This window comes from Botryllus schlosseri, chromosome 12 (genome assembly GCF_051294905.1).
Source record: "Botryllus schlosseri isolate E-star chromosome 12, Bs_hap1, whole genome shotgun sequence".
Lineage (NCBI taxonomy): Eukaryota > Metazoa > Chordata > Ascidiacea > Stolidobranchia > Styelidae > Botryllus > Botryllus schlosseri.
The window spans coordinates 3839682-3911770 of record NC_137247.1 but is presented as its reverse complement, the minus strand read 5'-3'; the positions used below and the strand labels follow the sequence as shown (position 1 = coordinate 3911770).

The following is a 72089-nucleotide window of genomic DNA, read 5'->3' as shown; positions in this document are numbered from 1 at the left end:
TTTGTTTCTTCAACTTGATAGTCATCAGATATCAAAATCCTTGCTTGCACCCCCACGTAGAAGGGACAATTAGCAGCTGGGGAATCGCGTGAGAAGTTAGAGTCGAGTATGAGGAGGCCATGCTAAGCCTGAAGTTTATTGGTGAACAATCTTTGTGTTCAATCCCACCTTAACTAATAACTCCCTTCGGTCGAAAAAAATAACAGAATCTACTCGCGTACCACCTGGAAGACCTTCGCGTACCACAGGTTGGTTTAAGAGATTCCATTTCTTTCCACTATGCCGACAATCCTGATGGGAGGTCAAGAAAAAGGAACACGCAACTAAGTGACTCTGATAACAATTTTCCCACCCGAAGATGCATCATCATGTATAACTTGCCCTTAATTTCCGAAAACACTCTCTCCATCAACTCTACCGATGAATTTGATCGCATTGGCTGTGAATCGATATATTTTTGATAGTAATATGAGAAAATACGAATATTAATGATGAAAGTCATTCGTGAATCGGAAATTTTTTTCGCACTTGGCGCGACCATTATCATTCCGAGCAATAAGTCATAACATTACCACTATGTAGCGATTTCGGTGCGTACAGTAAGACGATATAAATAGGTAGATTAGTCCAGAATTCTCCAGAAATGGACATTAACGTGGGGATTTCGCGTCCAGATGGTTCGTTACGCCTATTTTCTGGAATGCGGCCGTATATAGGCCCTATAAGTCATCGACATGAGGCCGCGAATAGCACAACGGTTTGCAACCCCTGCTCTATAGTACCATATTTGCGGAAAAACAGCTGTATACATTACATTTTGGGTTATTTCAATTTTTCAAGGTTCACCGGTCCGCGTAATATCTTTTGACATTTCGCCGGTCCGCGAGGAGAAAAAGGTTGAAAACCACTGCTCTAAGTTGCACGCATGCGCGGCCGCGCATTGCTGACAAAGTTGCCGCGCACAAGAAAGATGTGATGACTTTTTTATTTGTCGCTACGCAATGTTGTCCAAGGGACCATGCAGTGAGTTGGTGCGTGCGCGAAGACTCGTGAAAAATTAGAGGCGACGTCATAGAGGATTGACATTGGTATATGGCTCCCTAATAATAACAATTGAGATTATAGTGTCATTATGGTTCCTAAACGTAATATGGGTCTTAAACGTACGACAAAATATTTTTGACCAGCACTACAGCGCCATGCATCATTTTTACGGTCGTTGACCATCATCATCAGAGGACCAATTCCGTGCGGGGCGCGGATCGATAAACTTTCTAGTCCCACTCCGGGCCGACATCTAAATCGGAATATTGAAATGAGCGAGATGCGACCCGAAAATCTCCGATTATAATAAATCATACGAGTAGGGGAGATGTGGTACCGGCGGATCAAAAATTGGAAAATGACCTCTGGCCCCAAAATGTTCAGCCGATAACAGCAGATCTTTTGCTGGCTCACCACTTTGATACAAGCTCTACCTATCGAGCATATATACACGAATATCCGTCTTTTAAAAAAATATTTATGAACGTTTAAAATTTGTTGCTCGAACGTATCATCGGTCCCCACCCGGTGGGTCCAAAGGCACACGACCCGAGGACCTATGAGACATATTATCAAAAACTCAGATGTTACGTATTTTCTTGCTGTGTAGTATAATCTGGGCTACAGCATGCCAAAAAAGAATGTATGGTTGCAACCGTTGGATAATTGAATTATTATTAACTCAAATATTGCCATAAAATCACGTTTCGATTTGTGCTCGAACTTATAAATTTGAGGGTAATTTCATATTACTCGTGGATCGACATTTTGACTTCCAAATACCTCGTTATAGCGATAAAACACCACGAGCAATTATTATATAAAGCGTTTCTGTATGTAGGCATGTTTCAGTTGTTGCATGATTAGTTGGTGCAACTATTTTGCTTGATTTTAGCTATTGTATCATCGGTCCCCACCCTGTGAATTTTATAAATGAATCAAAAATAATTCCACTCAAGTAAGGTATTGAATTAAAGAGTATGTGCCATTATATAGACTGATTAAAGCCCTACACATCACAATAAAAATGATCGCTGGTTTGTTCTGGTTGAAGGTTACAATGAAAAATGTGTACGTCGATCCAAATTTCCTTTACTCCCCCAAGAACAGAAAACATCTGTCAGAGACCCAATATCTCGCGCAAGTGGAAATTTTTTGTATGTGAGGAAAGATTCTGCCAGCATGCAATTGTAGAAAAATTCACGGAGTGTAATCATGGCATTCTCATGGAGAAGTTTTCAAGTATTTTCGGTCCCAGTGATCCATCGGTACCACATCTCCCCTACCTATTTCTAGTAAAATAGTTACATGTTTGGTCGCTAAACCATGTTATTAAGGCCACTTGAAGGTACCGAGTACCGCAGTGGTACGCTCCAACGATGTAACAGCAATGGGCCGTTTGGCGTTCCGACATTCAAATCTCTAGGACACATTCATCAATATATTTATTAGGGTTGTCCAAAATTTGGAAAATCTTAAAAAGTCTCCGTGATTGTTTCTCATTCTATAGATTATCGATAAAAAAACAACAATTAGCCTGAAAGAAGCTCACAGAAATGCCGTTAAGATTCCGGTCAAAGCGTTTGAAAGTAGCTGCTCAAGAATGGGCGTGCCACCGATCATAGAACGGCGAGAAGACTTGTAATCAAATAACCACGGCTCTTGATTGGCTAATCAGCTACGCTCTAATGATCACGGCTGCAGCAGCTTGCTGATTAGGTGTTCAAGAAGTCTGCTACCGGCGGGGATTCTAAGTGCGCATTGTTAGTATTTTGGCAGGTGATGATTTAAGATTAATTCAGGATACGTTGAGTTACGAAATACATGATGAACAAACAACACCTGCTTCAAAAAACCTTTTACAGCATGACTGCTTTATTGTGAAGGAAACGGCTGAAGCCTACTTGCCGTGTTTTCATCGAGATAAAGCAAAGGCGCTTATGCAAGTGTTGAGCGAATTCACCTTTTCAGTACGGATCCATCATCAATGAATACAAACATATAAAACCTAACAATAACACTATACTTTGTGTGATCTTATTAGGCTGCAGCTGTAGTATATGGGTGACGTTTTGAATGCTCTAGGGATCAGCAGAATCAGCCGGTTATGCTGGGCACTTATCAGATGCTTACAGCAAATTGAATGCACTTGTAGGCATTGGTAAAGTCATTAATGATAATGCATAAAGGAGAGGTGGTAATGTACGCACACTCGCACAGGCTATGCTGGATATGGTATGCCAAAGTCCTTATTGACCCCACTGAAAAGAGGTGTGAAGAAAAGCATAAAGTATACAGCATACTTTGGATATCATATCCAGCATAGCCTGTGCTTACCTTACACCTCTTTTCTGCAGCATCATTAAGGACTTTGACAACTCTTATAAGTGAAATCAATTTGGTGTAAGTATAACTGCCAAGCATAACCAGCCGATTCTGTCGATCCCTAGAACCTTCAAAACGTCAGCTATATACTACAACTTGGGCCAATAAGATCACACAAAGTATAGTGTCATAGTCAAGCTTTATATTTGTATTCACTGATGATGGATCCATTCTTCGTTCACCGCTTGCATAAGTGCCTTTGCTTTTCCTCGATGAAAGCACGGCATGTAGGCTACAGCCGCTTCCTTCACAATAAAGCAGTCATGCTGTAAAACAGCGGTTCTTAACCTTTTTTCCTCCAGCGCCCGCTTTCAAAAATTATCGTGCTCCAGCGCCCCCCCCCCCAACTTCATATTGTAAGGAATGTAATAAAGACAGTGATTAAGAGAGAGGGCCGTAACAGCACTTCGTCAACCCCCCTAAAAACGATTGCCTTGCGCACCCATAGCGTTATAAACCGAACTTCTGAGGGCTTCGCCCCCACGAACCCCATATCGTGATTTCGATGGTCAGCAAAGTTTGTGTGACCTGGTTGCCCTAGGTACCAAAATTTTCTATAATGCATGAATGAATAGGTCGTAATTTCATATATAAGTCGCTATAAACTTTTTATCCTCTCAGCCCAATAAGTAATCAGATTTACCAGTAGCACTGAGTGAGCTGTTGTATAGGAAAATAAAGGGCACGTAATTAATAATTAAACATATTCGGGCGTGCCCGCAGGTACAATTATTCGTTATCATGGCCGTAACAGCACTTCGTCAGCCCCCCCCCCTAAAACAAAAAACGTTGGTCCTGGGCCCCCATCGGGTGATAAACCAAACTTCCGGGGGACTTCACTCCCAGACCCCCATTAGGCTGTCCGCTATTTGCTGATAGCCTATTAGGTATCTACATCGGGTGTCCATTTACTGAGGCAGCTATTCTTGCCTAGTCGCGCGAAGCGCGAAAAATTTCACTAATTAATGATTGAATTGGTCAATATCATCGAGAATTGCATGTAAATTGAGATTAATTTTTATCCTCTGCTCACGTAAACACATTTACCGGTAGAGCTGAGTGAGGTGCAATGTTCCCTCTAAGCTGCGCACGTGCGGAGTGCTGACACGGTCTCTGCGCACAGAAAATCTACGTTGCGCACAACAAATCCGAAGTTATTACCTTTTTTTAGTCGTTACGCACTGTTGTCCAAGGGTCAGCGCAGTGAGTTGTTGAGTGTGCGCAGACTCATCAAAACTTGAAGCGAACATTGTGAGGTTTCTTGAAAACTGTAGGGCACGTTACTAATAATTAAACATATTTGGGCGGGCGAACCCGTTGGTATGACTTCGTTGCATGATGTTATTTCGTGACCCCCTGTCTGCAATATCAAAAAATATAGAATCGCTCAACGGGGATATCGCCCAACAGGAATATCCCTGTCGCCCAATCGTACTAAACTAAAAGACGCACACGATTTCAGATTGGTATTTCTTCACTGACATATAATTTTTCCCTGCCAGATGGAATTCGTCTTCTGGGGTTCAGATTGCCAAGATAGGAACATTCGGTGTCATTCATTTAGGCGCCCATGGACAATTAAATCTATATGTATTTTGAAGGCTATATGTAACAAAGTTTTCGGTGTTAATTTGCTCTGAATACTCATTAAGGATATGTCTTATCACCACATCTACTGCGAAGCCATTTTTCTCCAGCGCCCCCCATACCGCCCCCCTGAGCCCAGCGCCCCCCATATCGCCCCCTGAGCGTTTCCGCCCCCCTTTAAAATCGCCAGCGCCCCCTGGGGGGCGCTGGGGGCAAGGTTAAGAACCACTGCTGTAAAAGGTTTTGTGAAGCAGGTGTTGTTTGTTCATCATGTATTTCGTAACTCAACATGTCCTGAATTAATCCTAAATCATCACCTGCCAAAATACTAACAATGCGCACTCAGAATCCCCGTCGGTAGCAGACTTGAACACCTAATCAGCAAGCTGCTACAGCCGTGATCATTGAAGCGTAGCCGATTAGCCAATCAAGAGCCGTGGTTATTTGATTACTAGTCTTCTCGCCGTTCTATGGTCGGTGGCACGCCCATTCTTGAGCAGATACTTTCAAACGCTTTGACCGAAATCTTAACGGCATTTCTGTAAGCTTCTTTCAGGCTAATTGTTGTTTTTTATCAATAATCTATAGAATGAGACACAATCACGGAGACTTTTCAGGATTTTCCAAATTTTGGACAACCCTAATATTTATATTATATTTAAAAAAAATTGTGCTCCTATATTTGAAGATATTCGGCCTTGAGATTAATAGCCTACTTATCAGAAGTATCCCCGAATCCTATATTGGAATTACAATGCTCAACATAAAAATGTTTCGATATCAGATCAGTCTCTTTTATCAATATGTTTAATTCAAAATATTCATAGTAGCTGAAAAATTATAACCTGATAGGTTTCATGATGGCATCATACATTTGTCCGCCCATATGATGTCTATATCTTATAATTAATATATATCCAGTACAACAACAATTTTATTCAAATAGTTATAAATGTGATGATTCTTTTCGTGCCAGGCCTAAATTGGTACAATAGTAAATCACATTTTGACGATGTGTGTTTACTGTCAGTCTGCTGGATCGGCTCACTTTCTATAGGACAATTCATTCCCGCCATATAAGGCCTACTTGGAAAGACATAGAATACCCCTATACATGCTGCGGCCAGCGGCGTCGTCCAAACTGGAAAACTGGCCCGCGAGCACATATGAGTTTGAGACCTCTGTAGTAGAGAATGGGAAATATCATTGCACATCGACAATCTTATCACAAAATATGACGACACCGGTATGCAATTTCGAATAGTCGTGGGGAAGAGATCGCTCAAGCTCGATGTACTATTTTAGATGGTGTACACTGTACAGGAACTCTTTCTGTAGGTAAAGACTTGGTTGGTGTATTTCGATAAAATTCGACTCCAAGGCACACAAATGAAAGTGTGAACGGTCTCTCCCGACGACGCGAAATCTGTCGTCTCCATCATTTTTCGCACCAGCATAACTGATATTGATTTTTGAAAATGGCGGCGTCACATCTGCCGCACAGTGACATTCTCACTGCGGCGTACGCTCGATCATATCGATGCACTAGAAAAGACAACAAAATGGCGTCTGGATTTTTATTCGGTTTGTTAATTGTCGTTTAATACAATAAATATCGGTCAGTCATAAAATGACATTATGTGTCGAAGCAGCATCACCGTTCAAACAGAAAACTGATAACTTCGATTTATTCACATAGCGTCGAGTTTATACAGTGCATATATATGTACTTATAAATTCGATTCCACGACTGCGAAATAATAAATGACTATTAAGAGGGATGCAGGAACTATTCTCGACAAGGCAAATTATTCTAGGCCTAATCATTTTGGTGGAGTGGCTGTCGCCATGCGCGAAGCTAAGATTACCTGACAATCTCTGATTTCAATTTCGCATCCATTTTGATTGTATGTTACACAATATTTATTATGGGATTTACTTATGACGTTGCAACACGGTCAATATGGCTTGCTAGATCAATGGTTCTCCACCTTTCTGGCCTCGTGGAGCTGCAAAACTTCACAACAAATGGCGCGCTCCGGTGAACCATCAAAAATCAAAATTAACCCTACATTTAATGACACCAAACATTTACAAGTCAATTGTAATGACGGAAACTTCATTTAATGCTGCTGTTCATATATTGGATATAGTTATGCGCCCATTTCGTGAGTCAATTGAAGTTTCTGCAAGCAAAGTTCGAGAGCACCAACCTGATTGCGATTACTCGATAACCATTGAAATAACTGCCACTTTGCTGTATGCTATAGCTTCTGAAAAATACTTAATGATCGCTACGCGAACAAGAACGCAAATCGTTTGCGCAATGCCCATTACATTTCACTCCTATTCTAAACTATTAAAGCTGCTACACAAGTAAATCAATGTGAAGAAGGTTGATCATGAGTTTGTTGCCACATTAAGTCAGCTCTCACAGACATTTCTCCGTGTAGGCCAGGGGCGGGCAACATACGATATTCCATACGACAACATACGATATTTCATACTACTTGCTTACTACGTCAAATTTTAGTGAACGTATGTTACCTGTGTGCGCAGCATGCGAGAGTGGAGCTTACTCGCAACTTCGTCGAAGCGAGAAGACTTGCATTATCGGCATTAACGATGTACTCATCCCTAATATTGTTTGTGGTAATCATGGTGTTTGTCGACTACAATTTTCATTACCACCAGGCCAAAATGTCTTATTTCTGATTCCGTAACCACCGACTTGCAGCATGGCACACTTCTAGGCTTTTGTAAGACACAACTTATCCAGATGAGATGGCGAGGAGGAGCCTAGATAAACCTCCAACACTTAGGTAGGAATTCTTGAGTCGACCTCGGCCGGACTCAAACCCTCAACCCATTGGTATTGTAGATGTGGATTATACCAGTACGCTATCTCGGCACCTACTCAACCCTAATGAGTTGATATCTTGGTAAATTTGGGGTAACGCGTAGCGGGCTTATCGAACGCCTTGAAATCTGGCACCGTGTGTTGATTGATCAAAGAGAAGCAGACATGGCGGCGCCTGTACGACATTGCCCTCTCAAATCCGCATTGTCTTCGTCATTATCGACGAGAATTGGCTTTGAAGTGACATTGCTGTTGTCAATATACATTCATCAAATACGATTTATTCCTTGCATATGTGGCTAAATGGGCGATTAATGTATCGATTCAGCAATCCGGCCGGCCAAGTACCTAATTTTCCTATATCCGGCCCGCATACTAAACCAGTTGCCCTATATACTCCGACCCATCTGCGACAGCATAGTTTTGTTAGGGAATCCCCTGGACCAGTGGTTCTTAACCTTGCCTCCAGCGCCCCCCGAGGGGCGCTGGCGATATTGAAGGGGGCGGGAAGGCTTAGGGGGCGCTGGGCTCAGGGGGCGGTATGGGGGGCGCTGGAGACAAATGGTTTCGCAGTAGATGATGCGGTGGTAGGACATATCCCTAATGAGTATTCAGAGCAAATTAATACCGAAAACTTCGACATATAGGTTTCATTGTCCATGGGCACCTAAATGATTGGCACCGAATGTTCCTGTCTTTGCAATCTGAACCCCAGAAGACGAATTCCATCTGGCAGGAAAAAATTACATACCAGTGAAGAAATCCCAATTTGATATCGCGTGCGTTTTAGTTTAGTACGATTGGGCGACATGCATATCTAAAGCTAGATATTCCTGTTGGGCGATATCCCTGTTGGGTGATTCTAAATTTTTTTGATATAGCAGACAGGAGGTCACGAAATAACATCATGCAACGAAGTCATACAAACGGGTTCGTCCGCCCGAATATGTCTAAATATTAGTTACGAGCCCTACAGTTTCCAAGACACCTCACAATGTTCGCTCTACGTTTTGACGAGTCTGCGAACACTCAACAACTAACTGCGCCGACCCGTGGACAACAGTGCGTAACGACTAAAAAGAGGTCATAACTTCGGATTTGTTGTGCGCAACGTAGATTTTTTGTGCGCAGAGACCGTGACAGCACTGCGCACGTGCGCAGCTTAGAGGGAACATTGCACCTCACTCAGCTCTAACGGCAAATCTATGGTAACGTGAGCAGAGAGGACAAGAAATTGATTACAATATATATGCAATTCCCGATCTTACTGACCGATTTTAATCATGAACTAACGGAAGTTCTCGCGCTTCGCACTGGCTCGCTAAACAGTACAGCTGATTTCGTGGCTGGAGCGAACAACGTGATGGGGGACGGTCGGTTTATCACCCTATGGGAGCCCAAGATCCAAGTTTTTTCGGGGGGCCTGACAAAATGCCGTTTCGTTCCTGTCAATGGGTATATGTCCGAAGATTTATAATCATTATTGAGGGGTCCTACCTTTTCAATCACACATCAATCAGCTCTACCGGTAAATCTGTTTACGTGAGCAGAGAGAGGATAAAAATTGATATCAATATACATGCAATTCACGATCATATTGACCAATTCAATCATTAATTATTGAATTTTTTCGCGCTTAGCGCGTCTAGGCGAGAATAGTTGGATCAATAAACGGACATCTAATGTAGATGACTAGTATCAGTAAATAGCGGATAGCCGAAGGAGGGTCTGGGGGCTAAGCCCCCGGAAGTCTGGCTTATCACCCGATGGGGGGCCAAAGACCAACGTGTTTGGGGGGGCTGAGGAAGTGCTGTTACGGCCCTGGTAACGAATAAATTGTACCTACGGGCACGCCCGAATATGTTTAATTAAAAATTACGTACCCATACAACAGCTGGTCCGTGGACATATTAGCATGCGACACAATAGCAAGCGACACTTGAGCATGTGACACTTGATCATAGCGACTTTTGGTCATGGCGACTCGTGGGCATGTAGACACATGAGCACAGAGACATATTAACATGAGTACATATTAGGGGACACATGAGTATAGGGTCACACGAGCATGGACACACGTGAGCATGGGGACACATCAACATGGTGACAATTTAGTAAGTGCCACTTGAGCATGGTGACACATGAGCATGCGATACATGAGCCTTGACGACACATGAGCATGGGTACGCAAGAGCATGGGCACACATGCTCATTTGTCATCATGCTAATATGTAACCATGCTCATATATCACCATGTACAAGTGTCAACATGCTGAAGTCTCCCAATGGTTATATGCCCCCATGCTCACGTGTTACGATGCCCATATGTAACCATGATGATTAGTCCCAATGCTAATGTGTAACCGTGCTCAAGTGTCGCATGCTAATCTGTTTCCATGCCCATGTGTCCGCTTGCTCATGTTTCACCCTGCTGATATGTCCCCATGCGCATGTGTCCCCATGCTCATGTGTCCCTATGCTCATGTGTTACCATGCTAATGTGTCCTCATGCTATAGCGTCGCATGCTTAACTGTCGTTTTTCATTGTGTCGCATGCTCATATGTCGGGCCACCACAACAGCTCACTCAGCGCTACTGGTAAATCTAATTACGTGTGCTAAGAGGATACAAAGTTTATAGCGACTGATATATGTAATTACCAACTATTCATTAATGCATTATAGAAAATTTTGGTACCTTAGGGCGAGAAGGCCACACAAACTTTGCCTACCATCGAAATCACGCTACGGCGTTCTTGGGGGCGAAGCCCTCAGAAATTTGGTTTATCACGCTATGAGTGCGCAAGGCAATCGTTTTAAGGGGGTTGACGAAGTGCTGTTACGGCACTCCCTCTTAGTCATTGTCTTTATTACATTCCTCACAATATGAGGTTGGGGGCGCTGGAGCACGATAATTTTTTGAAAGGGGGCGCTGGAGGAAAAAAGGTTAAGAACCACTGCCCTGGACCCATACACTTCAGTCTGAGATGACGAACAAGTAGTCGGTACATATGCCAACGTCGCTAGCAAAACAATTGTGACTCGGACGTATACATTTACGTTGTAGTAGATGTAATTTTCTGACGCACCATAGGAATACGCATATATCACCGGAAAGTGACGCAACGTGTAAATAGTTGCACAACATTCAATAGGGCAATGAAAGATTTTATTTTCTCATTTTAAAATCACCAATGTATACACGGTTTTTTTTTTCCACCTAAAGAATAGCTCCCGTGGATATCTAATGTGTAATTTCATTTCGTTGTTTGCGTCGTCTGTAATGGACGCGGATAGCCATTCTGCAGATCCGAATTCATGGCGGTATTTTGAATCATTTTCAACATTGCAAGTACGAGTCCTCGACGCTGCAATTGAATTCTGAAATCGATGGAGTCTGAACTACTCTGGCCCCGAGTTTTTGATGTCCGTCAGACGCTACACCGCGTTATTGAGATGGCTAAATGAGAGACAATGTGAAAATGACTATACCCAATGTTACCAAAATTATAATTTGTTTCGAATTAGCATACTACAATCTTCACTGTGCTGTCTACGTGAATATTGTGAAGCCATTGAACATGTTTCATCCCGTTGTGCAAAATATGAATTTCATCGTAGATTCCCTGTTGCGAAATATGCCGAATTGAACTAAACACACCTATGTATATACAACCCTCCATTGGTTTTATGCAAGCTTGTAACCCTTATTGTTATAATGAGCCTTGAATATGTTTTCTCATTATGCTGACATGTCATTTCTTGTTATTTCAATGTAGCGACATTATGACCTTGGTACTTTTCGTAGTACGCCATCGCTGACCATAGTGATAAGGACCTATTATTTTGTCTAATACAGAATAAGAACAAGAATCAGGAATAATCGAATTATGGCGACTTTGTATTTAGTTATCTGGCAAAAACGGATTTATCGAGAGATTTTAGTAACCTTTGTTAACTGACTTAAGTATGCAGATCATACCCTCAAAGATACCGTGAAATTGAAGTGATGAAATCTCTCACCATAAAGACTATTTTTATCTAATCTGTCGTTTTTTTCGACAGAGTAATAATTTTTGTGTTGTCCAGTAACATAATTTCCCTACATAAATCTATCTTTTTAAATCTAATATATACGCTTCTACAGGTTGGAGGGAGGCAAATTTCATGTCCATCGTTTGTTAGGCATCCTAACGATTTTATCAACTAACCAGCGAAATTCGAAAAAAATTTTGAACATCCTAATTATGCTTGCACTGCACACGATCACTGAAGAACTAGCATTTAATATCAGATATTGAATGACACATTAAAATAGTGATTCTCACTGCCATCAAATCTTACATTCTCAGCTAATAACTCAAATTGAGCTGTACAGCATCGGTCATGTAATATCGGTGAAAAGGCCAGGGTACGCGAGTATTGTCGTTAAGTTTTCTTTTTGCGAACTTGGGTATTACATAGGCCTATATCAGTATACATTTGTGTAATTTCTTCTTTTCACTCGCTGAAATGGTAAAATTTATAATTTCGTATATTGCCTATATAGACCTAGAAATTCATGTAGGCAACTAATTTGACGCAAAGCATTTGTAGAAACGTTTTTTGTCGGCCACTTGACCCCGCGCTAGCAATTCCGTGCAAACAATACCGCAAAATTCATTGCATACTCATAGCAATCGTCTCACTTTTATGCGCTTTACAAGCGTGAGATATAGTAGGCCTGCAGACAGCGTTATTTTACTAATATTTGTGTCTCTGGTGATGGTTTGCTAGCCATCTTATCATTGGTCGCATTTGGAAGGAATTGGATTTTATGGTCTCGCCGACTGATTTTCGGTATCGGGTGTGATTATTATTATAAGTTTCGAAGCTATTAGGGTTGTAGGGAAAGTGATTAAAAGCATTAAAGCATTAAACCTTATACCGGTTTGATGCAATCTTCATAGAGAATGGGCTTGTAATAATATAAACTCCAAGCCCCGACTGTTTTAAAACAGCTCTTATTTTAAATGCAAGCCTAGCTATATACGCCCAAACATCTTTTCTCTCTTATCGGTGCTGGAATTTGAATACCCCACGAAGCTATGCAATAACTCCCCCTTCGTCTGCCAGTATTTAATAGAAATACGAAAATTATGCCAAATATTTTTTTAGTCATATATGAAAATATACCACTTATACTTGAGGTTCATTATTGCATGCAATTTAAAGTATACAATATCGTGATATATTATAACTATAGCGAAAATGACACTTGATCATAACGAGCGCTGAGTGAGTCTATAGCTATTGCGTATGTATAAATAGGTGGAAAGTGGAAAGGTGATATTGGCAATACAGAATGCTAAGTAAAGTAATAAAATGTTATCTAAAATATCGTTGTGCATATATGGAAGAACAACTGCGATTTGGGCGTCCTCGCGGGACCATTCAACTTTTTCGAGAAACGAGGACAAATCTTCTTAAAAGAGGACATATGGTATCTCTATTTTACGTTCTGTTTTCTGAGTCGCCACAATCAACGTCAGCACCGAAGTGCGTGCTGCTTCCCCACTTGTCTGCTGTTTCTGCAATGTACATGTATAAAGTAAGACGGATCAAAGAAAATTATTTTACATTAATTATACATACCCCGGCGTAAAGTGAGAAACTCTATCACGGCTACAAGATCATACGCAGGACTTCTGCCCGGTGCCTTCATCGTTTCAGTTTCCTCGCTGGCAGTAGGCATATCTGTGTACCCAGCACCATTACATCTCTGAAATTAATTATTTGAAGCTGTGACGTCTCTGCAGCAGAGTCATGCGAATCGGTTTATTATACCTTGCGGATTTCGGCATCTATTTTTTTTAGTAACCTGTCGATGTTCCTATATACTCTGTTCCATATTTGGGGTCCCCCCGAAAAATGTCACCTTTTGCCTCGGCTTCTTCTACGTCGCTCTTCAGTTCGTTTAGGATGTAGTAACCTTGATTGTGTAATGATAAAAGAAATATTTCATACAAATTTCATTAACTTTTGATAACGTATAGAATCTATTTTTTCTAAGAATATATTTTCCTCTACTCACTCTGAATAAACGCATATACGATGTTGCTCGTGGCGCAATCTTTGTATCCCACCGGTATCGCGTTTACACGCGCTATATTCTGTAAAACACAGTTAAATATTTAGTAACTGATTCATTTCAAATGTATAAGTAACACATACTCACCACATTTACCTTTGATAACATTCCGACAAAACAATGTACTTGATGCAATTTCCATACATCTATGTCAGTTATATTGGTCATTGTACAGTTGTCCCCGCAACATTGATCTGACGAGATGAGAATCGCGAATGCGACTGCTGTTACGAATATTATAACTCTCATGGTCTTCGAGATGTCTGAATGGAAATATATGGCTGTCAATTTACGCGTTTAAGCTCAAATTAGAATTTTACTCATGGTCGTCATACCGTTTGTTTTGTGCGATAATACGATATTATCAGTCGGGCAATGCTCAATGAATTACGTGCACTATTGTGGATGGATTATTAATTCTGCTGATTCAAAACGTGTAGCGAGAAATGATTCCTTCGAGCACTGAAATTACACGCTCCTTGCCACCAAGGTTTAATTATAAACTAAAATTGTATGTATTATATAGATTGTATATAAGGTGCTGATATAGCCTTGTATGGCTTTCTCATTCTTGCACCGCCACTACATGCTATCCCGGTAATGCTGAGCGCCAAGCGGGGAATTCATGGATATCCGTGTTATTATTCAGGTCTTCGGTCTGGCACGGCCGGGAATTGAACCCATGACCTACCGATCTAGAAGCCGGACGCTGCACCATTATGTTCGCCCTGGCGTTAAAAGAAGTTAGAAAAACGTATGGTTGGGTCTTTGGAAACCGATCCCAAAATCCAATATACATATTTTGAATATAGGCCTATGCCTATTTGGTGCTAGTATTATCACATGATGAAGAAAATCTTACCTGGCGATCCTGGTCGGTTCAATAGGTATGTCAGTATCAATTGTACAGACCACTACCGAGAAGTCCATCTATATAAGATCCGTCAAGCCAAATTTATATTCATAAAATTTCACTGTCATTTCGTGGTTCGCTTTCCAAACAAATGAGTGTAGATTTGGATTTTCTGTCATTTTGCCAACATACTCAAATTCAACGTACTATGAAAATCAGGCAGGTATCAAATATACCGGGTTTTCCGGGTAAACTGTTTTCAAATATTAATGTAAAATTATTCCTCTCAGGGTAAACATTTTAGGCTTATTTAGATACGTCGTTAGGAATGCGACCAATATTTATTTTTGACGTGCGTATGTTTTTCGGCGAGATGCAGTATAACCGGCACGTATTTCAACTCACGCTCCCTATGTCATGTTTGCCTGTTTGGATTAATTTTGTTTCCCTGATATTCACAGCTCACAGCGTTGTTCCCGACGCTACGAATAGATCTGCTGATTTTTTGACGCGTAATGTATGACTGTATCGCTATAATGTGTTGTGATTCGGAAGGATTTGTGGATGTCTCGTGTCTTTTCCAACGTCACCATGCTTAAAGTATGGTTAAAAAATACCGACCTCGGCCTGACCTATCGGTTTTGATAAATGCGATCCCGTAGCTTTAAAGTGCGTTGCTATGGTTTGTCAGACTAATTGATGGGAAATCCGTCTTCACGTTATCTCCGGCGGTAACGGAGTTTCCGAATAAAATTCTTCGATATCGTATACGAATATGAACTTCTTGTCGCCATCCTTGTTGCTTCTGCCCTAATTTTGCAACTACGGTTGCATTTGAAACAAACATATTTAGAATATGCCCTTGTTTGAAACCTGTTTTTATTGTGTTTTTGTTAGCCATGGCGTCAAGATTCTGCAATTGCGACGTCATAGGGAATTTACATTGCAATGTGGCGCCTTACGAATTGCAATTGAAAACACAGGATAAATATGGATCCTAAACTTAATATGTCTCTTAAATGGACGAAAAATATATTTGATCATGACCACATCGACAAGCATCATTTTTACGGTCGTTGGTCATTATTAGGGCATTTTTATATGACCTTAAAAATCAATAATATGACTTTATTTTTTTGAACATTTGACTGTATATGACTTTATATGGAAATCGTGTATTTTTACATGCGAACAATGTCACCCACGGAACTAAAGAGTAAAAAATACGCAACATAAAAGTACTACACATCAATTTATATATTTTAAACCACTGTTGTAGTACAGTTTCATGTAGTGTAGAATGTTACAGTCTTTGTAGCTACGATTTGGACGTAAAAATCACTTTAGTAAGGAAAATAAGCGCTCCACAGACACTGATGTGGGTTGACGAAATATGACTTTAATGACTTTAAATGACCCTAGTCATTATCATCAGAACGCCAACGCGGATTGATAAATTAGCTGGTCTCTCTCCGATCGGACTCCTAAGTCGGATTATTGGTCAGGCTTCGATCCGAAAATCACTGATAATGATAAATCAAATGAGTAGGCTACCTGTTTCTAGTAAAATACAAAAACAGTATATCTAGGTTTGCATGTTTTAACCAGTGTTTCAAACAAAGGCCTTTTTAAAAAATCAAAATTGCGTTTTTTTTAGTTGTAAAATTATGCCATAATTGTGTAAATACTTTCCAAGAAACATGTTGTATTAGCCTAAGGATAATTACCACCTGATATAGCCGACGTATATCGATATGGGATGGTTGGAACCATCAAAATAGTCGGTTCAACAGCAATTGTATGGATATTTCGCCAAAGGAGCTATATTTACCCGATATTTTCGATCATCGTTTGTTTTAAATGCAACCCTATACAGAGTCAATATAGTTCACGAGTAACGTTTAACTAACGCCTCCATATAAGCTATATCAGTCCCATTTCAATTTCACAAGAGGTTCGTTTCAGTGCTTCTCAACCTTTGTCAGTTCACGACCCACTCTTCATCCCAATTTCGTTTCGCGACCCACCACCCTTTCGCGACTACTCGTGGGCGTCAGTTTTTATTTTTTCAGTGCGTTAACAACGAAAACACTATTAAAATCAAGACTTCGAACGATGTCAAATCGCTCACGGCACGAAGAAAATTTGATAGAAGTTCAATAATTCTCCAAAGAAATACTATACATAATTTGTGTTGATTCAGGAGATAATTTTCGAGCTCGATGTACCGATTGCGAGGTTTGGGTACGGCAGTTGTGGTCCTGCATGTAACAGGTGATTACAGAAGTCAAAGGCTTATCTAGGCTCCTCACCATCCGATCTGCTTATGAGGTGTTTTAAAAAAGTTGGAATGTGGACCGTGCTCCAAGTCGGCAGGTGCGCAACCAAAATTAAGAATATCGACTTGGTGTAAATGACTTTGGAGGAAAGAATGAATTTCAACCTCACGCATACACAATAACACACTGTTGGCTTTCACGTTCTAATCAATATGAATGTGACGAAAATCTGGCTAACGAATTATTGTTAGCACGGCAACGTGGCTTGTATGACGCTTATGGGCGCAAAACAATTTAATTGGGAGGAGAATGTGCCTTTACTCTTGTAAGCCTGAGAATATAAAGTGTTTGGAATATTTGGAAAATTGAATACGAAAGTGTAAAACGTCTTCGCGAGCCACGTGAAATAGCTTTGCGACCCACCGGTTGAAAAGCACTGGTTTAGGTGAGCATTATGCAGCCCATAGAACAAAAATACATCATTAATTCCAGGCTGCGCAATCGTTGAATCACTGGTTGCTCGCACAGGCCAAATCAAGGTGTCGAGAACATGTACGCACGTACGGCTAACGCGATTCAGTCGACACCAGAAAATGTTGACCCTGCTCGCCAAAACACTGCCGTAAGCCACCTGACCTAGCCCCTTACCCTAAATCTGTCTTTATCCCTGTTCCCAATTCTAAACCAAACCTTGACTTCATTCGATACATACAGAAACAGTTTATAACATGCGCGGGAGACTCCAAAATTCCAACCGAAGTGTTGGGGGAATTGCCTGTGTCGCTTCTCGACATCTGCTTTCAGGAGTTGAAATGCCCAAGGTATGATCTAATTTCTAATATGTAGTGATAGAATTTGCGATGTTCTATTTATCGTTGAATTGCGTGAGTTGAATTTTCTTTAATTGACCTAATTTTCATGATTGATCGTCACTGCTATAATTCTGAACCTTCACTTGACTTATAAAAGTACACAAACTTTTCGTGGACGGACCGTAGGTTGCTGACCACTGTTCTTTATTATTGCTGCATATGTGAGGCTATGGTTGCATTATAAACAAATGGTGTTTTAGAACACTTTGTTTTCACCAGTGGTTCCCAACGTGGCGATATCGCCCCCCAGGGGGCGATTTGTCGGTCCAGGGGGACGAAAATAGCGAAGGGGGCGATAGGGGGGCGAAAACGGATGAAGGGGGCGATAGGGGGCGATGGCGCGTTGAAATGGCTATATTGGCGTCCATGACTGTAACTACCACACCCAAACCCCAATTGGGATGGCGGACCAGAGCTCGAAGGTGGCCCACAATTCTTTTCGTGAATTTACAATAATTATAGAGTATTATTTTAAAAACTTAGGCAACTTTTTCAAAAAGTTTCGCGCTGCGCGCCATTCCGTATCACATATTTCTTGCTTATTGGATTCCCTTCCTCCAAGAAATAATACGCATGATTAATAGAAATGGGCATCTCGGCGTCAGCCATTGTCACACCATGACGCACCAAGACATATGAAGTTTCAGGCCATGTAACATGCGACTCCGAGAAGTGTGCCAGAACGAGAAAACCTTGGCGGAAAAGGACTGCCTTTATGCTGACTGAATTCGATATATATACGATATACATATATATTTAATTGTCCAAACGCACCTAAATGGCTGGCGCCAAATGTTCCTGTCCTGGCTATCAGCACAGCACAAAAAATGCCATCCCGCAGAGAAAAATTAATTGCCAGTGCAGAAATACCAATATGAAATCGTGTGCGTCTTTTAGTCTAGTACATATGGGCGATTTGATTATCTTTTGACATAGCAGACAGGCCATGAAATGTTATTACGTAACGAAGTCATTATACCCACGAGTCCGCCCGAATATGTTCAATTATTATTTACGGGCCCTACATTTTCAAAGACACCTCACTCAGCTTTACCGGTAAATATGAATACATGAGCAGAGAGAGGATAAAAAAAATGACAGCAATATATATGCAATTCCCGACCGATTCTATCATGAACGATAGAAATTTTTCGCGCATTGCGCGAATTAAGCGGACTAACTAAAGAGTCCAAGAATTTGTGCTGAGAAGTAGCGGTAAAGAGGTATCGGGGGAGTTTGGTCTGAGGGGTGCAGAAGTTTGCTTTATCGCCCTATGGAGGGGGTCAAGACCAACGTATTGGGACGGCGGGCTGACGAAGTGCTGTTGCGGTCCTTTGGGAATCAAGTCGGAGAAATCACCTTTTTTGTTAGTCAACTCAACCAATATTTAGCTGGAAAAGTGTAATTTCGAGATCGAGCCGAAAAGTTGACCTTTTTTCTTAGTCAACTCGTCGGTGATATCAGTCTGTATGAGCATTTTTCGGTTCCCGATAATTGGGGGGCGATGATCGGTGTGGAGTTTGAAAAGGGGGCGATGAGTCGAAAAAGGTTGGGAACCCCTGGTTTACAACATGCTGTAAAAGTGTATAAAAAATACCTTTCTTAATTCTTCATTTTTTCAAATGTTGCATATTTATTCCATAAATGTGTAAATACTTTCGAAAAAACATGAAGTACGAGTCTACGGACGATTTGCACCCGAGATTGTCCACGCATACGATATATGGAATGGTTGGCGCCCTCGAACTCGTCGTTTGTTCAACAGTTATAGCATGTAGTTATAGATTATTGGAACGGAATGGGTGTTCTGATTATGATAACCGCTGACGGTAAAATGCTGCATGCATATCGATATAGTCCTGGTTAATGTTATTTTTGGTATGTTTATGACAGGGTCGGAAGCCTTTTTCGTGAAAGGAGTCACGTTCATCCTGTTTTGAATTGTCAATGTCAATCCATGTGACGTCACAATGAAGACTCTAGACAACAAGGCTAAAAAATGTAAAGATAACAATAAAAACATGTTTTAAACAAGGCCCATGTTGGAACAATGTTTGTTTAAATTGATACTTGTTTTAAATGCAACACTATCTGAGGCTAAGGAGTTGCGGAAGACGTTCCTCGACTATTTCGATAAATATTCAGTCAATTCAAAGCAATTTGGTAACGTTTTTCCGCACGCCATCTTTTGCTTCACCAGTACCATATGGTATACATCGAATTAATAGCTGGAGCATATAATGACGAAACGGTGGCAGTCTCAGCATAATATATTTTATAACGAAGTAGCAGAATATTCGCAAATACTTTTTTTAATATAAATATATAAAACTGTAATTGCATTTGTGTCGACGCTACAAGATCAGGCCGTTCCTTCAGTTCAATGGCTCAATGTCACCGACGGTGTCAACCTTGATGTTTCGTGCAATTAAGATCCACGCTAAATGGACGTTCCCCCTCCACTGTTTCGCCTGCTGTTGTGGAGAAAATAGGCGCTGTTAGGGAAAACGATTGAAGGAGGGTCGCGCACTTGACTTATACCTGCGGCGCGTATTAAGAACTCCATCATATCCAACAAATCATCGCCAAGTGATTCCGATACTGCGTAATCGATGCAGGTTTCAGGAATGGTAGAATGGCATCGCTGTCAACAAATAGATACAGTTCGTAAAACCGTATGCCTAAGCAGGTACAGCTAGAAGCGATGCCGCTAATTCCTCAACGTTTAATTCCTACGCATTCTATTGTGCACAAATGGAGACATTTCGTAAAGTCTTATAGTCTGAGATGGCAAAAGTAGTCATTGGTCATACTCAAGATGAGGATAGAAGTAACGCCGCAATGAACCATCCAATCTATTTACCCTACCGCAATTATCTTTACCAGCCTCCCAGCTCACTATTTTAAATGGCAAAGATTTGTAAGTTTTAAATTGAACCTATATATTTTCACCATTCATATCACATAGTACAGAAAATGAACATCAGCCTATTCGTCATTTTCATAACCTAGCAGTCTTTTGTCATACCAGACTTGCACAATTAGATAGTTCTAGCTGTCCAGCTCCAGGGGCGGGCAACTTCTCCAGTCGGCGGGCCGGATATAGGAAAATTAAGTACTTGGCGGGCCAGATTGCTGAATCGATCCATTATTAGCACATTTATCCACATATACAAGGAATAAATCGTATTTAATGAATGTATTGTAACTACAGCAATGTCACTTCAAAGCCATTCCTCGCCGATAATGGCGAAGACAATATGGATTTGAGAATAACATTGTCATACAGGCGCCGCCATGTCTGCTTCTCTCTGATCAATCAACACACGGTGCAATCCCTAATTAAGATTTCAAGGCGTTTGATAAGCCCGGTAACACTAATTTACCAAGATATCAATTCAGCCCTGCGACCATGGATATTTCAATAATATTTTTGTATAGCTATTTTATTCCCCGCGTAACCCGCATATACCGGTTTCGCGGTGTTTTCGCTTCTGTTCATAACTACATTTTGGTGAATTTGTCCATAAAACTATGAATTGAGTGGGCAATTTTAAACTTCACGGAGTTAGGTGTTAATTTCACTCACTTGTTCTTAATGGTGACCACAGATTGAAACTACAACACCACTGTCAAATAGTTATAGTGTGGCTCATGCGCAATTGAACATGCTCTACATTTTCCATCTTATAGGATCAATAATTAGAATATCTCATGCTTAAAATGTGAAGGATAATACAATCATTCCACCACAGCCACTCAGAATGTCAACGCGGGCCGTAAGCTTGATACCCCTTCTTTGGACTAAACTGCTGACGCAAATAATAATAATACCATGCCTATAATATACAGGTGTATCACGAGATACACTCGACGCCGGACACTATATTTAATTTCATGCAAGCACTCATGCATCATTACCTGATTATCTAATTCGAGCGATATTCGACCTGTCAACTCTCCTACTATAAAGCGAATCCTGTGTAAGCTATCGGATGGAATTGACTCGAGATCACTGTTCATCGACTCCAGAATTGTTTTGCCTGTAATATATGTGTGTAGGTAATTAGGCTTTAAAATGAGTATTAATAAATAATTGCAATTCACCAATATAATGCCCGATAAAGTACATACGTATTTTAATTTTTATCTATCGCATATACTCTGACATATAAGGCTTTTCAAACTATAGTTTGCTTTTCGACCATATATTTCACTTCATTGATTTTTCTCTACTCGACAACGTAATTGCTCACTAGGGCCGTTAAAAATGCAATTTTTCATCTATATGGAGCTTCTTAAAATATGCAGCACGCCAAATGTGGCTTCAATCAGTAAACTAGGATATTTTTTTAAATAATGGTATTTAAGTTGCACATCCTAGAAAATGATTAGCAACGCACGCGTATTCAGCGGATTGACCACGGTCAATGGTCAATGCTCATCCACTATAACCCTGGTTTAGCAACGGATAATGTTTTGCAACCCACTATTCGAGAAGCCCTGTTCTAACAAATACTTCCATATACTCACTTTGAAACAATGAATACGCGATGCCATTCCCCGAACAGTTTAGAGAATCAACTTGAATATTGCACCGACGGCTGTGCCACGTCTGTGATAAACATCATATATACGCAGTTGAATCAAAATGTCATATCAAACAGAAAAATTATATACGATATCGTAATTCGTAATTAGGAGTAACATATCGTATAAATTTTGAATTTTCTCCAAATTTTCATGTTTGCAATATCGTTGTTGCGTATGCTGGCTTATATATCTGTTTTGTCTATTGGAGAGTATTTCACATCCAGAGTTTCACAACAATAAAGTTTTTTGCTTCTCTAAATTTAATTAGAATTAGAATTATAGCGGCAAAGTCTTCTCCAAATCAGACTAGAATTAGAAATATACCTACACAGTTTGTTTTTTTCAAATTATTCTAGAACAAGAATTTTAGATACACAGTGTTTTCCAAATTAGATTAGAATTGGAATTATAGCTTGACAGTTAATTAGACTAAATTATAGTTATAGCTACACAGATTTTTGCAAATTAGACTAGAATTAGAATTACTGAATTCGCGAAAACGGGGAGATTGACCCAAGTTCAGTTCGTATCAAACCAGAGTTCTTTCTCGTAATCATATGAGAATGCGAAATGCTTGCAGTGTTGGGATGACTCGAGTCATGACTTGACTCGAGTCAGACTCGAGTCACCTTTTTCGTATGACTTGACTTGACTCGAGTCACTTTGCTAAAATGACTTGACTTGACTTGACTCGGCGTATCCAAAGTGTGGATTGACTCGTGACTCGGACAAAAATTCACGAGTCAATTTCAAGTCATCAAGTAATCGGTGTCGACAAAATCACTATAACTTGCATATGTTCGGATTGTTCGCGAAACGCTAGTGTAACCCGTGAGAGCGACCAATCATTGAATGATCGTGAGTTTTACTGAGCCTCCATTGTTCTCACTCAAATAAATTGACCGCAAACGAAGGGATCGAAGCTTATAGCTTACGTTGTAGTAAACTAGTATAGTAAAGTCATTTAATAGCAAAATATATATTTCTGTTCTCTGTTCTTACCTTGACGAAGCCTCTTATTTTATTGAAATTGAATTCGAATATAGTTTATAAAGTCCTCAGCCATTGTCACAGTCTCGATTTGTATTATATCAATTTGTAAATGGGTAATGTACTGCATCTTATCAAATTCGTTTCTCTGTTGACTATTTTGGCTGGTAACTATATAAACTGAGAATATGCAATTACTTACATCGTTTAGCTATACAGCGCCTTCTTGAGTGTATTGAACTCTATATTCGTTCATCGATTCAAAATTAATGAACACTCAATCTGTATTTCCGACAGCTAGCATAATTCAATGACGTAATCATGCCTCATACTTCGAAAAGGCAATCTGACTTGAATTGTGACTTGACTCGTGACTTGACTTGACTTGACTCGACTTGACTCGAGTTACCTCCAAAAATCGAGTGACTTGACTTGACTCGAGTCACCTTCGAAAATTGGTTGACTTGACTTGACTCGAGTCAAAATGTGCAATGACTCGAAATGACTCGTGACTCGAAAGTAGTGACTTGATCCCAACACTGAATGCTTGTACAGGAAAATCATGATCTAGATCAGAATTGAAGTTGGAGCATAGAAATATTTCACTAATTAGACTAGAATTACAAATAGAGCAGTGTTTTTTTGCCAATAAGATTGGAATTGGAGTTACTGAAACCGCGAATACCTAGACATTGAATCAAGCTCTGTCCGTGTTAAAAAGAGATTGCAAATGTTTTTGGACCAATGTGGGCTAGTTGAGCACTATACAGTTCTCCTGTAGCATTTTGAGGAAAACCAGGAATTCGATTAGAAATAAAGTTACAATGTAGAAAGGAAAGGAAAGAACGTAGTTTATTTTTGTCCTTGATGTTTTTGCGACATATACACCGAACACATACACACGATCCGTGCATATGCATATCATGAGTGCATGATGTGCATATGCCGCTGGACAAGGAAGGTGCAGATATAGCCTTTGACGGCTTTTTAAGTCTTGCACCACCCCTCCTTGCCCTATCCCATTAATACATGGGCGCCAAGCAGGGAAGTCATGGATACCAGTGTTACTAATCAGGTCTTTGGTCTGACCGGGCCGGGGAACGAACCCATGACCTACCGATCAAGAAGCCGGACGCTTCACCATAAACAGTTCACAAATTAGTTTATAGTTAGCTTAGCGGTAATTCGCTCTAATTAGTCTAATTAGGCAACTAGGATGAATTAGTTGTTCAAGTCTGTTCATATCTATAACGATCACGCGTAGGCAGTAGATGAGACTCAATGCATCGTTTGTTCGTTCGGTAGCGAACCAGTCGGTTGAAAATGAATTACTTTTAAACGAGTGGTGCACTCATCATCGCCAGCATCATCTTAGGAAGCTGACAGTGCAATAAAATATCATTCACTTACAAATTACGTACGCATGCTTAACGCACACTCGTGGAAGTGCGCAATGTAGACCTACATGGGCTCAATGTCTTAAAATCAGGTTTAGGGCTACTGCGGACCACGGAGTACAGGTAGAGTGGTACACATTCAATGTGTATCCAAGGTAACTAATCGGTGAATGCAACACGAGATGTAAAAGCTTAGGTTAGTATCGCCATCGCGCTAAATCAGGAGTGGTCAAGCCGTGGCCCGCTTAGAAATTCGAAATGAGTCGTATTATGAAGTTATTCTCAGAGCTAATTTATGGTGAATAATCGACAAACTAGTTGTTTACCTTGTTTTAATCATCAGTTAGATTTAATGGCATTAACAAAGGCGACCGTGGACTGAGCGAATGGTGATGATATTTCTTTTTTTAAAACTATTATAGTCATTTCTTTCCTATATCACATCGCCATCTGGTCTAGTTGGTTCCTAAAACTCTGCCTGGTGACTAAAAAGATCGTCAACACTCAAACGCGATCATTCGTAACCGCATGTGGTCCGTTCGGCTGAAAAGGTAGGCCGTTCCAGCGCTAAATGGTTTTGCTTCAAAACAACCATTTATCCAATAACTAACACATTGAACGCGCTGCACTTTTATAGTGTAATCTTATCTCACATAAGTTGTATTCTTAACCACCCAGTCGGTTAATTCATCCAGCAATTTCTGTTGCTCTTGACCAATAAAACTCATGTTGCAGTTATCACCAGAGCACAGATCAAGACATATGATGATGCCTATTACAGATGCGATTCTTTGCAGCTCCATTCTTCGCAAGATCTGAAATTCGAGATGCGTGTTAGTCAGTAGGCTATGCCCTTCTCAATCTACTGTGTCGTAATGGGTTTATCAGAAAAATGCGATTCAGAGATCTTAATCCAAACGGTTGAAAATATCACTCGATTTCAGTCAGAACGAAAATAGCTCTGTGTGTCTTCGTATTTTGATGGTAAAATATTGCGACTGCGCAGGCACATAATATGATAACGTGCATTTAATACCGTCCACTGTAAGGGATCGTATTGTATATGAAATATCATTGCCTTATAATCCATATCATGAGCTGCACGAACTAGATTTCGTTATTTCAAAACTCCACCAGACTGGAATACAATGAAACGATATAAAGGTATCGAAACGGCGAGGAGTGGTCTTTGGAGTCAGACACCCACCTGGACCTAGGCGATGTAAATAGCCTATGAGGCATGCACAATGCACATGCACATGCACACTGGACGGAAAGGAAAAAGGGATAACATGAAATGACTATTGGTGAAAATAAATGACGCATGCGTCGATAGGCGAGGTTGACATGTTAGACCAGCGGTTCTCAGTAGGGGGTCCGCGAGACCTCAAATTTTTTTAAATGGTTGATAACCTAATTTTTATTGTATTTTTTCATTTGATAAAGCTTGAGGGAGTTTCGCACCTCAACTGCTAAAACCTCATGACTCATATCATATAATAATAATCGTCTGACATGGACGATGGTAGTGTGGAAACTCATTTTCATTGCTAATTTTCGAATAACCGGCTGATACAAACATATTGCTCTTTAGAGGCGTTTTGTTGAGGTTTGTAGAAGAAAAAAAAATTTGGAGATAGTAACGTCAATCAGGGTGACTTCGTAATGTCTACGAAACCTTCTCGATTTGAAGTTTTCAGTCTCATCAAGTTAGTGAACAGTCGTTTGAAATTAAAAAAAATCCGAAGTATTTCCATAATTTGTCCCAATGCAGGGAAAAGCTTCTTGGAGGTACAGAACTTTGATATAAAATTGAATAGTATATTCATATTGAAATGAACCAGAATATTCTCGGCTGACACTCGTCATAAATCGGACAATGATATACCTGCTCTTAAAGCTCGGCTATCACATTTGAAGCATTCTTATTGCGGATGCCCTATCGACAAGACTGATTTTTTGATGAACAAGGAGTGTTGCGTTGCTATCAAAGCATTACGCCCTCACCCTGAAATTCATATCCCGAGTTTTATTGGTATGCAGCCACGTCTTGTTAATGTTCAATTGTTCATGGTCAAAACTGTTTGCTCATAACTATATATTTAACCCGAACAGAACAAGTCGTTTCATGACAGTCTCCGATTGGAAAACTTGGATCCATTCTCTGGAGCATAAAATTTGACTATACATTTAGATTAGGATTTCACTTTGACGGCAGAAACTCTCTGCGGGCCGATCAAAATGCCGTCACGGGCCGAATCCGGCCCGCGGTCCGTATGTTGCCCGTCCCTGGTGCCATAAATGTTGTGATCACACCAAACGTATCGTCAGAAGCGTTATACGTAAATATTGCATTAGCCTCCATCTATCTTTACGGAAATGGTTTTCGGCACTCCTCGTTCATATCAAAACGAATGCGCGGATTTTCAAGACACGACCACGTACTTCAAGAAGTACAGCAGAAAAATTAGCTTCGAAATAATAAAAGTCCACCAATTTCTACAAAAATAGTATGATGTTATCTTCAAGAAAAATCACTATTTTGCTGTTTATCACAAGCCTACAGATAATATTGGCACAAGACAAACTAAGGTTACACCATAATAGGGCTAAAATTGAACTAAAACGTGAGGCGGTCCGCGAGGGTCCGTAACGGTCAAAAGGGGTCCGCGAAGCCAAAAAGGTTGAGAACCACTGTGTTTGACCGAGGTCCGGTAGTCTTGCGGGCTGACTAGTATTCAATTATGAACGAAATGGAAAGGTTTAATTTCTTTCTCTGCGATTTACAGTACAGGTTTTCATAAATGTGAACCTCCAGATTACATATATCCTCGTACCACCCGGAGTTATTTGGTTGGGAGATGGACTACAAATGTAAGGTTCACATCGCAGGAAGCACCCGGTAAGAAAGATACAATGCTCGGCTATATAGATGCAATTCCTGGCTATAGATGCAGCACGCGGATAAATGCAATTTTGTAACTGTATGGCACATAACTAATATATATAATATTCGCACACAATGAATAATACGATTTCATATTGATACGACCTATCATTAATTTTATTCGTAAATAACGTTATGTTTTCGGTGCCGATTTTCAGACAAAAGCCAAACAGATACAAACAGTTCATAACGCCCGTGACTATATATCTTGAGATTTTCAACAAACTATTTTCACAAAACAATGAGTAAATATGGTATTATAAACCTTCAGACGGTAGTATGATGTACATTATATTATAGTACAACACGCCGTGCACATCATAGTATTGACGGACATTCCGATAACAAAATTGCGTCAAGGATAATCTATGCATGTCCTATTACAGCACCATCAGGAATCTACTACAGTATCATGTCAAAATATTTAACTCACTTGCTTGCACGAATATATTCCTGTATAGATGAGCTGACTCCGACCAATTCTATAAGAGGGATAATGCAGACCCTCGGTGTCAGCTCATATATATATATATATACATACAGACCCGCGGACGTACATTTGTGGGTTCTTTTCAGGCTGGTCATTCGTTGCCGTCCAGATTCCCATTTCTATCTGTGACACCTAAATTTCAAAGAAAATGACCTGAATGGAGAGTGTCAGTTTCTAAGACTACCTGACGGAAGATGGGAATAGTAATATTATTTTTACCTTGTATAAAATGGACATATGATTGCATCCTACGCAATACATGCAAAATTACACAAACGACAGGTCAGGTTATTGTTTCTTTTCCCGGCCGGCACCGCGTATATGATTTGTTGTTGTCTTTGTATAAACAAGTCATTTCTCACGATATGTGTCTCTGGAATTTACAATTCTCATACTGGATTGAGTATTTTGCGGGTTGTTGGTTCACATTTGTAACCTATCTTAGTCCAGAGTGCTCATACATTGCGAAATTTCAGAATTCATTATAATGATCTGATGACACCCTAACCAATATTTCATCCACCTAAAAAAGTGTTTTTTTTACTTTCTAGGACGTTCCCCATTAGAAAATGATAATAAAATCCATTTGAGCCCTAGCCCTCTTAGAAATCATCATATGTGAATGACGTTGTTCCCAATAAAAGCGTAATATATCGTTATAATAAGGATAAGGAATACAAACGCATCCGCGGTTGGATTTACATTATGAGCGTTAGTCGATTCAGGAGTCGTCATAGCTTTGAATGTTGACTAGCGATCGCACAAATCCACTTCCGCCTGGTTTTCACTTGAAAGAACTAAATGGTCATGGTTTTACAGTTTTTGAAACCGAAAGGCTTTGTTTCAGGCTGTCAAGTATCGACTATACTGAAATTAAAGCTGATGAATGGATGGATTTCAGATTGATCTTATTAGAGATATGATCACACCACTGTCACGAAGTATCGTGATCGGCAACGCCACTCAGAATTATCGGACGAGCATCGTAAAAATCTATCAAATTTAACCGGGCTGTGAACAATAAAAGTGTATCGTAATGCGCTTTCTTCTCACTGATTCCTTGAGTATTTTTAGCGTGTCTCAGGTTGCGTTGCTTTTATATGGCAACGACGTTCTTTAAAATGTGTGCTAATTCAGTATATCCGGAGTTTGGCGTTCCAAACAACTTGCTGTCAAAGCTTTGTTGACTGGACGCTTGGTGGCTTGGACTCACAAGGCATAGTAGGAGTATTTATCCTTATATAGAAACACGTAAATTTGCGCCTTTTTGAGTATTGATTGGCCCAGTTACCGTTTTAGTCGAAGCGAATCGTCGGCGCTATTGGTTGGTTCAAATTCGAACGATAGTAATGATTTTTGTCGTTGCTGAACACTTTGGTGACTCAACATAAGTCAAACTTCCTCCGGGCTAACATCAAACCCATCATCACCCTGAGAAGGTTCCAAAGGTGGCGGCTGGGGGGACGATAGGGGGCGAAAATGTTAGAAGTCCAGTGTGATATATTGAATGAACACAGCCGAAAAATGCTCGCTACATATTAGCCACGCGAAAAAAAAGGTCGACTCGACGGGCAATAGGCGTGGAAACCGTTTTTTCGAGCACCCGCTCGGAAAGTGGCCTTTTTTAAGTCAAAACACCAGATGAACAAATTTCCAGTTTATATATTCTCTTTTTCTGATACGTAAATATTGGAGTGAAAATTTGGGTCGAGCTTGATAAGGTGGAGATGAGTCGAAAAAGCTTGGGAGCCACTGGTTTATATTATACTTCTACTTGATAATTTTCAGTTTCTTGGGCAATACTAGGCCTAAAAGACTTACATTTTTTACTCATTATAAATCTCTACCTATATACTTATACTTCATCAGAAATAAACGACCTTAATTATAGTACTGCTTGAGATCCAACGATAATGACTTTGATCATCCGTGTTAAAGTCACAGTACAGAACTATACACCTCTTAGCGTATACGTCATCGATTCGCAGTGTCCATCGAAGCAGTCAAATCCGCCCTAAATAAACACTGAATATGGTGAACGAAACCGTTGGGTTAAAATTACCAAACAAATTATTTCCAACAATCGACTGCCGTCATCTTAGTACCCAGTCTTGTCACTACTGATGGGTATCTCCGCGACAGTGACGTACGTCAAATTATGGTAAATAGGCAGGTAAAGGTTTTCCGATTCATTCAGAAAATTCGGAAATCTGATGGAGCTGCTCGACCCTTATCGAAAGAGCACTTCCTGGTATTATTTTCTGTAAAGCTTTTCCTTCAAAGCCCAGGCACTAGAGTCGCTATATCTCGTCACGTCAATACCAGAAGCGGTCTACTTAGCCAGCGTTGCTATAATCGAGTAGAAGAAGAAATAACGTCGTAATTTTCTACTCGATTGAAAGTGGATTTGGCGATTCCGCAGACATGTCAACACTACTTCAAGTGGAATTGGATAATAAAAGATCTGGAAAGTAGTAAAAAGAATCTTTTGTTGAGGAGTCGAATACTTTTGTCGGTTAATAGGAGGTGGCTACTTTTGAAATGGCAGTAGGTATCTCCATGACTGAAGACACTGCGAGCGGAGATAATAAAGTCGGATATTTTAAAGAGTCGATTATCGTGTTAATCAGGATTTAACAACTCAGAATTAGGGAAATAAGTTGATCGCTGATCATAAAGTTGATCTAGTTACATTTGTAATCTCGTGATTTAGCAAACCTGGAAAAACTGTACTCTGCGTAAAATTCCCACGCAGAAATATTTCTGGCAATGACCGTGTAGGTAGATTGTCTCCTACGTAATGACTTCATCCAACAATCGCACCACGCATTACGCACCACGCACCATTACAAAGCAATAGGTTGTATCTATATTCTATAATCCGTTGCGTCGCTGTACCGAACTAATTGTACACGTCATTCATTTCACGATGATGACAATCCTACCTTGTACAATCGCAGGACCTTTTATCAGCAGCATGCCGTTTCATTCAGCAACCCGGCGACTGACAGTCAATTTTGTTGATTGAAAATTAGGGACATCTGGGGCTATCATCGCGACCAATCTAACCGATATTATGCACCACGAAACAACAGTTTTTAATCAGACGATTAGCATTCTTTCGGATCAGCTAACTTTATGATCTCCGCCCACAATGCGCCAGAATTAGGAGTTTTTAATAACATGATTACCATTCTCCAGGATCATCGAATTTATGAGCTCCCCAGTATGTGCAATTTTTTCAGAAATATATTCGATGGTTATTGTGACGGCTAATTCACGCGGTTCGTATGACAATTTTAAACATGCTTATCCGAAAACTGATTCTACTTTTCAAAATGCAAACTGTAAACTGTCAACCATCAGTCTTACCAAACAACTGTTGTATTGTTTACCATTTCCTTTTTATTTTACAATTGGCTATATTCTTTCTGGATCCTGCATGCAAGTAAAGTATATGTTAGATTTTATGTTCTATATGATAAAACTCGACCGTGTACGTATTAAATAAATCATTAGTTTCAGTTGTATATAGCCACATATGCATGCATGACTACATCAATTCACTCCGTGACGATTATGATTGCCTAAGAATCACAAAATTGTAATTTAATAAAAAGAATCTAGCACTACTCGATTACTATTAATCTACTACTAATCTATTTATGATTTGCGATTTAATTTCGTTCCTTGAACTTGAGCCTTTATCGTTTGAGAATAGCGGTTCCCAATCTTATTATGGTCTGACGACGCGAAATCTGTCGCCTCAATAATGTTTCGCCCAAACAGAATTGATAAATGATTTTGGAAAATGGTGACGTTACATCTGCCGCGCAGCGAGATTTTATAGATTAGTGGTTCTCAACCGCCGGTCCGCGACGAATTTCCACCCGGTATGTGGGGTATATTAAAATTTTATACCTTTGTATCGAGATTCAATAGTATATTCATATTGAAATGAAACCCGAATATTCTCGGCTGACACTCGTCAGGGGTAATCGTCGGAAACTAGTACCCCTGATTACCCCTGACGAGTGTCAGCAGAAAATATTGGGGTAAATTTAAATATGAATATACTATTCAATTGTATATTTAAGTTTTGTACCTCCACGAAGCTTTTCATATCAAGATGCAATATGTTGAAGGCTTGTTCATTGATAAAAATAAATTAAACATCAAACTTTGAACTCATTTTGAACTTCGTGAAGTAACATTAGGTGTAAAGGCATGTTCGATTTGACTTAAACTTCAAGCAGTGTCATTTGACGACATGTGAGTGACAAGTACGAGCTGACTCGCTAAACCGCGCAGTTTACGCGATCATTCGTTTTGGATACATTCATTTTGTGAAGGACCGTAACTGCCGAACCTCAAACCCTCCAATTCCGTGAATGAACATAAATTATAGAGCATTTTCAAAAACTTTATCCAACTTTTTTCAATTTTTTTCGCGTTTGCTGCGGTTTAATGGCACTAAATGTCTCGATTATTGGGTTTCCTCATGATTTTTAAAAATAGGCATTTCGGCGTCAGCCATTACCGCGCCACGACACGCCAACACATAATGAAGTTTAGGCTAATACAGGACTTAGAAAAGGTGGCCAAAAACTTGCCAGCGAATTAACCTTGGCCGAAAAGAACTGCACATTGTTGACCGAAAACTTCGATATATATATATGTCTAAATGTCCATAGGCTCCAAAATGGCTGGTGATAAATCTCGCCGTCCTGGCAATCTGTACCCCACAGAACAAATGCCAGACAACAGAGAAAAATTATTTGCTAGTGAAGAAATACAAATTTGGGGTCGTGTGCGTCCTTTAGTTCAGTACGCTTGGGTGATTTCAAGATCTAGCCACGATATAACAGACAGTCACGAAATATCACGTCACGAAATATTGACATGCAATGAATTAATTATTCCTATAGGCCCACCCGAATATGTTTAATTATATTTAATTACGTGTCCCAAATTTTCCAAGACGACAGCTCAATCAATAAACCATTTACAGCAATATACGATTACCAATATTATTGACCGATTCAGTCATGAATTAAAGAACATTTTCGCGCATTGCGCGATTATGTTACATAAACTCTCTGCCTACATTGAGTACATTAAGTATGTTCACCAGGGCCGGTGAAAAAATCCAACCAATTGTGAGCCTAGGAGCAAAGCCGCCCAGAAGTTTGGTTTCTGACCCTGTGGGGGCCAGAGACCACTGTTTTCGGACGGGTATGTTGATGATCGGCCCTGATTTTGTGTATGATCAGGTATAACTGTTGTCAGGTGTTTTCGTGCGGCGCTTTGTATTCATAGTAGCCAGAGTAGCCTCCGTCTGGTCTTAGTGGGCAATGAGTTAGGTAGCACGATATAACGAAATATATTGTTAACGCTATTTTAATACTGGACCAATGAGGAGTCTTGTAAACACCATCTAATTCCATGAAGTGAAAACCCGACAAGACATTTATGATTATTAGTAATCCATGTGTCGTGTTAAATAGAGATAAGAAGAACTAAATGTTTCGTGCATATAATCTCTCATGGCTATAATATATATACGCGCGTAATACTCCGTATATAAACATTCACTTCAGTTTCATAATCGAAAAGCTATTACATCGTCGTACTGTGATTCAATAAATTTACAAGTCGGGGAGATAGAAACAAAAGAGTTGTCCATGTGACCTTTGAGTAAGCGTGTACAAGTCAATTGTAATGATTGAAACTTCATTAAATGCTGCTTTTCATATATTGAATAGTTATGCGCGCATTCCGTGAAATAATCGAGATTTCTGCAAAAAGAAGCTCGCTAAGTCCTGTTAGAAAGCATTTACTTGATTGCGATTGTTCGGTAACCTTTGAAATAGGCTAAATGCCATTTGCGGTTTGCTATAGCTCCTAACAAATACTTGATGATCGCTATGCGAACAAGAACGCAAACCGTTTGCGCAATTCCCATTACATTGCACTTCTATATACTTACCTATTAAAGCTGCTACTTACTAAACTCGATTTGAAGAAGGGTCAGCATGAATTTTATTCACATCAAGTCAGCCCTCACTGACATTTCTCCGTATATAGGCCTATATACTCTGACCCATCTGCGTCAGCATAGTTTTGTTAGGGAATGCCCTGGAGCCATACACCTGCTGTCTGTGATGACGAACAGGTAGCCTGTACAAATGCCCACGTCGCCACAAGCAATTTTGACTCGGGCGTATACATTCTCGTCGGAGAAGATTCGATTTTCTCACGCAAGATACGCAGTACGCATCCATCACTGGAAAGTGACGCAACGTGTAAATAGTTGCAAAACATTTTATGGGCAAGAAAAGATTTATTTTCTCATTTTAAAATTATCAATGTATGCATTGGTTCACTTCTTACTCAAAGAATAGCTCATGTGTAATTTCATTTCGTTGTGTGCGTCATCTGTAATGGACGTGAGAGGCCATTCTGCAGGTCCAAATTCATTGCGGTATTTTGCATCAATTTTAAGGTTGCAAGTATACGAGTCCTTGATGCTGCAATTGAATTCGGAAATCGATGGGAGCGGGGCCTACGATACTTACTACGATGGGAGTCTGAATTACTCTTGCCCCGAGTTTTCGATGTCTCTCAGAGGTTACAACGCGTTATTGAGATGGCTAAATTGGAGATACTGGTAAAATGACTATAACCAATGTCACCAAAATTATCGTTTGTTTCGAATTAGCATACTACAATCTTCACTTTGCTGTACCCGTCAATATTGTGAAGCCATGAACATGTTTTATCCCGTTGTGCAAAATATGAATTTCTTAGTAGGTTCCCTGTTGCGAAATATGCCGAATTGAAACAAACATACCTATACATATCCAACCCTCCATTGATTTTATGTTATCTTGTAACCCTCATTTTTATAATGAGCCTTGATTAGTTTTCTCATTATGCTGACATGTTATTTCTTGTTATCCCATTATAGCGCCATTATTAACTTGGTGCTTTTCTATGTACGCCATCACTGACCGTGGTGATAAGGACCTATTATATTGTCTGATACACAGCAAGAACAACAGTCAGGAATGATTGAATTACGGCGACTTTGTATTTTGCCATCTGGCAAAAACGGATTCATCGAGAGATTTTAGTAACCTTTGTTAAATGACTTACGCTTTTAGATCATGCCCTAAAAGATACCGTGGACTTAAATTATATCCTAATAAATCAAATTGATTTGTATACTGCATCGTTCATGTAACATCGATGACATGTCAGAACATGTGAGTAGTGTCGTTCAAGTTTTTTTAGCAAACTTGGGTTTTACATATACCAGTATACATGTGTATAATTTCTCCTTTTCAGTCGCTGATATGGTAAAATTTACGATTTCTAAATTCATCGTTACATATATTGGCTACATAGACCTAGAAATTCATCTAGGAAACTAAATTGACGCAGAGCATTTTTAGGAAACGTTTGACTGCGTTCCCCGTCGGGTACTTTACTCTGCGCAAGTAATTTTGTGCAAACAATAACGCAAAATTCTTTGGATACTTATAGCAAGCCTCTCACTTTGATTTCCTTTACAAGCGTGCGATATCGTAGGCCTGCAGACCGCGTTTTTCAATTAATATTTCTTTTTCTGTTAATAGTTTGTTTGTCATCTTATCATTGGTCGCATTGCGATGGAATCGGATTTTAAGGTTTCAGCGAACGATTTTCGGTATTGGGTGTGATTATTATTATAAGCTTCGAAGCTATTACGGTTTGTAGAGAAAGTGATATGTGTCATATGTGGCCGCGTTTGCGAAAGTCATCATATTACGGCGTATGTTCGAAGATAACTCATACCGGTTTAATGCATTCTTCGTGGAGAATGGGCCCGTATTTGAATGCGCTACGAAACTATATATGCTCTAACTCCCCCGTCGTCTGCCAATATTTGATGGTAATACGAAAATTATTCCCAATATTTTTTTTATTTGCATGTGAAAATATACTGCTGTTACTTGAGGTTCAATAACGCATGCAATTTAAAAGATAAAATATCGTGATATATCATAACTATAGCAAACATGACATTTGATCATAACGAGCGCTGAGTATATAGCTATTGCGTATATGAATATGGTGGACAGTTGAAAGGAAATATTAGCAATAAAGAATGATGAGTAAAGTAATTAAATGTTATCTGAAATATCGTTTTGCATATATGGATGAGCAACTGCGAGACAAAAAATGGGCGTCGTCGCGGGACCATTCAACTTTCTCGAGAAACGAGGACAAATCTTCCTGAAAGACGGCATATTGTATCATATTTATTTTACGTTCTATTTTCTGGTTCGTCACAATCGAGGCTCGCGCGGAAGTGCTCGCTGATTTTGCGCTTATCTCCTGTTTCTGCAATGTGCATTTAAAGTAAGATATATCGAAGAAAAATATTTTACATTGATTATAATGATTATACATACCCCGGCGTAATGCGAAAAAATCTATCACGTCTACGAGATCATACGATGGATTTTTGCCCGCTGTCTTCATCGTTTTACTTCCCTCGCTTACAGTAGGCATAGCTGTGTACCCAGCACCATCACATCTCTGAAAATAAATTATTCGAAACGGTGACCTCTCTGCCGCAGCATCATGCCAATCGGTTTATTATACCTTGCGGATTTCGGCATCTATTTTTTTCTGTAACCTTTCGATGTTCCTATATACTCCGTTCCATATTCGGGGTCTCCCCCGAAAAATGTCACCTTTTGCCTGGGCTTCTTCTACGCCGCTCTTCAGTTCGTTAAGGATGTAGTAACCTTAATTGTGTAATCAGAAAAGTGATATTTCATACAAATTTCATCAACTTTTGATTACGTATAGAATCTAATTTTTCTAAGAATATATTTTCCAAGCACCCAAGTATATTCCGCCATTTGCAATTTATTTCAGAGTGTACTAAACAAAAATATCATCTCTACGTATAATTATAGAGCCTTGTAGGAATTTTGTGATATGGCAAATAGATTTGGGACAGAATCAATGTAAAACGCCATATGATCCTGTCTTACAGCGTTAGCTATCTCACGGTATTCGCAAAAATTTAACTCAAATTTTGAATGTTTTAAACGCGAATAAACTGTTGACAAATAAAGGTTTGTACACTAGATCTTCCAATTACTTTGTTATCCTACAAACAAGCGTTTCTCGGATCTCCGGAAAGCATTTCAGATCCGCTTTCGAAATCTCTAATTACACTTATTGCACTTGATTTTGATTTCACGGCCTTATGACCTCTATTCTGTAATATTAACCTTGACTTCCCTGACCACCGATTCGCATCAATTATCACAGATACCAACGTCATGCTTGTTTCGATAAAGAGGCTCTCTTCTCAGTACTCACATTGAATAAACGCATATACGAGGTTGCTCGTGGCGCAATCTTTGTATTCCACCGGTATCGCGTTTACACGTGCTATATTCTGAAAAACACAGTTGAATATTTAGTAACCAATTCATTTCAAATGTATAAATAACACATACTCACCACATTCGCCTTTGATAACATTCCGACAAAACAATGTACTTGATGCAATTTCCAGACATCTATATCAGTTATATTGGTCATTGTACAGTTGTCCCCGCAACATAGATCAGACGAGATGAGAATCGCGAATGCGACCGCTGTTACGAATATTAGCACTCTCATGGTCTTCGAAATATCTGAATGGAAAATATATGGCTGTCAATTTACGCGTTTTACCTCAAATTAGAATTTTACTCATGGTCTTCATACCGTTTGTTCAATGCATTATTAAGATATTATCAGTCGGGCAATGCACAATGAATTAAGTACACTAATGTGAATGGATTATTAATTCTGCTAATTCCAAACGTGTAGCGAGAAATGATACCTTCGAGCGCTGAAACTACGTGCTCTGTGCCGCTAAGGTTTAATTTGTGAACTAAAATTGTATTTTCGATAGTACACTGTAAATCCGCAAGGTCGTATTGAACACTTCATAACACTTTTTTCTGCGTACAGACACACTTTTTGGGCATATAAACGCATTGGGCCATTATCGTCGCAACGCTTCTGCTTATTTCTCCGTTTACATGTAACACTTCGCCACTGCGGCTTATTTTCAAGAAAATTTATACTTGGTAATTTATCATCAATTTTGCATTCATAAACCATCGGTACGTTTGGAGATCACATTAAATCATGGTATATGTAAAATAATATTACTCACTTGACCCAACACTAAGTTTAAGGGTAATATTTCAATGAAATATACATATTTCCCTGTGACGCAGAGGGGTCACCACCTTCGTTACGGTAGAGCGCGCTCGATTTCAGTTTGGATTTGAATTGGTGGTTCGTCAGGCTTCAGGCAGAGAGTAGGGTACACGAAAAAACTTGGCGAAATGGATATATTGAAGCAGTTTCTGCTACCTGATGGCGTAAAGGATCATAACATCCATGTACTGTAAGGCATGGAAATGCGGTAAATGTTATTGAATGTATGTAATGTGAGAATAGTCATAAAATGAACTCGTTTTGACATTGCAGTAACGTCGTTTGTTTTAGATGTTTTAGTAGGCTACTGATATCCCTTATTCATATGAATGTTCTTTAGATGTTTTGTAGTATATGATTCGTCTGATATTATTGCTGGATGATCGAGCTTCGAATCTAATAATATACCAGGCTGCGACCAGGTCCAGTACTACGGTACTGATGGGAAGCTGCTATAAAAGTAGCTTTTTTGACATATGGATAAAGGGATGTTCTCTCTATCCACACTGAAATATCGCTATGTAGGCGATATTGTGGTCCATTGTGGACAAGTACTGCAATGTCAGCAATTGAATGCCGGTATGACAGTCATGCAACGGTTTTGATTGTTTTTCAACTGCAACACATTTTACACTGTACTGTTTATTCCAAGTGGTAAGGTGTTAGGTCAAAAATTGCCAAAATTCGTTACAAAATCAAAATTTTGTTGGCAACTTGCATTTCGTTTGCATCATAGATGATTGCACTGTCGGTGAACTTATCATTTTACAATTTACATCTTGTAGCCTACTTTATAGTCCTACCGTTGTAGACGGACCATCGTCTGCTCATTGTGAATCATAAACTGTCAAATGAAACAAATACCCAACGTAGCCTATTGCACTATCCTAACTGAAGCAAGACTGCGTGGGCATTGGTTCTTCTATTAGAAACCGTATGATGAAAAATTGCGATGTAGACAACTTTGTCATAATGAGAGAGTGCAGTGTACGCACAACTTCAGTGTTGCCGGCCAACAACTGCAGCTGGTGAACGTTCTTTCTTCATTCTTGCCAAGCTACTTAGTTAGGACAGACACTCTCTACCCGAAAATGTAGGAAAGTATCTTTCGTTGTACTACAACAAATTTTTAATTATTTCTACCATAATACGAGATGTAACTAATACTAGAATTATTCATGGGTCCAGATTTCGATAAAATAAGTTCTTTTTCATGTAAAAATTTGTCAATTTTCATGCTAAAAGATTTTTTCAGGTCAAATTACTTCGGAAGAACAGACAGCTCCAGCCAGAAATAAAGATAAGTTCCGGTAATACAATTCTAACACTATGTGAGAAACACCTAATTCAAGTACATGGGGTCAAAATCAAGTTTTTCATCATCAAAATATGTGTGAATTTGAATTTTTTAGTCAAAATCTTACCTTTTTAGGCCCAAAAAATCGCCCCAATGATAGCACAGCCAAACGAACAATCTTTTCAACAAACCATGGATCACAAGGGGTCGTATTTGTTTTGCCCAATCCCCAAATTTGACTTTTCTGAGTTTATTGTGATACGGTGACTGAACTAAACTCTATTTTGCAGGTAGTATGTATTGAACTTGGCACCTTTTTGAAATGCATTTGCTGTATGGAATACTGGTAAGCATCACAGTGTTTTGTAAGTGAACTGGTATATCCTTAGAGAATGAATTTGATTCTGTTGCAATCGGTTATCTTTGTGATAAAGATTTTTATGAATGTTTGCTGATAAAATTTCACAAAAATTGGTAACAATCCAGGAAGTATACTAACTGTGCCAGAGTAAAATTGGTGGTAACGTCATGTGCAACTTTCCATTCCATTACCTAATTATTCTATGAAAGACACCCTTCTGTCACGCACAACTTATTGCAGAAAAAAAAACTGTATCCAGTATGATATCTGCGTGATTACTGAGCAGTTCATTTGTATTGCGAATTTTGGCAACAAATATTTCTTTTCAATAGTCTTGGATTGATCCTCAAATTCGTTCAACTGATGTCCACTCTTTGAAAAGAGCCCCCTGGGTCTACCGTGCCTGCGCTATCAGACAATGTTGACAGTGACGTGAGGAGTCGTTCGTAACGGGTTTTGTGCCGGCACAGTCATCTTATGTGATACAGACCTTTGTCTCAAGAGCCCATGGATACATGTGATTATGTAAGCCCATTTATTCATTTTATATATCACCATTGATTATGCAATTTGCTGGTTTTTGCAGTCCTACTTTTCTCACGAACTATCTCGCAGAGTAGCCTACGGGCTATTCGATATGAGCTGAAAAAGGCTTCATCTGTGTACACTGTACAGTGTACCCTGAACTGCGTACACTGAACACTGAACAGAGATGTAGTTGAACGTAATGAGCTCGTGTAACTTGTACTTTAACTATTGCTTACTTAACTATAATGGGCTAGGTGAGTGGCTCTCAACCAGGGGGGCTGAGCACCTCTCCTGCGCTTCTGTAACCTACCTGTGTGAAATATTTATATTTACTTCTGCATCAAATTTACAATTCTCCTTTGTAATGTTTCGTATTTTCTAGGAGCAGCATTTGGATTTGACCAGTAAAAAAAAGATCCGCCATGGCACGCCACGAATCAGGGACTCATCAAGCCTGGGTTGCGGCTGATGGAAAGAATATGAAAAATGCCCTAATGTGCAGGTAGTATGTATTGCAATTGGCACCTTCTTGAAATGCATTTTTTGTTTAAAATACTGGTAAGCATCGCGGTGTTTCGTAAGTAAACTCGTATATCCTCAGATAATGAATTTGATTCTGCTGCATTCGGTTATTTTTATAAAATTCCACTAAAATGATTAACAATCCAGGAAAGTATGCTACTCGTGCTGGAGTAAAATTGGTGGTACGGTCACTTGCAACTTTCCATTACAATAATTATTTGTTCTATGAAAGACACCCTTTTGTCACATACAAATGTATCCAGTCTGATATCTGCGTAATACTGAATGCTGGTGACGTCATATTTTGTGATACGATTTTTGATGTACAACGTTCTTTCGAGTTCTCTACTAGTTGCTGACGAGTCTCAGCCGAAAATATTCGGGCTCATTTCAATATGCATATACTATTCAATTTTATATTGAAGTTTTGCACCTCGAAGAAGCTGTTCGAATATGGAATAGTTCCCTTGTATTGCAAATTTTTTAAACAAGTATTTTCTTTTCAACAGTCTTGGATTGATCTTCAAATTCATCCAACTGGTGTCGACTCTTCGAAAAGACCCCCTGGTTCTACCGTGCCTGTGCTAACAGACAGTGTTGATAGTGACGTGAGGAGTCATCTGAACGGATTTTGTGCCGGTGCAGTCGTCTTTTGCGATAATACTTTTGCCTCAAGAACCCATGGAAACATGTGATTATGTAAGTCTATTTATTCATTTCATATATCACCATTGATTATGTAATGTGCTGGTTTTTGCAATCCTAATTTTCTCAATAACTATCTATATATGCGATATGAGCTGAAGAGAGGCTTGATCTGTGTACATTGAACAGAGGTGTTCTTGAATGTAAAGAGCTGGGGTAACTTGTATTTAAACTACTGCTTACTGAACTATACTTGGAACATCAAATTGAGATCATTTCCCATGTCGTGCTAAACTGCTAATTCCAAATAATTTCGTTAATTAAATTTTATCAGGAAGGAAGGATTTTGAAAGATTGAGAACAATTCCAATTACTGCAATGATGGAAAAGTATTCAACACCTTCGATAAGATGTCACAAAGTTTTTTGTACTAAAGACAATCAATGTGTCCTTTGTCTGGTATATTTTCTTGTCTCAATTCAAAGCAGCTATAAAATCTTAGAATCGAAGTTATATGTAAAGCCTACCGTATGTCAATTATTGTAATGGAAATCCAAACCCATAGGAATAACGATTCTACTATATTTATTTTCGGATCTTGTTTGCAATCAATTACATTTTCAGCAAAACGAGGTTGATGAAGTCAACTGTCTTCTTCTCCAAGCCAAATTGAGAGACAAGCTAATACAATCCAAGACCCAAGCGCATGTCTTATTGAAACAGGTATCGTAATCTTTCTGTTTTGTGGACCATACAAATTTACATAGACGTTCTGCTATAAATTTCATTCTGAGTTACAGTTCTGCATTCTCATTGTGGCCTGTGCGTCTGAATGTAAATGTAAATGTCAAAATGGTCGAATTGAAAAAAACGCAGACCTAATTCAAGATATTTTTATTAGTCGTTATGCGAATTTTAGTCCTTCTCAGTGATAGGATTCCACATGTACCCGAGCGCCTTTCCTGCGTTTGTGTAACCTGCATGTGTGAAATATTTATATTTATTTCTGCATAAAATTTAGAATTTTCATTGACATATTCAAAACTTTGGAATTTAATCACATTTTCAAGGAGCGCAACTTGGAGTCGACCAGTAGAAAAGAAGCAAACACCATGGCACGCCACGAATCAGAGATTGACCGATCCTGGATCGCAGCTGATGCCAAGAATATAAAACTGCTTCAGTAAAAATGGAGTATTCAGAAACACTGTTGACGTTTTGAGCTACTATGCATTGGATTGTCATACCCTGAAGGAGTGGTTCTCAAACAGGAGAAAGCATTTGAAGGGGCGTGAAGCCGCTGTCAACTAAAATCTTTTTCGCACATGGCAGCTTCTACTTATGTGTATGGTCAGAATTTAATATTTGAATATTCTCTCATCAACAACTATTACCGTCACTGCCATCCAACTATCAGTTGGGATTTCTAGCGTTCTGGTTGCTTTTTTTAATCTCATGATATGACGATAAGGGGTGTGTGAAATTTTTTTGCTATCATAACGGGGCGTGTCCAAAAATGTTCAAGAACCAGTGCCCTAATGACTTCCAGATTTCATATTTTGCTGCAGACTGGTAAATAACAACAAAATCTTTTCTGTAAATCTGCAAAATTTTTATTGACTCAAAGAAACGATTTCTTTGTTATTTAAACAAAAGGGATTGGCATTAACCTGATATAAATACTTGTAATGCAAGCCCAAGAATATTTTTGATGCCTGGTTAGCATGCCCAATTTCATTAAGAGTAAAAAAATACTTTGTTACTTGTTTATCGTGGTAGTGGTAGTGAAACTGATACATTCATTGTTTGTTGATTTACAATAAAATTAGAAATTTACAAGCCATAATTTGATCAATTTTAAACAAGTTTTATTGATTTGTGTTGATCATGTTTTCCGTTAACGGACGTAACCAATGAATTTGACTCCATGCCATTGTCACGAAAGTTAAAGATATTAAATGATATTTTGTTATCACTATCCCTAATTCCTTATGCATTCATTTTCATGATTGAACGAGTTGCATGATATTTGTAGTGAGTTTGCTCTTGATCATTTGTGATGTTCGTGATTTCATGGACTATTCCGGAAACGGTTTCAACTGCTGATCTGAATTTATGAAACCCTGTCACAGCAGCTATTGGAAATTTCAATGTTTGCACGTATTTAATCACCCAGGTTGGGTATTATAAGCGTCATCTATTCATGAATCAATAAAATCTGATTTTATTTTGAGCCCTGCGTTCCGGTGAATAGTCAACCAGCCACTTTGAGGCTGAACACTTTTTAGGTAAACACTTTTAATTTAAACACTTCGCAACACTTCTAGGCGTTCAATTTTTGGATCACGTTTCGTGTTCAATTTTCCGGGTTGAGCAACACTTCAGAATTTACAGTGTAATTTATAGTGTGGAAAGCAAAAGATGTTGGGAAGGACATTGTCTATTTTTGTCCTTCATGTTTTGCGACATATATACACTGACTCATGATATAGATAGATATGCATACTGAGAGTAGCCTACATGATGTGCATATATGCCGCTCCACAAGGAAGGTGCAGATATAGCCTTGTTAGGCTTTCTCAGTCTTGCACCGCCTTTACGTGCTATCCCGGTAATGCTGAGCGCCAAGCGGGGAAGTCATGAATATCCGGGAATTGAACCTATGAGCCATGACCTGCCGATCTATAAGCCTGACGCTTCACCATTACTTTCGCCCCTGGCGTTAAAAGAAATTAGAAAAACGTATGGTTGGGTCTTTGGAAACAGATCCCCAAATCCGATATAGCCTACATATTTTGAATGTAGGCCTATTTGTGATAGTAGTATCACATGATGAATAAAATCTTACCTTGCGATCCTGGTCGGTTCAATAGGTATGTCAGTATCGATTGCAGAGACCGCTACCGAGAAGTCCATCTATATAAGATCCGTCAAGCCAAATTTATTTCATAAAATTTTACTTTACTTTCGTGGTTCGCTTTCCAAACAAATGCATGTAGATTTGGATTTTCTGTCATTTTACCAACCTACTCAAATTCAACGTACTAAGAAAATCAGGCTGGTACCGAATATACCGGGTGTACGGGTAAACTGTTTTTAAATATTCAGGTATAATTATTCCTCTCAGGGTCAACATTTTAAGCCTATTTAGATACGTCGTTAGGAATGCGACCAATATTTATTCTTTGACGTGCGTACGTTTTTCGGTGAGATGCAGTAAAACTGGCACTTATTTGAACTCACGCTCCCTATGTTATGTTTGCCTGTGTGGATTAATCTTGTTTCCCTAATATTCACAGCTCACAGCGTCGCTCCCGACGCTACGAATAGATCTGCTGATTTTTTGAAGCGTAATGTATGACTGTATCGCTATAATGTGTTGTGATTTGGAGGGAATTGTGGATGTCCCGTGTCTTTTTAAACGTCACCATGCTTAAAATATGGTTAAAAATACCGATCTCGGCCTGACCTATCGGTTTTGAAAAATGCGGTCTCGAAGCTGTAAGATGCGTTGCTATGGTTTGTCGGACTAATTAGTGGGAAATCCGTCTTCACGCTGTATCTGACGGTAACGGAGTCTCCGATTAAATTTCTTCGAGATCGTATACGAATGTGAACGTCATGTCGCAATCTTTTCTGCTTCTGCACTAATTTTGCAACTACGGCTGCACTTGAAACAAACATATTTAAAACATGACCCTTGTTTAAAACATGTTTTTATTGTGTTTTTGTTAGCCATGCCGTCAAGAGTCTGCAATTGCGACGTCATAGGGAATTTACATTGTTATGTGGTGCCTTGCGAATTGCAATTGAGAATATAGGGTAAATATGGATCCTTAACCTAATATGATCTTAAACGGACGAAAAATATATTTGATCATGACTACAACGACAAGCATCATTTTTGCGGTCGTTGGCCATCATCATCGGAACACCAACGCGGATTGATAAATTCTCTGGTCCCACTCAGATCGGACTCCTAAGACGGATTATTGAAATGACCAAGCTCCGATCCGAAAATCTCCGATAATGATAAATCATACGACTAGGCTACCTGTTTCTAGTAAAATACAAAAACAGTATATCTCGGGTTGCATTTAAAACTAACGGCGTTTTAAAACACTTTGTTTAAAACACGTTTTAAGCAGTGTTTTAAACTAAGGCCTTTTTATAAAAAACAAAATTTAGTTTTTTTTAAAGTTGTAAATTATGCCATAATTGTGTGAATACTTTCCAAGAAACATGTTGTATGAGCCTACGGACAATTACCACCGGATATAGTCGACATATATCGATATGGGATGGTTGGAACCATCAAAATAGTCGGTTCAACAGCAATTGTATGGATATTTCGCCAAATGAGCTATATTTACCCTATATTTTCGATTGTCAATGTCAATCCACTGTGACGTCATCATTGAATATTTGTGACGTCATGTCTTTAACAAAAACATAACAAACAATAACAAACATGTTTTAATCAAGGGCCTTTGTTTTAAATGCAACCCTAAATATGTCCTACGGTGCGGGATAAGGTTAACTGCATAATATTGCAACAAAAGAAACATGCCAATAAATTGGACAAAGGCTGCATTGGCGGCTGGCTACTACGATTCCAAGGGACTCCAACCATTCTGTATCGTATGCTATCGACTATATTTAGCGCAAGTCATCGGAAGGCTCATAATATATGTTTTAGTTTTTTTATAAATTACATTTGGTAAAACATTTCTTGGAACAATGTGTTTTAAAACATTTTTAAACAAGGTGTTCTAAGCAAATGCGTTAAGAGTCAAGTCAAGTCAGGTTGGGTTTTTGAAATACGCGTTATAATTCGAGTGTTTGCATTTTGCTAGATAAGTGGTTCCCAACCGGGGAGAAATTATCCCCTTGGGGGGAATTTTGCAATTTTTAAGGAGGAATTCCACTTTGTAATCGTAACGGATTTCCTAAATTATTCATGTTCGAACTGTCATGTAGTCAATCAGTTATATATGAACGTATGCTCTTTATGGCTGTTTTTTGTTTGCTGAAAGTATGTTCAAATGGTATTTGAAATCTCTTTTTCACATACAAATCCCCCACCCCCTTTTTTAACTAGTTCAGATGTGCTGCAGTTCGCAAGACAATTTTGTAGGCCAGCGACGGCCTCTCAATCAAATATATCCTAAGCAAGTAAATGTTGTGCCGAATCTATCACAACAAGGCCTCTAGTGAAAGTATTTATCTTATATTTTCCAGTCCACATTTTCAGACGGTGACTAAATATTCCAACGTCATCGATTCAAGTCAAAGAGATCGCTAACCTTGCTTTATTTTTAGTGAACAGCTACCCGATCGAAAAAAGACATGGCAAACTTGGTGCAATGTTGCCAAAACGTAATGGGTGTCCTGAATTTCAATGAGCTCCAGCAGGGAATGTGATCACGTGTATGTTATATATCAGGGCTGTAACCCAGTCACGAGGCTCCGAGTCACAAGTCAATCTCATTTTCATAGTTTTGACTCGAGTCAAGTCGAGTCATTTTCAATTCACCATTGAGTCAAGTCCGAGTCCAAGTCACCGAGCAGACGGTCGAGTCCGAGTCATGGTATTATGACTCGAGTACCAGTCCAAGTCACACTCAAGTCACTGTTTGGTGATATTTAATGATTTGGATTTATGATATACTAATTTTCCTCACTGTGAGCAGTTTCTTTTCGCATTGTCAAGTATCAGGATCAATAGACGAAATTCCAACAGGGTGGTCTCTTTACTTTTCTTCGAAATCGCGAGACCAGTAAATTTATGAATACTGATTTTTCACAGCAGTTAGATTAGCGATTGGTGCATGGTAAGCCGAAAACACAAATGGAAGTGTGGGGGTCTGTTGATTGAAGCCTTCCAGAATTTGTGTGATTGGGACCAAGACCATGGTTTTTGTTTGTTTACAAAGTGTTATTACAGCACTGCTAGAAACAAACACTCAGTACCACCCGTCTTATTCTCTCAGTAAACAGGTGTTTGCCCGGTAAAAATGACCGTTTTTAATCATCGGGCAGATTTATCTTAAGTTGGAAATTTGGTTTAAAATTTCGGCCAAGGGAGGCACGAGATGAAAAAGGTTGGGAACCACTGTGCTAGATGATTGAAGTACAGATTGAGTCTCTATTATAGTTCTGAATCGAGTTTGCATTCAACGGTGCGTCGTATGACTCACAGATATACGTATAGAACTGCCAAACTGTATGGTTTCTGCAGAACTTTTTGGAGGTGCAGAACTTCAATACACAATTGAATAGTATATTCATATTTAAATACTATATTTTATACTATTATATATTATTCAATTTTTAGGTCTCTGTATGCAATACCCAATCCACCTACACCGCTAGGGTTGCTTTTATAACAAAAATCAATTGAAAACAAACATGTCTAAAAAAAGGCCCTAATTTAAAACATGTTTTTTATTGTTTTTTGTTTTTCAATCCATGACGTCACGAATAAACAAATATGACGTCATAATGGAATTACAATGCCAATTGAAAATATAAGGTAAATAAAGCTCCTTTGATGAAATATCTGTGCTATAACTGTTGAACCGACGATTTTGAGGGTTTCAACCAACCCATATCAATATACGTCTGCTAAATAGGGTGGTAATTGTCCGTAGGCTCATACAATATGTTTTATTTGAAAGTATTCACACAATTATGGTATAATTTTACACCTTAAAAAACACCACTTTAAGAAAAAGGCTATTGTTTAAATTAATATTTAAAAAATCTGTTTTAAAACACCGTTTGTTTCAGATGCAACCCTATACACATCCATACGATACAGTTTAAGCCTGCAACAATAGTTGACGAGTAACGTTTAACTAACACATCCATAAGCTATAACGGTCCGATTTCAACTCCACAAGAGATTACGTTTAGGTGAGCATTGAGCAGCCCATAGAACTAAAATACATCATTAATTCCGGGTTGCGCAATCGTTGAATTACTGGTTGCTCGCACAGGCCAAATCAACGTACGCCTAAAGCGATTTAGTCGACACCAGTTACTTGAGACTTTGAATTGACGCGAAAATTTTGTTTGGAGTCAACAATCAATCCTCATTTTTGAAACTCCGAGGCGAGTCAACCCATCTTTGCAAAGTGACACGGAGTCATGTCAAGTCACCAGAAAATGTTGATTCTAATCGCCTAAACACTGCCGTAAGCCCCCTGACCTAGCCCCTCACCCTAAATCTGTCCTTGTCCCTGGTCCCAACTCCAAACCAAACCTTGACTTCATTCGATATTTACAGAAACAGCATATAACATGCGCGGGAGACTCCGAAATTCCTACCGAAGTGTTGGGAGGATTAACTGTGTCCCTTCTCGCCATCTACTTTCAGGAATTAAAATGCCCAAGGTATCATCTAATTTCTAATATGTAGTGATATAATTTGCGATGATGTATTTATTGTTGAATTGCGTGAGTGGAATTTTCTTGCATTTACCCACTCTTCATTATTGGTCTTCACTCCAATAATTGTGAACCTTCACCTAACTTGCAAAAGTACACAAACTTTTCATGGACCTTTAACAGACCGTAGGTTACTGACCACTGTTCTTCAGTACTGCTGAATATGTGAGGCTAAGGTTGCATTATAGAAAAAAATGCTGTTTTGAAACACTTTGTTAACAACATGTTGTAAAATAAGTATCAGAAAAATACCTTTTTAAAAAAATTGTTTTTCTAAATGCTGTATATTTATTCCATAAATGTGTAAATACTTTCGAAAAACATGTAGTACGAGCCTACGGACGATTTGCACCCGAGATTATCCACGCATGCGATATATGGAATAATTGGTACTCTCGAAATCGTCGTTCGTTCAACAGTTATAGCATGTAGTTATAGATTATTATTGGTACGGAATGGGTGTTCTGATTATGATGACCGCGGACCGTAAAAATGCTGCATGCATAAGTCTTGGTTAATGTTATTTTTGGTCTGTTTATGACAGGGTCGGAAGCCTTTTTCATGATAGGAGTCACTTTTACAGTATGTTTTGAATCGTCAATGTCAATCCCTGTGACGTCGCAATTAAAGATTCGTGAGTTCAAGTTTAAAGAAGAAAAAAGAAAAAATAACAATAAAAACATATTTTAAACATGAGCCATGTTTTAACAATGTTTGTTTTAAATTGATATTCGTTTTTAAAGCAAACCTATGTGAGGCTATAAGGTGTTACGGAAGACGTGTCTCGACAACTTCGATAAATATTCAGTCAGTTAGCAGTTCAAAGCAAATTGGTAACTCTTTTCGCCACGCTATCTTTTGCTTCACCAGTGAAGAAGAATCCATAGAGTAGAAATCGGATGAACAGCTGGAGCATATAATGACGAAACGGCGGCAGTCTGGGCATAATATATTTTATAACAAAAGTAGCTGGATATTCGTAAATAATTCATTTTATAATAAATATAAAATTGTAATCGAATAGGTTATATGTCGACGCTACAAGACGCTACAGGCAGTTCCTTCAGTCCAATGGAACAATGTCACCCACGGTCTCAACCTTCATGTTTCGTGCAATTAAGAGACTCGCTAAATGGATCTCCAGCCACTTTTTCGCCTGCTGTTGTGAAGAAAATTGACGCTGTTAGGGAAAACGATTGAAGGAGTGTTGTGCACATGTCCTATACTTCCGACGCTGAACAACTCAAGCACTGCCGTCAAATCGTCGCGAAGTGTGTCAGTTTCGGTGTAATCGGTGCAGTTTTTGGGACTTGCAGGACTGCATCGCTGTTGACAAATGAAGACAGTTCGTAAAGTATTATAGTCAGAGTATTCATTGGTCATACTCAAGTACGAGTAGAAGTAATGCCGCAATGCTCCATCCAATCTATTGATCGCAACGCGATTATCTTTACCGGCCGCCCAGTTAATTATTTTATATAGCAAACATTTGTAAGTTTTAAATTGAACCTACATATGTTTACCATTCATATCCCACACTACAGAAAATGAACATCTGCTTATTCATCATTTTCATAACCTAGCCGTCTTTTTTTCATACCAGACTTGGACAACTAGATAGTTCTAATTTTCCAATTGGACCAGCGGCTCCCAATCGGGTCGACGGACCCCTGGGGGTCCAGGAGAAGGCATTTGGCGGTCCGCTATTACCTCGATGAATCTTTGGGAAAACGAAAAGCGATCTTTTTACTTTCATTTCTCTCTTTAAATGCCCATGTGTTAAGCTGAAACACGCGACTATCGAAAGCATGCAATTTCGTTCAGGAAAGGCAACAATAGTCCTTTATCTTATGGAAGTCCTAACTGTACGAGGCGCAACTCGCGCTTAAATCCTCCAGCCTTCTTCCTCTGCTGTAATGATGTTTCTTTATTTTAGTATTATATCAATCGCATATTCATTTTTATACCAATAGTGTGTACGACTTACGTGCCGTCGAACGACAATTTGACAGAGTACAGTAGGACTATAATTGAGTAGCATGATGATTACAACAGTCGATGATATGCTAATTGAGATTCAGGAAAAATCCTGGCAGGGGTCCGCAGAATTAGTAATTTGTCTGAATGGGTCTGTGACAACTAAAAGGTTTTAGAAGGAAGGAATTAGACTAATTATGGCAAAAAAAACGGTACTCTAATTCAATATAATCTGTGAAATGTTCTATTCATCATTTTCAATTCTAATGCAATTTCTGGTTTTCCTGAAATGCTAATGGAGAACTGTAAAGTGCGAAATAAGTCAAGCGCTTGTTGTACACTGTACGTACATTTTTCATTCTCGAGCTTATGGGAATGAACTATAACTTGATATGGACTGAACGTGATTCAAGTTCCCAGTTTTTGCGAATTTAGTTTGTCTCCTGAACAGTTGAACATGCTCGACATTTGCCGTCTTGAAGGAATATTATTGAGATTATTTCATGTTTAAAATGTGTTGGATAATACAATCATTTTCAATCCACTCAGAATTGCTTCGAGAGCGGTATGTTTGACATCCCTGCTTTAGACTAAACTTTTGACGCAAATAGTAATAATACCCTGCCTATAAAATACGGGTGTATATCCCGAGATATACTCGACGCTGGACACTATATTCGATTTCATGCAAGCACCTATCATGCATCATTACCTCCTTTAATTCGAGCGATATTTGCTTTGTTAAAACATTTACTGTATTTCGTTTGCTGAATACGATTTTGCCTCGATTGAGTCGAGCTCACTCTTCATCGCCTCCAGAATTGCACTGCCTGTAATATATATGTGTAGGTTATAAGGCTTCACAATAAGTTCTAATAAATAATTGCAATTCACCAATATAATCTCAAATAAAGTAAATTTAGATTTAAATTTCTAACTTCGGATATACTGATATATAAGGCTTCTCAAACCTGTTTGCTTTTCGACCCCATATTTCACTTCATTTAGTTTTCTCTTCTCGACAGCGTTATTGTTCACTAGGGTCGTTAAAAATGTATTTTTACGTCTGCCGCTACCTAAAATATATTCAGCACACCTAATATGGCTTTATTTCATCTAGTACACTCGGATTATTTTTCAAATAATAGTATTTTGGTGGCAAACTCTAAAAAATGATTAGCAACGTACGCGCACAGCTGATTGACCATGGTCATTCCTTGTAACCATAGCTTAGCAACGCCTAATGCTTTGCGACCCGCTGTTTGAGAAGCCTAGCTTTATCAAATACTTTTCATATACTCACTCCGCAACAGCGAATACGCGATGCCATTCCCCGAACAGTTTAGAGAAGCAACTTGAATATTGCACCGACGGCTGTGCCAAGACTCTGTCTGTGATAAACATCATTTATACGCAGTGGAATCAACATGTCATATCAAACAGACAAATTATATTAGATATCGTAGTTATGATTAACATATCGTATAAATTTTGAATTTCCTCCACATTTCCATGTTTGTAATATTCTTGTTGCGTATGCTGGCTTATATATCCGTTTCGTCTATAGGAGATTACTTCATATCCAGAGTTTCACAACTTGAAAGTTTTCTGCTTTTCCAAATGAGATTAGAATTAGAACTATAGCATCACAATTTTTTTCAAATTAGACTAGGACCAAAATTATAGATGCAAAGATTTTTGCCAATAAGATTAATATTGTAGTTACTGAAATCGCAGATATTTGGAGATTGAATCAGCGCTCCTTCTCATAAGCATAAGATTGCAAACGTTTTAGGGCAAGCTGGGCTGGTTTAGCACTATACAGTTCTCCTGTAGCATTCTAAGGAAAACCAGGAATCAAATTTGAATGGAAATTACAGAATGGAAGTACGTCACAAATCATATTCGAATTGGAATTAGAGGAAGGAAACATTTCATAAACTAGATTAGAATTAGGTTACCGGCGTTTTGCTATAATTAGTCTTATTATACAACTGGAATTATCTGGTTGTCAATGTCTCGTGTTCACATCTCTAACTATGGCGTGTAGGTTGCAAATGAGATTGAAAGCTTCGTTCTCAGTTCAGATAGTAAACCGGACCAGTAAGTTGACTAGGAATGGTGCACTCATCATCCTCAGTTTCATGTTAGCGGACAATGCGAAAAATACCTTTAACCTACAAAGGACACATACTTAATGCACACTCGTGGTAGTGCGCAATCAACATAGGATCAATGTAATCTTATCTCACATAATTCGTCGTCATAACCCAGCCATGTAATTTCTCCAGCATAAGATGTTGCCTTTTATCAATATGCGTCATTGTGCAGTTATCACCAGCGCACAGATCAAGGCATAATATGATGCCTATTACTGATACGATTCTTTCCAGCTCCATGCTTCGTAAGATCTGAAGTTCAAGATGAGTGTCAGCCATACAGTATACCCATCTCAATCTACTGTGTCGTAAGGGCTTGGTGGTTTAGAAAACCATGAATAAATATAATATCATAAACCTTTACACGGTAGTATGATATCAATTATAATACCATATAACACACCGCGCACATTACAGTATTGATGGACATTCCGGTAACAAAATTACGTCAAAGATAATCTATACATGTACTATTACTGTACGTCAGGGGTCTCCAACACGCGGCCCGCGGGCCGCATGCGGCCCGCGAGGTCCTATTTTGCGGCCCGCGACCTGATTTGAAAAAAAATTCAGAAAAACGCTTAGTAAATCATGTTGAAACGCTAGAATTGATTTCAGTTGAAACATAATGTTGTTGTTTTTCAAAGTGAGCCATTCTATGTGCCCACTATCACTATTACTCACTAGTTGATACCGCTTCGGCATGGTAATATCATTCCATGGATGAAGAATTTGCTGGTACGAATGGGCATATTGCCTTGACGTGCAATGGCCCACCACTGCCAAGACCGAGACGCCTGCAAAACGACTTCGGGCGCTCCAAAAGACAATGCTTTACGAGGAGATAGTTGTCTAGCAAGTAGGCCTACCGTGTATAGCTAACCCCAATATTGATTCTTCAATCCATGGGTGGCCAATCTGCAGCAGTAGAAGGAAAATTATGCGGCTGTCGACACTTGTAATAGCAACCCTAAGTTTTCGCAGATACCCCCTGCATCAGCTGTATCCGGGAATCTGATCACATTGGCCGAGAAAGGATAAATATTTTATAGTAATATGTGAAACTATACTAATATTTATTGACGAAATTCACTCATGAACATGGAAAATTTTTCGCGCTTCGCGCGACCACAGATTGGTTCTCTGTGGCTATTTACAACGTAACTACTAACGATTTGGTGCGCATAGTAAGCCGATATGTGCATATAGATTAGTTCGGAGTGTACCGGCAATGGACATGGACATGATAACGTGGGTATTTGGCCCCAGCTAGTTTATCACGACTAACCAACGGTATGCGGCCGCAGGCTACATGAGTACGCGAAATGCGGCCGTGAATTACAAAAATGTTGGCCACCCCTGTTTTAGCGACTCAAGAGTGTTGTCATTGTCAGGTATCGTGTACAGCTCATAGTCCAAAATATAATGACATTGATGATCATGATACCTTTTGTTGTATTTGTGTTTGTTCAATAAAATATTAGTTCTTTTGTGGTGACTATAACCGTCGCCTATGTTAGAAAGCACAGCGTTGTAATAACGTAGAGTTATCAGACGTGGTTGTTGAACTGCGTTGCCTACTTTTATATCGATATTGATGTCATGCGGCCCGCGGCCTCCAGGAATTTGGAAAAGTGGCCCGCGACCTATTTTGAGTTGGCGACCCCTGCTGTACGTTCAGGAATCTACTACAGTATCTTGTCATGATATTTCACTCACTTGCTTGCACGAATATACTCTTGTATAGATGAGCTGACTCCGACCAATGCTATAAGAGGGATAATGCAGTCTCTCGGTGTAAGCTCATATATATAGAGCCACGGACGTACATTTTTGGGTTCTTACCAGGCTTGGCATTCGTTGCCGTCCGAATTCACATTTCTATCTGTTACACCAAAATTTCAAAGAAATTGATCCGAACGAAAGTGCCAGTTGCTAAGACTGTCTGATGGAAGATGGGAATAATCACATTATTTTTACCTTGTATAAAATTTACATATGATTGCGTTCTACGCAATATATGCAAAATTACGCACACGACAGGTCAGGTTATTATTTCTCTCCCGGCCGGCACCGCGTAGCCTACATGATTTGTTGTTATTCTTGCACAAACAAGCCATTTCTCACGATATGTGTCTCTGGAATTCACAATTCTTATAAAGGATTGAATATTTTGCCGCTTGTCGGTCCATATTTGTAACCTATTGTAGTCCATAGGGCTTATATGCTACAAAATTTCAGAATTCAGTAAAATGATCTGACGACACCCTAACTAATATTTCTTCCCACTAAAACAGTGGTTATCAAACTTTTTAAAACGTTCACCATTTTGTAATGATAATAAAATCCGTTTGATCCCTAGCCCTCTTAAAAATCATTAAATGGAAATGGGGGTATTCCCAAAAAACGTAATGAATCAAGATAAGGACTATAACCGATATGGCTTAGCGCTAGTCGATTCCGTTTTTGAAACCGATGAAGAATGGGCAAGGTTACAGAGGTAAAGATGACTGAAAATGAAGAATCGAAATTACAGAAATTCTGCTGTGATTTTCGAGTAATATTATTATTATATCCTTTATCCACAGTAGAACTGGTACATACACACATAATCCGGGGGGCAACCTGCACCCAAAGGAAAATGGCGAGATTGGAGTAAATTTTTAAAATTTCAGTAATACAGTCAAATTGTTATTCCTATGCAATACATCGAGAAGTCAGATTACAGAATTGCAGTAGATGAAGAATTGGCGAGGGTTACAGAGCAGAGATAGAGATGATTGGAGAAATGATTGGAGAAATGATTACAGAAATTATGCTGCGATTCACAAGTGTAATTTTAGTCCAGTGGTGCATTCAAGGCCTTCGGAAGAATATGCACAGTGTCCAATAACGTGATCTTTTGGATCATGTCGAATTGAACGTTACCCGGAATCTGTTGGATATGTCTCATGAGTTTTTTGCTTGCGACCCCTGTAGCGCCAATGACTATCGGTACGAAGTTTATTTTGCATCGCCACATTTTCCCACATTCCATTTTGAGGTCTGCGTATTTGGATTGCATTTCTGATTCTTTTTGTTGTATGTTGTGATTATTATTAAAAACAAGAGAAAACACAGTGACGCTTATCATAGTAAAGCCTTCTAAGTCACAACAGCATACATATTATAGCCCATATCACATATTACAGATTATAACCAGCACATTACTGCTGACAAACCAAGACTAATAAATCAGACAAATATAGCGCCAGAGTCGTACAGGAAAGGAAAGGACAGGACGTAGTTTATTTTTGTCGTTGATGTTTTTGCGGCATATACACCGACTCATGATACACATACACACGACCTGCGCATATGCATACCATGAGTGCATGCATGATGTGCATATGCCGCTGGACAAGGAAGTGCAGATATAGCCTTTACGGCTTTCTAAGTCATGCACCACCCCTCCATGCTATCCCAGTATTGCATGAGCGCCAAGCAGGGAAGCCATGGATACCAGTGCTACTAATCAGGTCTTTGGTCTGACCCGGCCGGGAATCGAACCCACGACCTACCGATCAAGAAGCCGGACGCTTAACCATTACGCTATCTTGTACAAAACCAGTTTAAACATTTAGCATTACCTTTTATATAAAATTGGATGTAGCGACACCGACCTATGCGGCCATTGTACAGTACCTGAAACAGTCGAGCATTTTTTGCTGCACTGCAATAGATATGATTTTTATCGGACCTTTTTATTAGACAGGGCGCGCGAGCTCAAAATCACTGCAACACTCGGAAATCTACTGATTATCCCCGAAATGTTATCCCATGTTGCAGAATTTGTTCTATCTTGTGGTACTTACTTGTAAATCGGTTCTTGCCGACATTTTGATGTATCGATCGCTTATTCTAGTCCGTGACGCACCTGGCCTCACAGGCGAAAAGCGTCACTCAACTTTTCATCAATAATAATAATAATAATTAGCATTACCTACACAATATCCATATATCGTATACAATGAATATCAAATACCTCGCCGTGTTTCCATGACGTAATAAGTTTTGCATTTCTCAAGTTGCATTGCCGTTTATAGATTCAGAGTAGTACAAAACCAGTTTAAACATTTAGCATTACCTACACATTCATCAGATTGAGTATTCCTATACAATGTACGTATCCATTAGATATCAAATAAAGCGCCGCGGTTCCATGGCTTATTCAATCACATGGTCCAGCATATATTTACTTGTTAGTAATCCCGCTACATTAAATGGAGCATTATTTCCGATATAGCACTTCGTTTTCTCACGTTCCCTTAAATACCAATAATATTGCATTTTCGACGGGGGTAACTATAGGGTTATCATATTTTGGAATTAGGAAAGAAGGACACTTTCTCAAAATTTTCAGTTTTAGAATTGTGGAGTAAAATTCGGAGAAATGGTAAATTTTTCCCGACTTTGTGGTTGGTTGACTGAAAGAAAAGGTCGTCACCTTCGTTCGAACCACGAATTTCCTATTTACCGTCATTTATGTCCATTTCCTAGCTCTAAAAGCTGTAAAAGGAGGACATTTAGCCGTCCTCTAGGGCATTTTCAAATACCTGAAAAAGGAGGGCGTATGGTAACCCTAGGTAACAAACATTGCTCACACGAAGCAGAATCACTGGATCCGATCACATGTGGGTGGTAATTGTGGTGACAATGGCGTAATCCCAAGCGGAACAGAATATTTTGCTTTCTTCCTGAGGTTAAGCACGGTAGACTATCGTTGATCGTGTGTTTCATGGAATAGCAATGATTTCCGGCTGCACTTGTCCTCCACAATTGAACCCAATTGTTTCTGCGCAAGTTCCTAAGGATCGAGTATACATCCGCTATGGGAGCGTAGTACATTTTTTGATGTGACAGTGTTTTCCCTGATATATCAGCGTTTCTTGCAAGATGATCGGTGGTTTCATTGTGTTGAATAGGGCTGGGCAAAATCGAGAACCTGAGTGATTCGATTCTGAATCACTGAATATGCTTCGAGTCGAGTCGAGTAATCGAGTATCACTCATTATGACGTCATAACAGAAGGTAATAGGTCAAAGTCCAAATATGCACCTTTACTGCGACCACAAAGAATGTAATGCCTTCTATCCATCACATTAAAGATATTTTGGTATTTTTCGACCATACCGATTTCATTGCACTTGGTAACAATAATGTTGTGGGATGATCATGACTTCGAAAATCTGCTATTTCCAGTAGCGTTCGTAGCTTTTACTGTATATCTCGTATGTTACGATACGGCCAATCAAAGTTTCAAGGTTTCAACAGTGAAAATTAGTATCGAAACTATAAGTTTGGTTAATAAATTAACTTTCAGTTGCGAGGAGGTATAATTTCAGTACTCGAAAAAATCTTCTTTTACTACTCGACTCGATTCATTACAATTACTACTCGATTCAGATTCGAGTACTCGAATCATTGTGCCCGGCCCTAGTGTTGAATACCACAATGTGCTGGTATCCAAACAAATGATAGTGTGGCGTCACGTCGTCATCTCGGCTATCTCGGTGATTTGGAATGGAGCTGCGTAATTGACATTCGCAATATGTTAGGTCGCAATCGCGGAGTATGGCGACTCTTTCTTGGATATTATTTGATGTACATTTGAAAAATCCATTGGTTCCACATGGAACACTGAATGATAGGGTGACTATTAATTGGCGGAGGACATTTAAACTATTGGGAATGTGACAGGCGTATCCACGTCCACACCCTGTATAACAGTCTTGGATCAATCTGTGAAAATCAGGGTGTAGTCATAATATAGGCCGATAAAATAAGATATAAACCTAAGGATATGGATTTCTGACATCTGGGTGAGTGACTTTGCTCACTGCTGTGTGGCACAAAGAAAAGTCCACGTCTGCTGTGAGTATATTTTTCACGGAAGGGTCGTCGTAGTGTTGTTGAGCTGACACAAATCCGCAGGTGGTCAATCTCAGCAGCCGTAAAGCGTATTAAACGTGACAGTTCATCACACTATAAACTTATTCCCAATAACCCATCGATATTACTATCGGACGTGGATCGTTAGATTGTTTGTCCCAAGTTGTGATCAATATGCGTGTATTGTAATGCACTTCTGTATCAGCCAGCATTCACTCCCTTGGGTATTTTTAGCATTTCTCAAGCTGCATTGCTTTTTATAGCAGTGACATTCTATATGCGTACTAATTGAGCATATCCGGATTATGGCGTCCCAAAGAACTTGCTGTCAAATCTTCGTTGAATGGAAGCATTGTTGATTGCATACTCACAGGGCATATTAGGAATGGTAAGCACGGCGTCTCCTTATATGGAGACAGTAACTTCGCCATAATTTTGCGTCTTTCCACGCACTCATTAGTCAAAATGAAGCTTAGGTATTGTGGATAGTTCAAAATCGAACGACAGCAATAATTGTTGCAGTTTTTTAATACTTTGAAGAGTCAGCACAATACATACTCACTATACGGGCTCCAAATTCAATGATTATACTCTTTTAAGGCTTCGCACCTCCCTCTTGCGAGCCTCCGATTCGTCTAATACAGTGGTTCCCAAACGGTGGGGAATTCCCCACTGGTGGGGAATTCAATGGTTTCTGGTGGGGGATAGACGCATTTGTTCAAAATTATATACAGAACAGTCCACATATTAACGGAGACACATGCGCAATTACCGTTATAGTTAACTGCTCTGGAATGTTTGCATCGAAAATTATATTGCGTGTTGTTCACAAAACCTCATTTTCAACTCCGGAAAGCCAATCATGGCGTCACAAACGCATCCAGCACGACTAGTTTGACGTGAAATAACGCTTTCGCGAAAATTTGAGCGTTACTGGTATCCGTTCACAATACGCTTTATATTGCAGTTACAGGCGATTTTGCGTACTTGTGTGGTCGTGTGTCTTGTCTACTCAAACCAGCAAATAGCTGCTCTATGACGACAAGAGCGCTGGGTAGTCGGGAACAGGACCGTAACTGCAGCACCCCAAACCCCCCAATTGCTGGAGGGGGGCGAGCTCGAATTGGCCCAAAATTATTTCGTGAATTAACATAAATTAGGATATTTCAAAATTATGCCACTTTTTCAAAAATTATTTGCCAGTAAGGCAATACCAAATTGAAATCGTGTGTGCCTTTTAGTTTTGCCGATTTCCATATCTTTTGACATAGCAGATATAGGAGGTCACGAAATAGCATACTGTAGCGAAGTCAATATGAAAACGGGTCCGCCCGAAGATGTTCGATTCTTATTAAGTGGCCCTACCTTTTCCAGCACACCTCACTCAGCTCTACCGGTAAATCTGATTACGTGAGCAGAGAGGGGATAAAATATTGATACCAAAATATATGCAATTCCCGATCATATTGGCCGATTAAAACACGAATTATGAAAATATCTCGCTTCGCACGTTTGGTCGAAATAAGGCGACGCGCTAAACAGTAGACCCAATGTAGTTGATAAGTTGCAGGGAAAAAGCGTACGGGCTCAGCGGGGCTGAGAGGGTTCTGGGGCCAAAGACCAACGTTTTGTTGACGGGCCTAACAAATTGCTGTTACGGTCCTGGTGGGGAACGAAGGCTCGGAATAAATCTGATGTGGGGAATGCAGACAAAAAGGTTGGGAACCACTGGTCTAATATAATATTATGCTGTCACATGTATTGAGTGTTGGTACCCAAGGGGAAATAGACAAAACGCGGTTATTGTATACTCAATTACAGGTAGAACTAGTGTTTTCCTAGACATGTCAAAACTACCTGAATTCTGGGTTGAAAATGAAGGTCGGGAACGTATAGTCAAGTACGTAATACGAAATATTAGATTTAATCTCAGGTTACTTTTCATTCGCGTGCATGCCTCTTCTAGGCCAGGTTGGTTGTATAATTTAAATACTACTTCATGTTGTTTCGACACATTAGTATGTTTCGATATATCGCGTTCTTGTGGTGTTCTTCAATTTATAAAAACATCAATAACTGATTTACTGTGTAATTGAGCAGGCAACTTTTTAAAAACATATCATGTATTTTGGTCGAATGTCCTTTTGATCTTAATGAATGCGACCTTCTTCCATCTAGCCGATCCGGAACATTCGTCGTTGCATCAAGGGTTGGAAGTCCTTTTAAGGTTACATTTCATTTCATGGACATAGGGCGTGGTGTAGAACGCCTGCCTAGGCGATAAACGTGATACAAAAACAAGAAAATTATAATGACAAGTTCGTAAAATGGAGAACGGATTCAAATTGACTTGACATTAGGGTTGCATTTAAAACAAATGGTGTTTTAAAACACTTTTGAAACACACAAAGTGTTTTAAACGAAGGCCTTTCGAAAATAAAAAAAAAAGTTGTAAAATTATGCCATAATTGTGTAAACACTTTCTAAAAAGCATGTTGTATGAGCCTACGGACAATGACCACCCGATATTGCCCACGTACATTGATATGGGATGGTTGGAACCCTCAAAATAGTCGGTTCAGCATTAATAATTCAGATATTTCGTCAAAGGAGCTATATATACCCTATATTTTCAATTGTTAATGTCAATCCACTATGGCGTCACAATTGAATATTCGTGATGTCATGGCTTTTAAAAAAACATGTTTTAAATTAGGGTCTTGTTTTGGACATGTTTGTTTTAAATTGATTTTTATTTTAAATGCAACCCTACTTGACATGAACTGACTTGACTTGACCGAGTCACCCCATCTCGAGTAACTTGGCTTGACTCGATTCAAATGAGAAATTATTCGATGTGACTTGTGACTCGAAGGTAATGTGGCTTGCTCCCAGTAATTGGGTGAAATCTATAGTGGTTTCAGTTTCCATTATTAGTGGGTTACGTAAAAGGATGTGCAAAATCCCCTATGTCAGGATTGATCAACACCAACTAGGATTTCGCATTTTAGTTCTTGGAACTGCTGTGTACATAAACCCAAAGAGAACTATTACTTCCAATAAGACCTATATCTTCCATCAAGGCAGTTGCTCATTTGCTCGCAATATCAGCGGATGTCTAGGATAATAGGATCTATTAGTGACCATCTTCTTATTGCATTACAGGCGATTTCATATGTTGTGATACAATACCAAATTTTGCCAATGAGTCATACGAATTGGTTCCTCACTTCTATGGTCAACGATTTCATTGAACGTTTGGTATACATGTTGCAGATGTATTTACACTGTTTCGATGCGACACTCCTATCCTAATGAGTGCCGATTTCCAGGGGTCGCATGCAGTCTGCTCAATTGAAATCTACTTAATTTGGGCTCGGAAAACGTTGCATCGCGGTCTTGTACTCAACTACAATCAAGCCAACCAAATCGATTAATGTATATTTAGTATTAGCTTGGTTTAAATACGAAGATGCTGTAAACGGGATTCGCAATAGTATACTCGTCCAATGCACGGTGCTGGAACATACAGAGAGAAAAGATTCAGAAGGACAATATATATTACAAGCGACAGACAGTTCAATTGCAAACTAACTCCCTAAAATCAGTACCGGTCACAACACAACATCGAATAGCCTACAGTTAACCAAATAACATTCGTAATCGCCGCTATACACATTTCATCGGATAAATGAAGTAAAATGTTCCAAAATGGCAATTCCTTGGCGAAATTGCAATGTATTACCCGACCCATACAGGTTTAAACAAACTGCAGAAGGGTGCGATCTAACGCTGGCGCGTGAAGAATGGCCTACTGATACAATGAAAGTCAATGATACCAATGGATCAACGAATGTCAAAGCGGAGGATTTACTGACAGCTGCACCAATTGACGTAACTCGCAGCGATTCCCAGCTACTCGGACAGGTCACTTTGGGAATTTATTGAACCAGATCAGTATTGATTAACGGTCGTTTTTTTTAATGAATTGTGTAATGATTTAGATACATACTAGGCAGTCAGTTGTGTTTACACTAATTCTAGTGTCAACAACAAATTTGGAAACTACAGTACGGACGACCGGATGGTAACATCCCGAGTATTTACGGTTGACCGTTTACAGGGACCGGTTGATTGTATATACAGACGGCCTAAAGATCGCGGCCGGTTGGATCGACCGATCTATCGCGTAAATCCGCTCTTAAAGAGACACTGCCCTCTAAATACGATGGGGTCTCAAATTAAAGATAAAATGAAGAGAACAGAAAGGATTTGTTACCGGCAGTGGTTGATTAGGCAGCGCAACTTTTCTCCGAATCTCAATTGGATGTTCATGTTCACGTACGCAGGCCTACCTGCCTTCCTATCTTACATGAAAATAACCTACGACAGATTTGACTCAATATTGATTCGTTAGTCGCTGTTAAGATGTGCCGAACATCATCTGTAGCTCATAATACAAAATGCAAATCAGAACTCATAACAATATCTAATTTTTATCTTATTTATTATTATTTGTCGGTCAAATTGGGGGAATCAACGAAGGACTATTCCAAGTCTTTTTGACTCCTTCCTATATTTTCACTGTATCGCTATCTCCCTCTGCTTAGAATCTGAGCAAATTGTAAAATTGATGATGGTCATCGGGTTGAATTCTCAACTTCATGGAAGCCGGCTGTAGTATTGTTGAGCACCAGTCATACTTAGTCGGACTTCCATCTGTGTACATCCAACTTCTCGGTGCCTGGACAAACCGAACGATTGCTTCAGCGATAATCTGGTGTGCATGCTGATCCAAAGAAAGTTCGCTCAAATCTAAAAAATAACACTCATAGTCTCCATGTGACAAGATTTGCAAGTGGGCATGCTGGGGTATTTATCAAGTAGTGAAGCTCTGAACTGCGATATATATATGCCTACCAAACTATGCGAATATCATATTTGGTGTGACTTTTCCAATAAATGTATTTTTCTAAAACGGAGAAAATGTTGATGCTCTCCTCGAAAGATTGAAACATGCATTCTGAAAGTGTCTGCAACAGGGAGACATGCTTGATATGAGCGCAAGGAAAATTCTTGACATGTTTGAAGCATACGATGGTGCGGTCACACTTAAAGAGCTTGTAGAAATTGAAGTAAGTAAGGTATGCAAAAGTATGAAATGAAAATTCCTTGAAAATAAAGAGATATGGGATGGAAGTTATCGGTTTGCTTATAGTTATTATTTGATGTATAAAACTCTTTGTATAACACCACAATTCCAAACACTTCGACGGATATTGAGATATGGATTTTTCTATGATAGCCTACATGGTGACTTCGTTGCAGCTAGCTAACATAAGTTGCGCACTGTTTATCGTTATTATCGCGATTGTTGAATACATTCGAATATCGCAGTGCTTTTCAAACTCTCTGAGAACCGTCCGCACTTCCAATTTTGCGAAAATTTCATCCGCACTAACCAGCCGAATATTTTCACACAAAAATGAAATGAAGAGATATAACACGTTTTGCTGAAATATCCAACAAGTTGGCTGCCGATTCATCAATGAGTATTTCTGAATATTTCTGGCAATGTCAGACCAGTTAGGCGCAACTTCTTGCTCCAAATCTCCCGCATTAGGCAATTTAATTTCTCACCAAGAAGACAACCGCGTTTCTGTGTCGACTAGCGCACTAAAGCCATTTTCAGTTGAATAGATTGTTAGGTTTTGTACTACAATTGTTAGTTCTTGGATGCTCAGGTCTTTATAGCCGCTTTCGAACCAGTCTTTTGATGAGGGGAGATGTGCTACCGATGGATCAAAATTGGAAAATGATCTCTGGCCCCAAAATGTGAAGCCGATAACAGCAGTTCTTTTTCTCGCTCAACACTTTGATTCAAGCTCCACCTATTGCGCATATATAGATGAATATCGGTTATTTCAAAAAATGTTTATGAACGTTAAAAATCTGTTTCTCGAACGGATCATCGGTCCTCACCCGGTGGGTCCAAAAGCATACGACCCGGGGACCTATGAGACATATTCTCAAAAACAAAAATAACTAAAATCAGGGATATATAGAACTCCGGGATGGCTGACTTCATTTTGGCCGTTACCTAAGTAGGTCCAGAAAGTTACCTGCAATCTGCCTCGAAATATCCACTTTTCTGCAAGCTAGCGATACAGCTGTTTCTAGAATAATGATCCTCACCCTTTTGCAGAATAGTTAGTGAGTAAGCTAGACATTCTTCCCATATCACAACCTTACTGCTGTATAGCCAACCTAGTAAAGTATGACACTGCTGTATAGCCAACCAAGTAAACTATGACAACTCTGAATTTCAGTAAATCATGAATGTGTTTAATTTCTACACATCATATAATCTGCATCAGGCCATAAATAACAGAGTGAATAACGAATAATATCAGCGTGTTCTACCTATTTACAAGCCATTGTCTGAAACCTTGCAGCTGGGAAGGGGGGGGGGGGGGGGGCGGTAATAGGATTGATTAAATCAACCATTTCAATTAGCGTTAATCGACAATTACCATGAAGTATAGGGTTGCATTTAAAACAAACATGTTTAAAACCAGGCCCTTGTATAAAACATACTTTTTTTAAGCGATGACGTCAAGAATATTCAACAGTGACGTCATATTGGATTGACATTGACAATTGAAAATATAGTGTGAATATAGCTCCTTTGACGAAATATATGTGCTATTGCTGTTGAACCAACTATTTTGAGGGTTCCAGCCATTCCATATTGATATTAGTCGGCTATATCGGGTGGTAATCGTCCGTAGGCTCATACAACACATGTTTTGGAAAGTATTTACACAATTATGACATAATTTTACAACTTAAAAAGAATTTTTTTCAAAAGGCCTTTGTTTAAAACACTGTTTAAAGCATGTTTTAATCATTGTGTTTCTAACACAGTTTATTTTAAATGCACCCCTACCATGGAGCATTTCCAATAACGAAATGATAGCACGGCCTGTAAGGACTCGAAATTGTGATAGCAGCATTGTCATCTTCTATGTCACTCAATGAAAGTTGATCAAGAAATCAACACACAATTGATACTTCTCTTCAGGTTCAAATGCAGCCTGGGGGGGGGGGGGGGGGTAGAAGTTTGGTACATATCATTATCAATTTGAGAAGCATTCGGTAGACCCAGTTGTTGAATTCAGCTGATATTTTGTTCACCGAGCAATAGATTCATGACCGCAGTGAAGAAATTACAACCATGGCTTAACGGTACATCACGAATGGGCGTCCTGAAGCATTTCATGCCATTTATCAGTTAAGAAATATTCAGTATCATTGTCTTGCAGATTTTCCGATAGAGCGATAGATGATTCCATGTCAAAAAAAAATATCTCGGTGAGGAGGCACGAGATCCAAATATTCAGATTGTGGCCACCTTTGCCAAGATTTCAATGGGATGTGCCCAGTATAATATATCAGGATATCCACTGTTGACGTGATGCAAATGCTGGAACATCGCGTTTGTTTTTCCGGAATCTGCAACAAAAATGAACAAATGATGTATTCAGAGACACAAATTAACCTTAAGAATATATATATAGATGTATGCAGAGTTGTTCTATAGTGAAGAACTTCTACTTCATTGTAGTACTCAAGTAGGTGTTGCCTATTTTCGAAGATAAATCTTGTAAATTTGAAGCAGCCATCTCCAAACTCAAGTACCTTGCAGGCATTTCACTTTCTACAGCTACTTGAGGAAGTTTAAATACCAGTACGCCCGGGAATTCAACTATTACTTGAGTAGCAACGCAGACTACTTTAACCACATCAGGATTAATGTAAATCGCTCATTTAATAACGTATTACTAGAATCAGCCTAACTTACCTTTGGCCTACCGAGGAGAGCTCCAATGCATTATTGCGACGATTTGACGAAACCTTGCAAATTGAAAGCAATCCTCAGAGTTTTCTCTTCCTTCGTCGTACAGGCCTATAGCCTATAGGCTATAAGTGTTTATATGGTAAAGACAGGCCGTATCTCAGGGTCGTATCGTGTCCTGACGACTGTGTTGGCTTATCCATTCAAGGGAGTGGGCATCTTCATGGCTTCAGTAAGAGCAAATGGTCAAAAAATGTTGTGGCCATATACTGTACTGGAAGTCAGCCATTGGCAGTTCACAACAGTGCATTTCTGTTGAAGTATAATTCCAGTACTGTAGCATTAAGGTGCCATTCATTAACAAACATATAACTGTCTTGATTTACTAGACATGTAACTGATGAATAGTATCTGTAACAAGAGATTGGATTCAAAAGTTGTTATGGACACTTACAACTGCAACGACCTTGACGTGTTGTGTTTGTATTAGATTCAAATGTTTGGTTATCCTTAATTGAAATGCCTCTTGAATCTTGCACATCGGTAGTGTACTCAGTGGCTCCAATTCTTACTAAGAATAATCAAGCAATGATCTGGAATACCAGTAAGCCTGCAATAGGCTACCAGCACTACCTGCATATTCACATATTAATCTATAGCACAAGATCTTAACTGACGAAGATCCCTCCTAACGGTCGCCTTAATAGCTCACACGGCACAGTGTAAATGTACACTTGTACTTGTACAATGTACAGCCTTGGATGGTATGGTGACATACATTCGCATAACATACCGGTAAATGAAAAACATACCGCAAGGCGTAATCTAAATCATACTGCGGATATCAATGTTAACGTTAATTATTCTACATTTTGTTATTTTCTCACGATTATCAGCGCAGCAAAACATGTTACATAAGATACTACAGAAGCAGAGATATTCCGAAGCCGAGTAAATGACCGGTACACCAAAGATATTACGCTAAACGTACCGGGATTCCAACCCGGCGTACCGGCATACCGTTAAATTGCTGCTGAAGGAATAGGGCTAATATCGCAAAGTTTCAGACTACCTGAACATCTCATAACCTAGTTAACCTATAGCTTTATATAAGAACATAAACATGAATATTATATGCCCCTACCGCTCTCAAAAACTTGAAATTACACACAGATGAAGCGGCTGCCTGGAACGTGCATCAAAACTGAATGCGTGAATCCGGACCTACTTAGGTAATGCCGCGATGACGCAATTGACGCAGTCAGCCATCCCGGAGTTCTATATATCCCTGACTAAAATGTTCCAACTTTTCTTGTGGTGCAATATAGTCCAGTCTGCATCAAGCCAAAGAAGAATGTTTGGCCGCAACCGCCAAAAAATATAATTATTTATAACTTAAATAATGCCATAAAATCACGTTTCGATCCTGGCTAGAACTTACAAATTTGAGGGTACCTACATTTTCCCTGCAAATCGACATTGTGACTTCTTAATACCACGTTATAGCAATAAAATTTCACAAGGCAATTATTACATAAAGAGTTACTGTGTGTAGGCATGTTTCAGTTGTTGCATGGTTTGTTATTGCAACTATTTCGTTTGATTTGGCTGTTGTATGAATTTAATAAATAAATCGAAAAAATTCCACCCAAGGAATATATTGAATAAAAGAATATGTGTCATTATATATAGCCTGATACAAGCCCTACACTTTACATGAAAAATGATTGCTGGTTTGTTCGTGTTGAAGGTGATAAAGAAAAATGTATGCGTCGATCGAAAGTTGTTTTACACCCCTCAAAACAGAAACATTTGTCAGAAACCGCATAACTCGCGAACGTCGTGGTTTTTTGTATGTGAGGCCGGATTCTGCCAGTATGCAATTGTAGAAAAATTCACGGAGTGTAATCATGGAATTATCAAGGAGAATTCTCCAAGTATTTTCGGTCCCAGTGATCCATCGGTACCACATCTCCCCTATGTCATAATAATAGTTCACTCTGGCTGGTGCGAGACAAAATGTAATCAAAAGCTATGTTTAGTGGGGCGTCCAACAAGTGTTTGCAAATGCGTCATAACGACAGAAGTTAGGGAGCCTCAATACCTAATATCATATTACACTTATTTGAATTATTCCATTTCGGAAATAAAAGTGAAAAGGCTCCGCAATCCTCATCCACATCCACATCCATTATAACACCGTTTGTGACCCCCACTGCAGATTTTGTCATCCACACAAGTGCGGACCACACCACAGGTTGAAAAGTACTCAATAACATATTGGCGCTAATGGCAACATATGAATACTTGAGGTGCAGCAGTATACAGCTTATGCTACTGCTATACCACGGTTCAATTCCCCGGTCAATTCTAATTCTTCAAAGAATAATATATCAACATACGTATTCAGGTAATAGTGAACATACGCCTAAAATCATGAAATATGTAATTGTCGAATCGGACTTCATTCAACACGTTACGCAGAAGAGCATATTCGATTTATCATAAGCATCTCGTATAACTCTCAACGAATCGCTGCATTAACTTCTAGCCCCGCTAGTTGTTGGTTATATTTGTTCGGCTATTACAACGCAAGTGGTCTTGTTCGCCATCTCCAACTATTCTTTTTAATATCTAGGGGTTGGCATTACATCACAATATTTAGACTCCAACGTATGGTTTCGTGGGGAGAAGAAATCTAAAACGCGCGGAAATTTCCTGTCAGTAAGACGCGTAGATATCAATGTGATTTGTTTTACGGCACTCTTCAGAGATGCGACGACACGTAGTTGGTATGCTCACTCGGTGAAATTACCAAGAGCAATGAATCTTCGAAACACGCTATAGATGACTTATTGTGGATGGAAGAATTTTTCGAAGCAATCAAAAAAATTACATTGATTGAGATTGATAGTATCCTATTCCTTTTACCGGCATAAAACCTTGTTATTCACAGATCGGGATTATTCGTCGGACGATTACGGTGATATCGATTGCAGTGATGTCGAAAATAGAACTTAGTTATGCACTAGAATCCAACTGATGTCGCTGTTTTTGGACAGCAACATGTACCCCAAGAATTTCTAACCGGAGTTTGACTGAGGAACAAAATTGAAATATTCAAAATTGAGAAAGATTGATATTGATATTGGAATTGATATAATACTATTGAAATCAACTCCGAATACTTTCGGCTAAGACTGGTCAGATTTAATCGTAAGCAACTAGTAGAGAAGTGGAAAAACATTGCACCTCAACAATCTTATCACAAAATATGACGACACCGGTATGCAATTTCGAATAATCGAGTGGATGATATCGCTCAAGCTCGATGTACTATTTAGATAGTATGCAAGAGCTCTTACTGTAGGCACAGACTTGATTGTCGTATTTCGATAAAAGTCGACTCCAAGGCACCCAAATGAAAGAGTGAACGGTCTCTCCCGACGACGCGAAATCTGTCGTCTCGATCATTTTTCGCACCAGCATAACTAATATTGCTTTTTGAAAATGGCGGCGCCACATCTGCCGCACAGCGACATTCTAACTGCGGCGTACGCTCGATGATATCGATGCACCAGAAAAGACAACAAAATGGCGTCTGGATTTTTATTCGGTTTGTTGTCGTTTAAATTCCGTACAATAAATATCGGTCAGTCGTAAAATGACATTATGTGTCGAAGCAGCATCACCGTTCAAACAGAAAACTGATTGCTTCGATTCATTAACATAGCTTCGAGTTTTTACAGTGCATATGTATGTACTTATAAATTCGATTCCATAACAGCGAAATAATAAATGACCGTTAAGTGGGATGCATGAACTATTCTCGACAAGGCAAATTATTCTAGGCCTAATCATTTCGGTGTAGTGGCTGTCGCCATGCGCGAAGCTAAGGTTACCTGATAATCTCTGATTTAAACAATTTCGCATCCATTTTGATTGTATGTTACACAATTATTTATTGTTGGTAATATTACGGAATTTACTTATAACCAGGGTTGCCATCGACATGGACCCAAAAATAAGGACAGTCGAAAAATTAGATTAGCATGAAAAAGTTGAGACAAAATCATGTGCTGAGCGTATGGAGCAAGAACTCCATTGGCGATGTTGGAATCGGGGAATATTGCTTTGAACAATTGTTCAACAATTGTGCAGTCGTTGGTGAGGAATGATCGCCGGTGTTCGACAATATGCCCAGGTACCCTCTGCAGCAGCTGCCTTGTAGTCTGTGGTCGTTGGTGCTGATCGACTTGTGTGGAAAAATTATTCATCGGTTGGACAAAATTAATCATTTTGACACACATCTTGTGTTTTGGAGTATCAATATGAATTGAAATAGTGGTCTTTCCTATGGCCTCCAGGTTAATGTCACAATTGCAGGTATTGCAATGTGAGAATCACTCGCCCTCTAAGCTTCGTTAGATACCTTTGAATTCTCTCTCATAATTGTCACGAAAAACGTTTTTACACCTGCTCATTTTAACTAATTAGATTTAGCCTTACTATTAGCTAAAACTATACGTGAAAGTGCAATATAAGTTCGATTAATTTATCAATGATTTATAGCTTTACTACTTTTTAACCAATGTGTCGACTGCACTGCGCCTTTTTTCACTACGCATTAAATGCTGCCTTCCCCACAGCTT

The 72089-nt window shown here is 39.2% G+C and overlaps 2 long non-coding RNA genes across 4 annotated transcripts; one reads left to right on the top strand and one right to left on the bottom strand.

The window, feature by feature from the left end:
- Positions 1–38397: 38397 nt before the first annotated feature.
- On the top strand, positions 38398–44293 carry LOC145452436 (uncharacterized). Of its 3 annotated transcripts, none has more exons than XR_013919360.1 (7): positions 38398–40017; positions 40295–40350; positions 40698–40890; positions 41282–41395; positions 41925–42114; positions 42685–42783; positions 43131–44293. It is a non-coding gene; the product is annotated as an uncharacterized LOC145452436 (long non-coding RNA). The 3 variants fall into 3 exon arrangements; XR_013919358.1 differs by having other exon boundaries at positions 41276–41395; XR_013919359.1 differs by lacking the exons at positions 38398–40017; positions 40295–40350 and having other exon boundaries at positions 40385–40890; positions 41276–41395.
- A 21609-nt stretch (positions 44294–65902) lies between these two features.
- On the bottom strand, positions 65903–68733 carry LOC145452466 (uncharacterized). The gene is made up of 2 exons (XR_013919384.1): positions 67444–68733; positions 65903–67094 (listed from the first exon to the last, which is right to left on the bottom strand). It is a non-coding gene; the product is annotated as an uncharacterized LOC145452466 (long non-coding RNA).
- Between the last annotated feature and the right edge of the window lie 3356 nt (positions 68734–72089).